This window comes from Ranitomeya variabilis, chromosome 2, assembly GCF_051348905.1.
Source record: "Ranitomeya variabilis isolate aRanVar5 chromosome 2, aRanVar5.hap1, whole genome shotgun sequence".
NCBI lineage: Eukaryota > Metazoa > Chordata > Amphibia > Anura > Dendrobatidae > Ranitomeya > Ranitomeya variabilis.
This window is the reverse complement of record NC_135233.1, coordinates 848,279,343-848,351,431: the sequence shown is the minus strand read 5'-3', so window position 1 is coordinate 848,351,431 and position 72,089 is coordinate 848,279,343.

Genomic DNA, 72,089 nt, shown 5'->3' with positions numbered 1-72,089 from the left:
AAGTAGGAAAGGCTTACAGACCTCACCTGGGAGAGGGATCACCTTTGCCTCCAAGCCGGCCGGACCACATCACCACCTGTGCCTGGTACCCTGGACTGTGGCCTACTAACAACAGTAAACCAGGTAAAGACTTTGCAAGTTGTGTTCTCCACTTATTTGTCGGCATACACCATCGTTGCCACACACCTTGGGAGCCATGGGGACCCCTCTTCACCTGTGGGAAGCGTCACCATCTAGCCGCCATATCATTACCCCAGAGGACACCTTTAAGCGGCGTCGGTCCCCACTGACCGAACACCACAGGTGGCATCACGACAAACTTTATACAAAAACCCCTTTAAAGACCGTTCCCCTTTAATTGAGTCCCAGGGCCATGGACCAGGTCGCAGCCACCGTGACATCCCCTTTAGAGTGACCGGAATTGGTACTGAGTATCCCCATTGCCCTGGTAGGCGACTCACATACATATTCACATAACAATAAAAAAAATTATACTCACCTAACACCAAATCCCGGATGCCCTCGTCTCCTAAAAATAATGTAAAATAATAAACCACCATATACTTCCTTCCGCCATAGTCCACGTAAGGCCGGGGTCACACTAGACCGTAATACGGACGAGTGTTATGCGAGAAAAAATCGCATAGCACTCGGCCCAATGTTAATCTATGGTGCAGCTCCCATCATCCGATATTTTCTCCACCGTATTCAGGATCCGAGGGAAATCGCAGTGCAGCTCCCCAGAGTCCTGGTCGTTGCAGTACTGATGCTCCGCCGCTAAGGGGGGTTATGGTACGTATGATGGCACTGAAAGAGTTCACCTGACCAGGTATCACAGACACCAATACACTTCACAGTCTGGCCTCCAGGGGGAGCTAAGGGTGCTATGTATTAGGCCACTCCTCACAATCTGGTAAAACTGGGGGTTGGATAGGAAGTTAGACAGAAGCTGACTGGGAATCGAACAGGCAACACCCTGTGGCAGAGGGTGTTGCGGGGAGAGACTCAGGGGGGTCCCTGTCAGGGGTGGGATCCTGACAGAGGCCTAGCGAACAGAGAGAACGTTACGGGACCGCGCCTGCACTTGATCGCGGCGGTACCCTAAGAAAGGACAAGAATTGAGGTATATTGTGCTGAGTGAGAAACGAGATCAACGCAACTAGGAGAAATACCAGTAGGAGTCGTGCTGTAAGACGAGGCAACATCCTACTGAGGCGCGTAGCCGGTGGCCGGAACGCTGAGGAAGTACTAGGCTCCAAGCAATACTTCAAACCTACGGCAGGACAGTCAGCTATAGGCGGGCTGTCTCACACAAATCACCTACGAAGACATAGGGGGCAACAACAGGAGAGGGGCGACGCTAGGGTCCCGGAAGAACTCCGAGCCTACCCGTCATACGGGTGCGTCCTAGCCATATCATCTGGGGGACGAAGCAGAACATCATAATCGAGTTGTGAGGGAACTTCAGAAACAGACACAACAGTTGTGGGGACTATCCCGTAAGCACAGCAGGGGAGGACCACAACACACAAGTGCTAGAAGGAAGGCACAGATTTCCACCTTCAAAGGGAACTCTGGAGGTGCCATCGGACCGGCCGGACTTGCGCAGCCCAGTTAACCGTATTCTGGACTGAGGACCATGGGACCTTCAGTAAAGAGGTAAAGAGACTGCAACCTGGTGTCCTCGTTATTTACTGCGACCTGCACCGCACCATTATAACATCATCACCATTTACTCCACCTTCATTGTACGCCCCTCAGCAGGGTCACGGACCGGGTCTAGCCACCGTGACAACCCCAGAACAGAGACTCAGAGGCCCGGTACCGGGTTCCCCTCGGCCCTGCGACAGTGGGGGCGCTACAACTTGGAGTCACGAACAAGATCTATTTAAGCCTGAAGAATCAGGTCATGTGTGCCTTGGAACTGTGATTTATTGTGACTGGACTGTGACTTATTGCAAAGACTGTGCAGTGCCACTTGCCGCCAAAAACCGCCGCCATTACAGCGCTGAGGAGAGCACAGGAGAAGAAGAGGGGCGTGGAGTAGGCGTGGACCAGCTGAAGAGCGCGAAAGACAATGGCCGCCCAGTCTAAATATTTCTGCACCGTGAGGACGTGTCCGTCAGCAGCCGAGATCCGCCTCCTGATTCTCAATGGTGGATGGAGACAGAGAAAACGAAACCGCCCACGAAGGAGAGAGCGGGAAAAGGACCAGGAAGCGACCCATGCGGAGGACGGCATGACGAGTCGCTCAGACCTGGAATGCGGGGTTGAGGCCGAAGGCTCCCCCAGCCACCCGGATGAGCCCAGCAGCCAGCTCTCCGCGATAGGGGCCGGCCTCCTGCAAATGGAGATGGAGGGCCTAATCGAACAACTCCTCCAGCTGCGGACGGAGGCGCCAGCGGAGGACCTTCTAACGTCGGACCTTGCGTTGCTGCCGGAACCCCAGCCGACGCTCCCACTGACCATACCGCCAGCGGAGCCGACCGAGGAGGAGGGGCACTCACCGACTGGTGAGTCCACCGACCCTGTCCCGCTGGCTGAGGGTCTGTTGATAGGCCCCGTCGTGGCACCCCCTCTCCCTGGGCGGGAGACTCCAGCGCTTGTTACCGTGGGAGGAGACAACGGGTATGGAACATGTTTTGAAAGCCCCGATTCCACCAACTACCCCGCTGAGTGAGGTCCATGCGGAGCGTACAGTGTGCCGCTGGGTGAACCCAGGGCCCGACCTTATGGGATTCCCCGGGGTGAAGACACAGGAAGGGGAGATGGTGCAGTCCCTGAGCTGGGAGGAATACCAGGCCCAGCTGGAACAGCAGTGGGAGGAGAAGGAAAAGGTGTACCAGGCCGGCTAGAGGCCTACCACCAAAGGGACTTGGCGGTCAAGGATCGGGCCCGCAATGACCCCAACGCTCACCAGGCCCCGCGCAGGCAGGGCACCGTCGTCGCCTTCAAGCTCCACGGAGGCTGGGGCTTTATAAAAGAGCCGGGCCTGTACGCCGAAGTTTTTGTCAACCGGAGGGATGTGGAGTCTCATCTCAGGGAAGGCCATCCAGACCGGGATCTCTACCCGGGGGACGACGTCGCTTACACCCGACACTTTGGGGAGAAGGGGTGGTTCGCCCTGAATGTTCATAAGAAGCGAAACCCCGTGACACCCCCGACTAAGGTGCCGGTGAAGCTGTTCCCCGTAGCGAAGGTGCCCCCTTGTGGTCAGCCCGCAATCATCACCAAGACCACCGTGGCCACTCCAACGTGCACCATTATCAAAACCACGACCTGCAGCATCGTCACCTCAACCACCGTTGTGGCCAAGGAGGCGCATCCTCAGGTAGTCGGTGCCTCTGCTGCCCCAGGACTGAAGACAGTGGGTACGCAGACACCCAGATGGGATAACACTCCCCCTTACGCAGTACCAGGCAGCAGGCAATATCCAGTGGGGTTGCCTCCGCCGGTGCTGCCTCCTGAGTGGTTCAAGTAAATGTTCTAATGTTCCGAACATGTAAATAGTTAACTGTTTGTCCTCTTGCTATGACCCGATCAGGGTAACTCTTAAAGGGATCCCTTTGTTTACCCGGGATCCCTTCTTCTGCTTTTTGTTTTTGTTGCTGTCTTATCATTGTTGAAAGAACTGCTGGATCATGAACACTGCATGATTACAAACTCCTTGTAAATAGTTTCCACCTTCTTAAAGGTGCCCTCTACTGGTTTTATAAAAGAAAGGACTCTTTGCGAAGAAACTGTTCCTGGAAGCAGTACCGGAGTCCTTGCTGCATACGGACTTGCAGCTTGAGAAGTTGCACTACCTCATAGAGACTTGGTTCCTTCTTAAAGGGAACGTTCATTGATAGCACTTAAAGAATGATGATGCTTTAAAAGAAAGTATTGATAATGTTTACGTATAAAAAAGTTATATGTAGTGAGCTAGTTAATTGTGAGAAATGTTTAATGATGTGTCAGAGAATGAGGACAGGAAGTGAACCCATACGGGGTTAGTCGGTGAGTCCTCCTAGGAGCTATACAGAGATGGCTCGGTAATTTTGAACTGAGAGATGGATGATATGTTCTATACTGTGTATAGTAGCAGAGAGGCAGTAGGCCCGGGTGGAAAGGGGCGGTCCTGCAACAGAACGAGAGGCAGTAGGCCTGGGGCAGATAGACAGGCGGTCCTGCAGATGTAAAGATGGAAAATGAAGGAAAAGTTGATTAGCCTTATAGCGTTTTATAAGAAGGTCTTTAGTGGATTCAGTGTGTACATCCTTAAAGGCAATGTTAAATTATTGCTCAAAAATTTGCACTTAGTAGAATACCCAGTTGGGTAAGAAAAGTTATTTATAGTATGTTATTCAAAGTATTAAACCATGTTTGTAACGTTCAAGTGTCCTCACCTCCCATAAAGGGAAGCTCTGTTCAAATTTGCTTATTGTTATTGCATTTCAAAATTGTATGTCTTTTTGCTGACATGTATTGTTGTTTTCTTCCCAGTCCAGGAGTACTGGATTTAACCGGGGGGGAGTGCAGCGCCCCAGAGTCCTGGTCGTTGCAGTACTGATGCTCCGCCGCTAAGGGGGGCTATGGTACATCTGATGGCACTGAAGGAGTTCACCTGACCAGGTATCACAGACACCAATACACTTCACAGTCTGGCCTCCAGGGGGAGCTAAGGGTGCTATGTATTAGGCCACTCCTCACAATCTGGTAAAACTGGGGGTTGGATAGGAAGTTAGACAGAAGCTGACTGGGAATCGAACAGGCAACACCCTGTGGCAGAGGGTGTTGCGGGGAGAGACTCAGGGGGGTCCCTGTCAGGGGTGGGATGCTGACAGAGGCCTAGCGAACAGAAAGAACGTTACGGGACCGCGCCTGCACTTGATCGCGACGGTACCCTAAGAAAGGACAAGAAACGAGGTATATTGTGCTGAGTGAGAAACGAGATCAACGCAACTAGGAGAAATACCAGTAGGAGTCGTGCTGTAAGACGAGGCAACATCCTACAGAGGCGCGTAGCCGGTGGCCGGAACGCTGAGGAAGTACTAGGCTCCAAGCAATACTTCAAACCTACGGCAGGACAGTCAGCTATAGGCGGGCTGTCTCACACAAATCACCTACGAAGACATAGGGGTCAACAACAGGAGAGGGGCGACGCTAGGGTCCCGGAAGAACTCCGAGCCTACCCGTCATACGGGTGCGTCCTAGCCATATCATCTGGGGGACGAAGCAGAACATCATAATCGAGTTGTGAGGGAACTTCAGAAACAGACACAACAGTTGTGGGGACTATCCCATAAGCACAGCAGGGGAGGACCACAACACACAAGCGCGAGAAGGAAGGCACAGATTTCCACCTTCAAAGGGAACTCTGGAGGTGCCATCGGACCGGCCGGACTTGCGCAGCCCAGTTAACCGTATTCCGGACTGAGGCCCTGGGACCTTCAGTAAAGAGGTAAAGAGACTGCAACCTGGTGTCCTCGTTATTTACTGCGACCTGCACCGCACCACTACAACATCATCACCATTTACTCCACCTTCATTGTACGCCCCTCAGCAGGGTCACGGACCGGGTCTAGCCACCGTGACAACCCCACAACAGAGACTCAGAGGCCCGGTACCGGGTACCCCTCGGCCCTGCGACAGTGGGGGCGCTACAGCAGCATGCTGCGATTGTCAGCGTATCTCGGCCGAGACTCGCCAATGAAAGTCTATGGGGGCGAGAATAAATCGGATTACACACGAACCATGCGTGTGCATTGCGAGAAATACGCAGCGGTGTTCTATAGAAAAGCCGGTAATTCAATTGCTGGCTTCTCATTTCTCCTTCACAAACCCGACAGGATATGAGACATGGTTTACATACAGTAAACCATCTCATATCCCCCTTTTTTTTGCATATTCCACACTACTAATGTTAGTAGTGTGTATGTGCAAAATTTGGCCGCTGTAGCTGCTCAAATAAAGGGTTAAATTGCGGGAAAAATTGGCGTGGGCTCCCGCGCAATTTTCTCCTCCAGAGTAGTAAAGCCAGTGACTGAGGGCAGATATTAATAGCCAGGAGAGGGTCCATGGTTATTGGCCCCCCCGTGGCTAAAAACATCTGCCCCCAGCCACCCAGAAAAGGCACATCTGGAAGATGCGCCTATTCTGGCACTTGGCCACTCTCTTCCCACTCCCGTGTAGCGGTGGGATATGGGGTAATGAAGGGTTAATGCCACCTTGCTATTGTAAGGTGACATTAAGCCAGATTAATAATGGAGAGGCGTCAATTATGACACCTATCCATTATTAATCCAATTGTAAGAAAGGGTTAAAAAAACACACACAGACATTATTAAAAATTATTTTAATGAAATAAACACACAGGTTGTTTTAATATTTGATTGTTCTCTTAATCCATCAGAACACCCTCGCTTGGAAAAATAATTAACCCACAAGATACATACCTTCCGATGATCTGTCACGTCCAACGAGGTAATCCATCTGAAGGGGTTAATTATTTTACAGCCATGAGCTGCGCTAAAGCACTCGCTCGTGGTTGTAATCCCCGGGTAATGAAAGGAAATCTGAGTGATCTGTACTTACATTGAGTCGCGGTGAGGCGCCCTCTGGTGGATGAACTCATATGAACTCGAGCGTGGGAACTTTTCCAAGGCTCCAGTTCATGACATATCTATATATATATATATACTGTATATATTTTTTAACGAACATTTGAGCACATAAATCCATTAGATGTCGGGTTTGCAAGCCTGCGAGAAAATCTCGGCATACGGATGCCATACGGATGTCACACGGATGTCAAAGGGATCATTTGATGCGAGGAAATCGCATCCTCGCACTGCACACGGATCACTGTTTTGGAAACATTTGTGCGATTCTCGTCCGTGAAAAACAGACCGTTTTTTTATACGTTGTGTGTGTCCCCGGCCTAATCCGGATAATCCCACAGCAATCTCACATGTAGAACAGTAACATTGAGAGATGTGACTGCTCTACCCTGCTGCCGGCGATACACTGACAGGATGTAATCAGGGTGTATCACTGAGCTGCCATGAGAGTTAACTGGAGTTCATCAGCTCCGATGCTCTCACCTACGGCACCGCTGCGTGAGAACTTTCCAATGCCATAGTGGTGCCGTAAGGAAGATCACCGGAGCTGATCAGCTGATTAACTCTGGTGAACTCTCTCACTGCAGCTTAGTGATACACTGCAGGAGCGATTACCTCCTGACAGTGTATTGCCGGCTGATGTGACTGCTCTCAAAGTGATCAGGATCATTGTGGGACATTATGGACTACTTATTCTGCGGACAGGTGAGGAATATTTTTGTTTTTTATTTTATTTTTGTTGCAGGAGACGTTGGCTTAGGTGCACTAGGTGTTCGGTGAGTATGGTTTAATTAAGATTCATGAAAGGAGTCTGTGTCAATATTTCAAATAAAGGACTTTGTTCTGAGTGTCTGTGTTTTTATACAATATCAATGTGAAGTTAGTAATGGAGAGACGCCTCTGCATTACTAACCTGTGGGCTTGATGTCACCTGACAATACAAAGGTGACATTAACCCCATAAATATGAACCCCACTTGCCACTGCTACAGGGCAAGTGGGAAGAGCGAGGCTAAGTGCCGGATTTGGTGAATCTTATAGATGCACTTTTTCTGGGGCACCTGAGAGCTGATGTTTTTAGTCTGGGAGGGGCCAGTATTCATGGCCCCTTCCTAGGCTATTTATATCAGCCCGCAGCTGTCTGCATAGCCTTTGCTGTTTATTAATTATAAGGGTACCCCACATCTTTTTTGGGGGGGTCCCCCATTGTAATAGCCAATAAAGGCTAAGTATACAGTTGTGAGATGATATTAAGAGCTTGGGAAGCTCCATGGCTATTACCCATTCCCAGGCTATAAACATCTGCCCCAGGCCATCGGCTTTCCCTCTGCTGGTTATTAAAATTACGGGGGAGCGCACACTTTTTTTACATTTTTTTTAATTTAAAATTAACAGTTGCTATTTGGCTACAACCTATGTACCTTCTTTCTGTTAACGTTCCTAGGCTGGTGTGTGTGTAGGTTTGTGTGTGTTTGTGCTTACTTATCAGCTTAGTAATGAGGGTGTCGGGCTGACACCTTTTCATTACTTAAGGTACCGTCACACTCAGCAACTTTTCAACGAGAACGACAACGATCTGTGACGTTGCAGCGTCCTGGATAGCGATCTTGTTGTGTTTGACACGCAGCAGCGATCTGGATCCCGCTGTTATATCGCTGGTCGGAGCTAGAAGTCTGGAACTTTATTTGGTCCCTAGATCGGCATGTATCGTCATGTTTGACAGCAAAAGCAACGACGCCAGCAATGTTTTTACATGGAGCGTGAATGATAAGTGAGTCGCTGTTACGTCACTGGATCGCTCCTGCATCGTTCTGGAGTTGCTGTGTTTGACGTCTCCACAGCGACCTAACAGCGACGCTCCAGCGATCTAGTTTAGGTCGGATCGTTGTCTATATCGCTGGAGCGTCGCTTAGTGTAACAGTACCTTAAGCCTAGAGCTAGGTGTCAAAGACAGCTGCTGCCCTAATTCCATTACCCTGATGCCACTCTGCATCAGCATGAAAAGGTGGTGTTGAGCCAAGAAATCACATCACAAAATTTTTTTAAAAAAATCTTTATTTAGCTCAAAGAAGCCTTCATTGGAAAAACGCAACACACCAAAAACGCATGTAAAAACACACCAAATTGCAGCAAAAATGGGCGTTTTTGCCTCAGCGTTTTCCTGCCAAGAGATGCAGAAACCTTGCAGAACTTTCTGCAAGCAAATACACAACGTGCACACATAGCCTTAAAGCAACAACTTGGCTGTCAAAAAAAGCCAAAATTTTGAAGCCTCATTGACATAGATGCATTCTTATTTTGTGCAATTTCTTGCTCTTTTGGCCACCACCAAACTGGTCAGGTCCTGTATGAACCTGGCCTTGAAAATCTACTCATATTAACATTTTACTTGACAAAGCCTAATATTACCAAAAAATTATTTGTGAGACCAAGGAAGCAATGGGGTTTTATTTATGACGTATTGCTTTACTTTTTTATTTTACAGCACAGACTATAGAACACCCAGAAAAGTGAATTGTACCAGAGTCCCAAATTCAGGCACTGTGGAGTTAAATTCAAGCCCTTCTGCTCAGATGAATATGTTGTACTACTCACGAATCAGACGACCATTTATTTGGTTGAAATGAAATCCCATTGTGAGCAATACTTCACTGAAATCAGTAAGTTCTCAGTACAGTGTTTTTTTTTTTACTGGAGATATCAGACCTGCTGTTAGGATTAGGACAGAAGAGAAACTATAAATTATGAGGACGAGGGATGGAACATCTTGGCGGGGCACCAGGGCTACATGCTATCACTTGATCTTCAATCTTCAAATCTGCAAGATGTAAAGGTTCCTTTGCTTTAATCAGATAACCAATGCCTGACCTGTTAGGAGGTACTTTTTTAAGTGTTTTTCCAAGTACAAATAATGTTACAACCAGGATAAGGCTACACACCCTAAGGACCCCCTTCAAAGCAATTTTATCACCCTCAGTGCTGAATCTTCATTGTAAGGTAACATGTAATGGTAAACCCACCCTATCAGCCAGTATCCATTTAATGACCACTTCCTCTTCTAAGCTTCCCACTGCTGAAATGCTTCCCTGAAGACTATCCTACTGTCCCTATAAGACTCTGAATGGCTGGGTTCTCCTCTTTAAACGTTGTGTGGCTGCTGCAGTGTCCTGGGCCTAGAGCCCGTGTGGACGCTTCGGGCCCTTCTCAGCTCACCTAACATATTACACTTACTGCACAGCAGCCACTCCTACAATTAACAATCTACCTACACTATGTTCCTGAATACACTACGAATACTATACTGTACCCATCTAGTGGCCATAACTGGACTTTCCCTACTTAGTCAAATATTAATACAGTTTAAACATTAGTAAAACATATGTTACACCGCTAGTGTATTTGCTGTATCGGAATTCCGATACCGAGATCCGATACTTTTGTGGTATCGGGAATCGGAATCGGAAGTTCCCAGTGTATGGTTCCCAGGGTCTGAAGGAGAGGAAACTCTCCTTCAGGCCCTGGGATCCATATCCATGTAAAAAATAAAGAATTAAAATAAAAAATAGGGATATACTCACCCTCGGACACGCCCTGGTAGTAACCGGCAGCCTTCTTTGCTTAAAATGCGTTCAGCACCTTCCATGATGTCACGGCTTCTGATTGGTCGCGTGCCGCTCATGTGACCGCCACGCGACCAATCACAAGCCGCGACATCATCCCTCAGGTCCTAAATTCCCTTCTAGGAATTTAGGACCTGAGGGATGACGTCACGGCTTCTGATTGGTCGCGTGGCGGTCACATGAGCGGCACGCAACCAATCAGAAGCCGTGACATCATGGAAGGTACTGAACGCGCTCATTTTAAGCAAAGAAGGCTGCCAGTTCACAGCGGTAAGGTCCAGGCTGCGTCGGAGAGGTGAGTATATCAATATTTTTTATTTTAATTCTTTATTTTACACATTAATATGGATCCCAGGGCCTGAAGGAGAGTTTCCTCTCCTTCAGACCCTGGGAACCATCAGCATACCTTCCGATACTTGGTGTCCCATTGACTTGTATTGGTATCGGGTATCGGTATCGGCGATATCCGATACTTTTCGGGTATCAGCCGATACTATCCGATACCGATACTTTCAAGTATCGGACGGTATCGCTCAACACTATACACCGCAGATTAAACATAAAGGAATATGTTAACAAATAGAAAAGTATGGTAATACACCTGATAGTGTAGCAGTACCATTATTTAAGAGTGGTAATACACTAAGTCGTGTAGCAGTACCATCATATGTTAACAAATATACAAACAATGATAACATATGTGTTACACCCGGTCTGTTTACTGTACCTCCAGGGGGTCTCCGTCGGGTCTCTAGCTCTGTGCCGGCTTCACGCTGTCTGGACACAGCCCCCACCTCCTCCTTCCTCTCCTGCTTCCTGAGGTGCGGCACAGCAGGTTCCCTGGCAGGGTTCTTACGTCGCACGTGCGCTCGCTCCCGGTCTCTAAAAGAGACAGTGTGCATTTTACAAATGTTGTCTCTAGCCAATGGCGTGTGTTTTTCTGCTATTTCTGGCCCCTCCACCATAGGGAGGGCGCCGGAGCAACAAGTGCATACTGTTGCTAACTTCCAGTTCCTGTTATCTTGCGCTTCTGTTTCTGAAGTAAGGAACTCCGCTCATTCTGTTTGTCTCCACAGAACTTCTGCTACCAGTTACCCGGTTATTCTGGACTGCATCCGCAGTATCTACACTGGACCCATCTAGTCCTGCCAGTCCACCAGCCTCACTTCCGGACCACGCCAGTACTCCTGGTGCCAGCTTCTACTCCTACACCCGGTATCCTCCAGTCAGCTCTGCAACATCCGCTAACCTTGCTGAACCATCTGTTCTGCTGGGACAGCCGCCACGAGTTTGGGTCTAACTGAAGGTAGCATCCGTGTCCTCCAGGCATTCCATTCTGTCCCTGTTCGAGGGGACTTACTACGGGTGTCTGGGGCTCACGCAGTAATGCCCCCTTCAGAGCCCCCCGGACCGTGGTCTAGTGGTTCCACATCAAACCTTAATAAATACGAGTGTGAACTTCTACATCTGTGCCTCCGTTTCCATTAGTTACAGATTGCTCCGGCCATGGAACCCGCTGGATCCCAGAAATCACCAGTCATGGAGTTATGTCAGGAGATCTCTCAGCTGAAGGAGCAACAGGATAAAATCATGCCTTTCCTGCACAACGTATCTGCTCGCCTGGATAGTCTGGCTTCTTCGATGGCACCTGCTCCTGCCACTTGTGTCCAGGTATCTAACTGTGCAGCAAGTAAGGATTCTCACTTGGCGGCTCCCACCCGCTTCCGAGGCGACCCCGTTTTGTGTCGAGGGTTCATAAATCAGTGCACACTGCACTTCGAACTATTGGGGCATAGGCTTGCTTCTGATTTGGCCAAAGTTGGCTTCATCATGTCCCACCTTGATGGAGAGGTGCTCGCCTGGATGAATCCACTGTGGGAGAGGGTGGATCCATTGGTTACTAATCTCCAGTCTTTTCTAGAGGCATTCCGCAAGACCTTCGACGAACCTGGTCGTACTTATTCGACAGCTTCTGCTCTTCTTCGACTACGACAGGAGGCCCTTACGGTGGCTCAGTATGCGGTGTAGTTCCGTACTCTTTCGTCTGAACTTTCCTGGAACAATGAGGCTCTGGTGGCTACCTTCTGGCAGGGACTCTCTGGATGAGTAAAGGATGAGTTGGCGGGACGTGACTTGCCTACTGCTTTGGATGACCTGATTTCCCTGGCAGTACGGGTTGATCTACGGTTTCAGGAACGGTCAAACGAGATCAAACGTGAAAAAGAATCCGATCACCTGGTTGCTTGTGCGCCGAAATCTGCGAATTCTCCAACTTTGTCTCCCACTCCTGTGGCTATGGAGGTGGATCGTGTAAATCTGTTAAACCGTCACCAGGAGGCGCATCGCCGGGAGGGGAGCTGTTTCTACTGTGGCAGTGCCAAGCATTATATCAGCTCTTGTCCTAAGAGACCGGGAAACTCCAGTGCCTAGGGTCTGTAGGAGAGGCTACCCAAGGTAAGGATCATCTCTCTCCAGCTCTGCAAATAACAATCTCTGTGGCCTTCAGCAAGACGAGATTTTCAGAGTTCTGTCACCAGGATTCTGGTGCCGCCGGGAACCTTATTTCGCAGGTGGTAGTGGATCGTTATCAGATTCCAGTCCAGCGTTTATCGGAACCTTTGCAAGTGACATCTGTGGATTGCAGACCCCTGGTGGAGTCCGTATGGTTCCAGACTGTGCCTTTGGAACTCCGGGTAGGTCTAACCCATTCTGAAAGAATCCGTTTTTATGTGTTGTCAGTTTTTTCTCACCCCTTGCTTTTAGGTCTACCCTGGTTCCGGATGCATGAACCTGTTCTAAATTGGAAGATGGGGAGATCCTGCGCTGGGGAGATTCTTGCTTTGATCGATGTATCATTCTGGGTCGTCCTGCTCTTCCTCCAGTACAACCTGAAGCCCTGCCGGGTTTGCCGTCTCCTTACTGGTCCTTCGCTGATGTCTTCGGGAAAAGAGAGGCAGAGAAATTGCCTCTACACAGGTCGTATGATTGCCCCATTGATCTGCTTCCTGGAGCATCTCCTCCACGTGGACGGATCTATCCTCTTTCTCAAGCAGAGACTCAGTCTATGTCTGATTACATTCAGGAGAACCTGGACAGAGGATTCATCCAGAAGTCTTCCTCATCTGCTGGAGCTGGATTCTTCTTCGTGAAGAAAAAGGATGGATCTCTACGACCCTGTATCGATTACAGGGGTTTGAACCAGATTACGGTAAAGAACAGGTATCCGTTGCCATTAATTTCAGAATTGTTTGATCGTCTTAGGGGATCTAAAATTTTCACCAAACTGGATCTCAGAGGGGCTTACAATCTGATACCCATTCGTGAAGGAGACGAATGGAAGACCGCCTTTAATACCCGGGACGGACACTATGAATACCTGGTTATGCCATTTGGGCTAAGTAATGCACCAGCAGTGTTTCAGGAATTTGTAAATGACATTTTCAGAGATCTGCTTTATTCTTGTGTTGTTGTTTACCTGGACGACATTCTGATCTTCTCTGCTGATTTAGCTTCCCACCGGAGACAAGTACGTATGGTCTTACAAAGACTCAGGGAGAACAGACTCTATGCTAAGATTGAAAAGTGTCTCTTCGAGCAATCCTCTCTGCCTTTCCTGGGTTATATTGTCTCGCCTACAGGTTTAAAGATGGATCCAGAGAAGGTATCCACCATTCTGAAGTGGCCTCGCCCATGCGGTCTGAAGGCAATACAATGGTTCCTGGGGTTCGCCAACTATTACCGTTTGTTCATTCCAAACTTTTCCACTCGAGTGGCACCCTGTTATGATCCTAGTGGCTGAGGATCACAAAACGGACTAGCTAAGTTTATGAACATAGACACGAGCTCTAGGGAGGTGGTAACTGGACTGACCGCAAACCTGATCCTAACCAACACACTAAAGGAAGCCGGTGAACGTGCCTAAAATCCTGGACGTCTCGACGCAGCCTGAGAAACTATCTACTCCTGGAGGGAAAGTAAGACCTCACTTGCCTCAAGAGAAATCACCCCAAAGATATAGGAAGCCCAACAAATAATAACGGTGAGGTAAGGGGAAAACACAAACGTAGAAATGAAAACAGATTAAGCAAATGAGGCCCGCTAATGCTAGATAGCAGAAGACAGATAGGGAACTGTGCGGTCAGTAAAAAACCCTATGCAAAATATCCACGCTGAGAATACAAGAACCCCCACACCAACTAATGGTGTGAGGGGAGAAACTCAGCCCCCTAGAGCTACCAGCAAGCAAGGAAATCACATATTAGCAAGCTGGACAAAAATAAACCAAGAAACATGTGACCACTGATGGTCAAAAAATGAACCAAGCAAAACTTAGCTTCTCTTGAAGAGACTGATAACGAAGGACTGCAGGAGAGCTCCAAAATAGCACTGAAGACATTGACAGCAGGCAACAACTGAGAGTCCAGGTGAACTAAATAGGAAACCAGCTAAGAGATAACGAGACAGCTGATCCTGCCTCAGACCTGCAGAATGACACAAAGAACCACCAGACGGAGCCCAAAGACAGCACTCACACAGTACCAGTTGTGACCACAAGAGGGAGCCCAAAAACAGAGTTCACAACAGTACCACCCCCTTGAGGAGGGGTCATTGAACCCTCATCAAAACCCCCAGGGCGATCAGGATGAGCCACATGGAAGGCATGAACCAAATTGGCCGCATGAACATCAGAGGCGACAACCCAGGAATTATCCTCCTGACCATAGCCCTTCCACTTAACCAAATACTGAAGCCTACGTCTAGAAATATGAGAATTCAAGATCTTCTCCACCACGTACTCCAATTCGCCCTCAACCAGCACCGGAGCAGGGGGTTCAACAGAAGGAACCACAGGCACCACATACCTCCGCAACAAAGACCTATGGAACACGTTATGAATGGCAAACGACGCTGGGAGGTCCAAACGAAATGACACCGGGTTAAGGATTTCCAAAATCTTATAAGGACCGATGAAGCAAGGCTTGAATTTAGGAGAGGAAACCTTCATAGGAACATACCGAGAAGACAGCCATACCAAATCCCCAACAAGAAGTCGGGGAACCACACCGCGACGGCGGTTGGCAAAGCGCTGAGCCTTTTCCTGTGACAACTTCAAATTGTCCACCACATGGTTCCAAATCTGCTGCAACCTATCCACCACAGAATCCACCCCAGGACAGTCAGAAGGCTCAACCTGACCCGAGGAAAAACGAGGATGAAAACCAGAATTGCAGAAAAAAGGCGAAACCAAAGTAGCAGAACTAGCCCGATTATTAAGGGCAAACTCGGCCAATGGCAAAAAAGTCACCCAATCATCCTGATCAGCAGAAACAAAACATCTTAAATAAGTTTCCAAGGTCTGATTAGTTCGCTCGGTTTGACCATTCGTCTGAGGATGGAAGGCCGACGAAAAAGACAAATCAATGCCCATCTTAGCACAAAAGATCCACCAAAATCTGGACACAAACTGGGATCCTCTGTCAGACACAATATTTTCAGGGATGCCGTGCAAGCGAACCACATTCTGAAAAAATAGAGGAACCAAATCGGAGGAGGAAGGCAACTTAGGCAAGGGCACCAAATGGACCATTTTGGAAAAACGATCACACACCACCCAGATGACAGACATTCTCTGAGAGACTGGAAGATCCGAAATAAAATCCATGGAAATGTGCGTCCAAGGCCTCTTCGGGACAGGCAAAGGCAAAAGCAAACCACTGGCACGAGAACAGCAAGGCTTAGCCCGAGCACAAATCCCACAGGACTGCACAAAGGAACGTACATCCCATGACAAGGAAGGCCACCAGAAGGACCTAGCCACCAAATCTCTGGTACCAAAAATCCCAGGATGTCCTGCCAACACCAAAGAATGAACCTTGGAAATAACTCTGCTGGTCCATCTATCTGGGACAAACAGTCTCTCTGGTGGGCAACGGTCCGGTCTATCCGCCTGAAATTTCTGCAGCACTCGTTGCAAATCAGGGGAAATGGCAGACAAAATCACTCCCTCTCTGAGGATACCAGCCGGCTCTGAAACTCCTGGAGAGTCAGGCACAAAACTCCTAGAAAGAGCATCAGCCTTCACGTTCTTCGAACCAGGCAGGTACGAGACCACGAAATCGAAACGGGAGAAAAACAACGACCAACGAGCCTGTCTAGGATTCAGCCGCTTGGCAGACTCGAGATAAATCAGATTTTTGTGATCAGTTAAGACCACTACACGATGCTTAGCTCCCTCAAGCCAATGTCGCCACTCCTCAAATGCCCACTTCATAGCCAACAACTCCCGATTACCAACATCATAATTTCGCTCGGCAGGCAAAAACTTTCTTGAAAAGAAAGCACAAGGCTTCATCACAGAGCAATCAGAGCTTCTCTGCGACAAAACAGCCCCTGCTCCAATCTCAGAAGCATCAACCTCGACCTGAAAAGGAAGAGAGACATCAGGCTGACACAAAACTGGAGCCGAAGAAAACCGGCGCTTCAGCTCCCGAAAGGCTTCCACGGCCGCAGGAGGCCAATTAGTCACATCAGAACCCTTCTTGGTCAAATCCGTCAAGGGTTTAACCACGCCAGAAAAATTAGCAATGAAGCAACGGTAAAAATTAGCAAAACCCAAGAACTTCTGAAGACTCTTAACAGATGTAGGCTGAGTCCAGTCATGAATAGCCTGGACCTTGACTGGGTCCATCTCAATAGTAGAAGGAGAAAAAATAAAACCCAAAAAGGAAACCTTCTGTACTCCGAAGAGACATTTAGAGCCCTTCACAAATAAGGCATTAGCACGCAGGACCTGAAATACCATCCTGACCTGCTTCACATGGGACTCCCAGTCCTCAGAAAAGACCAAAATGTCATCCAGATACACAATCATAAATTTATCCAGATATTCTCGGAAGATGTCATGCATGAAGGACTGGAACACAGAAGGAGCATTAGAGAGTCCAAAAGGCATCACCAAGTACTCAAAATGGCCTTCGGGCGTATTAAATGCTGTTTTCCATTCATCCCCCTGCTTAATGCGCACAAGGTTATACGCACCATGAAGATCTATCTTGGTGAACCAACTGGCCCCCCTAATCCGAGCAAACAGATCGGACAACAGTGGCAAAGGATACTGAAATTTGACCGTGATTTTATTTAGAAGACGATAATCTATACAAGGTCTCAGAGAACCATCCTTCTTGGCCACAAAAAAGAATCCTGCACCAAGAGGGGAGGAGGACGGGCGAATATGTCCCTTCTCTAAAGACTCCTTTATATAGCTCCGCATTGCGGCATGTACTGGCACACACAAATTAAAAAGTCGTCCCTTAGGGAACTTACTACCAGGAATCAAATTTATAGCACAATCACAATCCCTGATTGTAGGCCTGCTGTACTGTTATGATCCTAGTGGCTGAGGATCACAAAACGGACTAGCTAAGTTTATGAACATAGACACGAGCTCTAGGGAGGTGGTAACTGGACTGACCGCAAACCTGATCCTAACCAACACACTAAAGGAAGCCGGTGAACGTGCCTAAAATCCTGGACGTCTCGACGCAGCCTGAGAAACTATCCACTCCTGGAGGGAAAGTAAGACCTCACTTGCCTCAAGAGAAATCACCCCAAAGATATAGGAAGCCCCCAACAAATAATAATGGTGAGGTAAGGGGAAAACACAAACGTAGAAATGAAAACAGATTAAGCAAATGAGGCCCGCTAATACTAGATAGCAGAAGACAGATAGGGAACTGTGCGGTCAGTAAAAAACCCTATGCAAAATATCCACGCTGAGAATACAAGAACCCCCACACCAACTAACGGTGTGAGGGGAGAAACTCAGCCCCCTAGAGCTACCAGCAAGCAAGGAAATCACATATTAGCAAGCTGGACAAAAATAAACCAAGAAACATGTGACCACTGATGGTCAAAAAATGAACCAAGCAAAACTTAGCTTCTCTTGAAGAGACTGATAACGAAGGACTGCAGGAGAGCTCCAAAATAGCACTGAAGACATTGACAGCAGGCAACAACTGAGAGTCCAGGTGAACTAAATAGGAAACCAGCTAAGAGATAACGAGACAGCTGATCCTGCCTCAGACCTGCAGAATGACAGAAAGAACCACCAGAGGGAGCACAAAGACAGCACTCACACAGTACCAGTTGTGACCACAAGAGGGAGCCCAAAAACAGAGTTCACAACAGCACCCATTTCGGCTTTGGCCCGGACAGGCGCGAATGCCAAGGGATGGACACCTGAGGCTGAGGAGACTTTAACTTCCCTAAAGCATGCCTTTTCCTCCGCACATGTACTTCATCGACCGGACTCCAAAAAACAATTTTTGCTTGAGGTAGACGCTTCCTCCATAGGTGCTGGCGCGGTTCTCACCCAGAAGTCGTCGTCTGGCCGGATGGTCACCTGTGGATTCTTCTTGAAAGTCTTTTCTGTTTCTAAGAGGAATTATTCCGTGGGAGATCGTGAATTGTTGGCTATCAAGTTGGCTCTGCAGGAGTGGCGTCACATTCCTGAGGGTGCTGCTCATCAGGTTATCATATACACAGATCATAAGAATCTTGCTTATCTTCAATCTGCTCAGAGACTGAATCCTTGTCAAGCCCGGTGGGCCTTGTTTTTTGCTCGATTTAATTTTGTTCTTCATTTTCGACCAGCTGATAAGAACATTAAAGCCGATGCACTTTCCAGAGCGTTTTTGCCTCCAGACTTTGTGGAAGGACCGCACCACATCATTGAACCGTCCAGATTAGTGTTGGTGGCCACGGTTAATCTTGCTCGACTCCCTCCAGGTAAAACCTTTGTTTCTACTTTAGATTGGAAACGAGTTCTTCGGTGGGGTCATTCTTCTAAATTGGCCGGTCATGCCGGTCAAAGGAAGACTCTGCTACTCATCTCCCGTTACTACTGGTGGCCTACCATGGGCAAAGATGTTCAGGAGTATGTGGCTGCTTGTCCTGCTTGTGTGCTCACAACAAGACTGATAAGCGTTTGCCCTCCGGTCGGTTATTACCTCTGTTTGTTCCTTCAGTACCCTGGCAGCACATCGCAATGGACTTCATTACTGATCTCCCCATCTCCTCTGGCTGTTCAGTCATCTGGGTTGTGGTGGATTTTTTTTTTCGAAGATGGCGCATTTTGTTCCGTTACCTGGTCTCTCGTCTGCTTCAGAGCTCGCTGATCATTTCATTCAACATATGTTCCGTCTTCATGGGTTTCCTCTCCACATCGTATCCGACAGGGGTGTCCAGTTCACCTCCAATTTCTGGAGAGCACTTTTTAAGTCTGTACAAGTGGAGCTGGACTTCTCTTCTGCATATCACCCTCAATCCAATGGGCAAGTAGAGAGGACCAATCAAATTCTGACAGGATTTTTGCGTCACTTCGTCACGTACATCATGATGACTGGATCAAGTTGCTGCCTTGGGCAGAATTCTCGTACAACAATCTAGTAAGTGAGTCTTCTGGTAAATCTCCCTTTCAGATTGTGTTTGGGCTCCAACCCAGGATTCCACTTCCCATCTCTGGGCCTTCTGGCGTTACTGCAGCTGATACCTTTATGGAGGAATTCTCAAAAGTATGGAGTGACACCAAGGTTGCCTTAGCGAGAGCTTCACTAAGTATGAAGTAGCATGCAGACAAAAGACGTCTGGAGGCTCCCTCCTTCCGGCCAGGGGATAAGGTATGGCTCTCCTCCAAGTATATCCGTCTGAAGATGCCCTCTTACAAACTGGGTCCCCGCTTCATCGGTCCATTTGAAGTCCTGAAACGGATTAACGCAGTCTCGTACAAATTGAAACTGCCGGCTTCCTTACGGGTGCCTAATTCTTTTCATGTTTCCCTCCTCAAACCCGTACTTTTGAGTTCATTTTTTAGAGATCCTGGTTCCACTCCGGATTCCGTCAGTGAGGAGGATGTGTTTGAGGTAGAGAATATCTTGGCCACTAAAAGAATGAGGGGTAAGATCTATTTTTTGGTGGATTGGAGGGGCTTCGGTCCTGAGGAGAGGTCATGGGAGCCTAGAGAGAATATCCGTGCTCCTCTTCTCCTGAAAAAATTCTACGCAGGCTTGAAAAAGAGGGGGCGTAAAGAGGGGGATACTGTTACACCCGATCTGTTTACTGTACCTCCAGGGGGTCTCTGTCGGGTCTCTAGCTCTGTGCCGGCTTCACGCTGTCTGGACACAGCCCCCACCCCTCCTTCCTCTCCTGCTTCCCGGCGTGCGGCCAGCAGGTTCCCTGGCAGGGTTCTTATGTCGCACGCGCGCTCGCTCCCGGTCTCTTAAAGAGACAGTGTGCATTTTACAAATGTTGTCTCTAGCCAATGGCGTGTGTTTTTCTGCTATTTCTGGCCCCTCCATCATAGGGAGGGCGCCGGAGCAACAAGTGCATACTGTTGCTAACTTCCGGTTCCTGTTATCTTGCGCTTCTGTTTCTGAAGTATCTGCAGGGAACTCCGCTCATTCTGTCTGTCTCCACAGATCTTCTGCTACCAGTCACCCGGTTATTCTGGACTGCTTCCGCAGTATCTACACTGGACCCGTCTAGTCCTGCCAGTCCGCCAGCCTCCCTTCTGGTCCACGCCAGTACTCCCGGTGCCAGCTTCTACTCCTACACCCGGTATCCTCCAGTCAGCTCTGCAACATCCACTAACCTTGCTGAACCGTCTGTTCAGCTGGGACAGCCGCCACGAGTTCAGGGTCTAACTGAAGGTAGTACCCATGTCCTCCAGGCATTCCATTCTGTCCCTGTTCGAGGGGACTTACTATGGGTGTCTGGGGCTCATGCAGTAACGCCCCCTTCAGAGCCCCCCAGACCGTGGTCTAGTGGTTCCACATCAAACCTTAATAAATACGAATGTGAACTTCTACATCTGTGCCTCCGTTTCCATTCGTTACAATATGGCATCGGGATGAAAGAGAAAGGCAAAGGTAAAAAGGTAATATATCACACCCCCTATACCTGTCTGGCAGGTGAGTATGTTTCTTTCATTTACTTTAACACCACCATGGCCTATTAAGCAATTGGTTTAACAACTCACAACTGCAAGATGTGTAGTTACTTGTCAAAGGGCCTGTTCCTTTGGATGGTCTATATCTACCAATCCACAAAATAGTGCTATCGACTTTTGGTCTACAATAATGACTACCATCTATAGGAGAAGCCTGAGATCTTCTGTATCTATGATAAATCAAGAAAGTCCATAACGAAAACTCTCCCAAGTGATGTTATTGAGACGAAAAGAATTATAGCTTGTAATTTGTAAGGGACACTGAATATGTGGAATACCCCACAAGTGAAATGGACAGTGTGTAAACACTTTTTTGAGATTGTATGGGATTTCCAAAGGGACTACGTCACATCAAATTCACCCATTATACTGTATTAGGCTGGTTTCACATTTGCGGTTGTGTCCGCAGCGTTTCAGACGCATAAATCAGCATGCGTCTTGATTTCATATATTTTACATTGTAGATGCAGGTGCATGTGTTCGCCTGCGTTTGCTTACGCATGTTTATTTTCGCGGTGTGCGACTGGGCGCGGCTAACGCACCATGTTGGAATTTTCGTGGTGGCAAATTTCCGCCGCCATACGCATGCGGACGCTTGTGGAGCACCCTACCAGGGCAGTGGGATACTCGGCACCAGGTCCTGTCTCTCTTAAAGGGGATGTCACGACAGCTGCGACCCGGTCCGTGGCCCTGGATGTCCAATAAAAGGGGAAAGGACTTTAAAGGGATATTGTAAATAAGTCTGTTGCGACACCATCTGAGGCACTCGGCCAATAGTGGGACTGACACTGCTCTAAAGGGGTCCTCTGGGGGATGTTGTTGCAGCAAAGTTGGTGAAGCGGGGTCCCCAGGGGTCCTATAGTGTATGGCGATGATGGTGTATGCCGGACAATGACTAAAGGACACAAGTTGTAAAGTCTTTACCTGGTTTACTGTAGTTGGCAGGCCACAGTCCAGGGTACCAGGCACGGATGGTGATGCGGCCCGGCCGTCTCAGAGGCAATGGGAGAATCTCTTTTCTAGTTGAGGTCTGTGAGCCTTTCCAACTAGCGCCATTCTATGTGAGGTCCCTGCTGCCTGAAGCTTACTGGCAAAGTCCTCTTTTCCCCTGTCCTGGGACAGGTACCTGCATGCCGGGCAGCTTGAGCTGTTTTACAGGGACTCTATAATGCCCCGGGTTCCTCAGGTGCTGCTGCGGCGTCTCAGGTGTGGTGTGGGTCGTTCACTTAAAGTTCTGAACCCTCCTGTTTTGCCAAGTGTCCTACAGTTCCTCTATAGCCTCAGGCTCCCGGTACCCAGTACTGCACTTCGGCTCTGAGGGTGCCCGGTCACAGTTCCCCTCTGAGGACTGTTCCTCTCCTCTGCTCTTTTCCTTTGAAGCTCCACCACATACAACCCTTCGGGTCTTTCTCCTTCCAGAGGCTGCAGCTCCCACGTTGCTGCTGGGCCTCTCTGTCTGCTCTCTCAGACTTCCTTCTCCTTCTCTGTCTCTCCTAGACTGGTTAACTCCTCCTCCAGACCAGGACATATCCATATTTGAGGGAAGCTCCCCTGAATCCAGGTCCTGAGCTCCCCCTCATGGTCTGAATTTGGAATATGTTGCATGTGAGTGCCTTACCTGATAAAGGGAATTCCATTGCCTCTGAGCATGATATCACCCTCCCTGAAAGGAAGATAACATCTCTGCAACAGCTGGTTACCTGGGGTGTTGCACTTGCGGAAGGAGTGCGTCAAATAAACGCATTACAGTCTATGGGAAAGCATGCGTATGCAAGTACATGTGTACGATTGTGTTTGCGTACGCATGTGTTTTTATGAGTTAACATGTCTAGGAACTTGTTTTAAGCCACCCCCCAAACAAACCTTATAAAAGAAGGTGTGAGCAGTGGAAATCCAGTACTCTCAAGACTCTGGAAGCGATACAAGCATTACAGCATCTTTTTTGGAAGACTCTGACTATCAAAATGTAAGTATACAAGCTATATGTCTGCCTGTCTGTTTTTCTCCCTGCAGTCTGTAATCATTTCTGTCTCTCTTGCAGCATTCCTCATCATGTCCTCCAATGACGATCAGAGCTCACAGAGTGGACAAGAGACTGAAGTGAGTACATTTGCGAGTGATTTGTAAGTATTCACTGTCACTATTTTACACGTGGCAAAATATGTATTTTTCTTTTTACAGTACCATTCCAATGCAGAAGATCAAGAGCAGCAGGCTCACTTCCAAGTTCTGGTGGCAAGACGGCGTGTAAGTATTCTTGACTGTTTTTGGTACTCTTGACTGGTATTATTTATTCTTGACTGTTTTTGGTACTCTTGACTGTCTTTTTTTCTTTTTGACTGTTTTGTTTTAAGTGTTTTATCTTTCCAACATTAATGTCTTTGTTTCCTTTCCAGGTCCCACAACGGGAGGAGGATTTCATAGACAACGACCTCCTCATCACCTTGGTGCAGGAGCGAGTTGCATTTTGGGACACCTGGGAGCAGCAGCACTCGGACGCTGTGGTGATTCGGCGGCTGTGGAATGAGGTGGCCCAAGCGCTGGTGGATGACTGGGACAATGCCATGTCAGGAATAAGAAAGGCTTTTCATAAGTATTGCAGTGTGGTCTGATGCGGCAGTGAACCTGAAGGCCGGGATCACACAACCGTGTGCGAGAAACTCCTGCGAGGTTCTCACATCACACACGGTTGTGTGATCCCAGCCTAAAGAGCATTGTTTAACAATTTTTTTTTCCCTATTCACAGTGAATAAAGTCAAAACCCGTTGGCATTCGATGAAGAGTCGCTTCAGCAAGGACCTGAGACAGGAGATCCAAGTTCGCAGTGTTGCTGCATAGTGTTGAGCATTCCGATACCGCAAGTATCGGGTATCGGCCGATATTTGTGGTATCGGAATTCCGATACCGAGTTCCGATATTTTTGCGATATTGGGAATCGGGATCGGAATGCATATTCATGTGTAAAATAAAGAATAAAAATAAAAAATAGGGATATACTCACCCTCTGACGCGCCCTGGTTGTAACCGCTGCAACCGACAGCCTCCGTTCCTAAGAATGAGCGAGTGAAGGACCTGTGATGACGTCGCGGTCTTGTGATTGGTCGCGTGAGCAGTCACATGAGCGGTCACGCGACCAATCACAAGCCGCCACGTCATCGAAGGTCCTTCACTCGCTCATTCTTAGGAACGGAGGCTGCCGGTTAACACCGCTAGGTCCAGGATCCGCCGGAGGGGTGAGTATATCCATATTTTTTATTTTTATTCTTTATTTTTTACATGAATATGGATCCCAGGGCCTGAAGGAGAGTTTCCTCTCCTTCAGACCCAGGGAACCATCCAGGATAGCTTCCGATACTTGTGTCCCATTGACTTGTATTGGTATCGGGTATCGGTATCGGCGATATCCGATATTTTTCGGGTATCGGCCGATACTATCCGATACCGATACGTTCATGTATCGGAAGGTATCGCTCAACACTATTGCTGCAGCAAGGATAGGGAAATACAAATATCACCGGGTGCTGTCTTTCCTGAGGCCTGTCCTTGCTCAGAGAACATAAGTATTTTTGTGTTGTATTCCATTGTGTTGTATTCACTAATCTGAATTTTTCTGTTCCACAGGCGTTGGCGCTTTTACATTTGTTATTTTTGGGTAGTAATGTTTTACTTTTCTTTTCGTTTCACAGAACCTGTAGCAGTACCCTCGAACCTGGATCGTCCTCTGGAGCAGTCCATCATCGAACAGCCACGGACCAGTCCCAGTCATCCACCAGCGAAGCAGCAAGTGTGCCGGCATCACAGGCTGGAGAATAGGCAGCTGGTCCTTCAGGTGTTCCCCTGTCCCAGTCCTCTGCCTCTTTTTTTGGGGCTCTTCCCAAAAGCGGCAGAAGGCCTCGGACAGGTCATTCACGCACAAGTTTATTCACTTGAGCTCGTTCTTCCAGAATGGCTTGAAGGCGCTGGGAGATAGACTGGAAAGTGGTCTGACCCATATTAATACACTTTTCCAGGATGTCAACCGTCTGGAAGCTAACCTCCAGAGACCAGCACACCATTTTTTTTAATAAGATAGAGCAGGGCATGTCGGAACACCTTACACCTGAACTCCAGCTCAACGTGATGCAGGCCTGCAATGCTGCTTACGTTCAGGCTATGCAGCAGACTCGGTACTTACACCAGGCACAGTTGGTATTTTCACCTGTGCAACCAATTACACACTTAACATCAATACCGAGTTCTGCTGCATACCACTGTACGGCCACCGCCATGCCCACTCCTGGCGCACACCACTACACCGCCACCACCATGCTGGGTGCTGCTGAAAGCCACTCCACCACCACCACCATGCCGAGTCCTGCTCCTGCACGGCTGACCACCGCCAACACCACTAGGCCGCATGAAGATCCTGCACGGCTGTCCACTGCCACCACCAGACCGGGTCCACATTGTGAAAGACCTGCTGACTCCACCACTCCCACCCTCCCAAGGAGACACAAAAAAAGGAAGCTGACACATAAAATGGGACAGAAAGCTAAAAGGACTAAAGGCAGCAGAAGTGTTGTACTACCTCCACCCTCACCTCCCAATGTATCTGTGTTGTCCAGTTTTTCTCTCCCTTCCAATGTGTCTCTCCCATCCCATGCTTCCACTCCTAATGTGTCTACTTCCATCCTTGACCTCCCAGACCCCACAAGTTTAGTTAGCCCTTCCCCTGGAACCCCTTCATCATCCACCCGTAGCCAATCCTCCCAGCTCCACACACCCCAGGTCCATAACATTTCCCCCTCATTGGTACGTAAAAGTTAATTTTTTTTTGTAAATAAATTAGTGTTGTTTTTCTCCAATCACTGCTTGATCTTTGTCTCTTTCGTCGCCGTAAACACAAATGTCGCCGTGTGCACACACTCTGTGTTTTTTCCACCTCATACCTCCATGACACGCAATCTACTGCCCCTCTTCTTTATTTGCTTTACAATGCAGCTTTGCTTCTTGTGTTTGTAATGAAGCTATGAGGTGGCAAAAACACAAAGAGGACTGAAAATCCTCCAAAAATATATATATTAACTAGCTGTTTCCAGCCAGCTAATGCTCGGCACGCTCATTGCTATCTAATTAACGCTGCTGGTGATTAACCTAAAGTAAATAATGACAACATTCAATAGCGCTTACGCAGGTGGTAAATTAACTTAAAATGAAGTTAATAGCAATAATAATCTTAAAAAATTTGAATAATACTAATAATACATTTTATTCAGTAGTGTAAAATCAAAAACAAATTGGATTCAGTAAGATGTGCGTTTTTTATTCATTCCAGCATCTAAACAAATTTCATAACGAAACATAAATTGGTGGGGGGTGGGATTATGTGTGGTAATGTGGTGGGGGGCAGGATTATGTGTGGTGATGTGTTGGGGGTGCAGGATTATGTGTGGTGATGTGGTGGGGGGGCGGGATTATGTGTGGTAATGTGGTGGGGGGTGGGATTATGTGTGGTGATGTGGTGGGGGGCAGGATAATGTTTGGTAATGTGGTGGGGCAGGATTATCTGGGTAATGTGGTGGGGGCAGTATTATGTGTGGTGATGTGGAGGGCGGCATATATGGTAATGTGGTTGGGGGTGGGATCATGTGTGGTAATGTGGTCGGGGACAGGATTATGTGTGGTGATGTGGTGGGGGGCGGGATTATGTATGGTAATGTGATGGGGCGGGATTATGTGTAGCAATGTGGTGGGGGGCGGGATTATGTGTGGTGGGGGCAGGATTATGTGTGGTGATGTGGTGGGGCGGGATTATGTGCGGTGATGTGGTGGGGGCGGGATTATGTATGGTAATGTGATGGAGCGGGATTATGTGTAGCAATGTGGTGGGGGGCGGGATTATGTGTGGTGGGGGAAGGATTATGTGTGGTGATGTGGTGGGGGCGGGATTATGTGCGGTGATGTGGTGGGGGTGGGATTATGTGTGGTAATGGGGTGGGGGGCGGGATTATGTGTAGTGATGTGTTGGGTTGCGGGATTATGTGTGGTAATGTGGTGGGGGCGGGATTATGTGTGGTAATGTGGTGGGGGGTGGGATTATGTGTGGTGATGTGGTGGGGGGGTGGGATTATGTGTGGTAATATGGTCACTGTGTGCTGCATATTATAGTGCTGGGCAGACCGCCTGTTAATACAAGGGGCGTCATTAATAGGTTGCATACCAGACACTGTGCACCACACTTATCAGTGTGGCTGGCGTCCTATGTGAGTTATATCAATGTGCATTTTTTCTACTAGGCAGCCAACCCCTGCAATGTTTGGAGGGTGGGGGTGGTTGTTTTTATCAAGTAGTTTGCACTTGTGCCTCTCCTAGCCTTTATCAGTGGAGGCCTGCTGCATCCTGCTAAGTGTGCATTTGTCATCAGACAGGGTTTTGGGAAGGCCGTATCTCATTGTATGTATTTTTAGTGGTAATGTGGTGGGGGGTGGGATTGTGTGTGGTAATGTGGTGGGGGGCGGGATTATCTGTGGTAATGTGGTAGGGGGCGGGAAATATGTGTGGTGCGGGGGCGGGATTATGTGTGGTGATGTGGTGGGGGGGCGGGATTATGTGTAGTAACGTGGGGGGCGGGATTATGTGTGGTAATAAGTTGGAGGGGCAGGATTATGTGTGGTAATGAGTTGGGGGGGCGGGATTATGTGTGATGATGTGGTGGGGGGCGGGATTATGTGTGGTGATGTGGTGGGGGGGCAAGATTATGTGTGGTAATGTGGTGGGGGGGCAAGATTATGTGTGGTAATGTAGTGAGGGGCGGGATTATGTGTGGTGATGTGGTGGGGGGTGGGATTATGTGTTGTAATGTGGTGGGGGGCAGCATTATGTGTGGTGATGTGGTGGGGGCGGGATTATGTGTGGTGATGTGGTGGGGGGCGGGATTATGTGTGGTGATGTGGTGGGGGGCGGGATTATGGCTGGTGATGTGGGGGGCGGGATTATGTGTGGTGATGTGGTGGGGGGGTGGGATTATATGTGGTGATGTGGTGGGGGGCAGGATTATGTGTGATAATGTGGTGGGGGGCAGGATTATGTGTTGTAATGTGGTGGGGGGTGGCATTATGTGTGGTGATGTGGTGGGGGGCAGGGTTATGTGTGGTAATGTGGTGGGGGGGCGGGATTATGTGTGGTGATGTGGTGGGGGGGCGGGATTATGTGTGGTAATGTGGTGGGGGGCGGGATTGTGTGTGGTAATGTGGTGGGGGGCGGGATTATCTGTGGTAATGTGGTAGGGGGCGGGAAATATGTGGTGCAGGGGCAGGATTATGTGTGGTGATGTGGTGGGGGGCGGGATTATGTGTAGTGACATGGGGGCGGGATTATGTGTGGTAATATGTTGGAGGGGCAGGATTATGTGTGGTAATGAGTTGGGGGGGCGGGATTATGTGTGGTGATGTGTTGGGGGGCGGTATTATATGTGGTGATGTGTTGGGGGGCGGGATTATGTGTGGTGATGTGTTGGGGGCAGAGCTACTGTGCAAGGGGCAGGATTAGCTTGTAATCACGATGCCTCTTATATATATATAGATACAGCAAAAAAGGTCAGGGACCAACAATGCTCACCTGCCCAGGTGTCAGCACTAGTGCACTCAGGATGCAGTGTTTTCTGCATCTTGAGTGCACTAGTTTTGACACATGGGCAGGTGAGTAAAGATATGAGGTGGATTAGCTCCATCATCTCTTCCGTCTGCAGTAATATTTAGAAATAGAGAAATGTAGACTGAAGAGATGATGGAGCTAATCCAATATCACCTACCATAGCACTGACCTCAGAGAGAAGAGGTGTAGTGTAAAGCATGGGTTACTTAACCCAATTTGGTTATAATCCAATCCCTGTCTCATGCAATCTGCATGATACAGTGAGTGGATTATATAAAAACTGTTGTTGTGAACTGGTGATCACCTTATTAACCTTAAAAAAAGTATTCTAATATAAAGGGCACTTGGAACAGGTGTTTAACTAGAGGTGTTTTATTGTCAGCAAACATTAAAGTACATTTTAATAATTACAGGTACATAACATTACAGAACATCACAAGAACAGTAAACCATGTCATCTTGCCAGGACAGACGTACACTCTCAGAAGTAGGATTCAAATGTATGCCTCATTTGGGCAACTTCAACTGTTGTCCTGAGATGGTGATGATGGCAATCAGGCAATGGGTTAGAAACAGGTTCATCAAGTTCAATGTTGGGTCATTCTTTAGCCATTATGTAGTTGTGCAGAGCCACAGACGCCTTGACAACCTCATCTACTGTCTCAATTTTGAGATTAATGGCTGTCCCTAAAATGCACCATTTTGAGACAAGGATACCAAAGGCACACTCGATTGTTCTTCGTGCCCTGGTCAGTCTGTAATTAAAAATTCTTTTTGAGTGTGTCAAGTCCTGACTGGAGTATGGTTTCAGGAGGTTTCCACACATCTGAAAGGCCTCATCCCCAACCACAACAATTGGCATTGGTGGGCCTTGAGTGTTGGGAATAGGTTGTGGCAGGGGGACATTGAAATTATTTCCATACAACCATTGGCCCATGTCCGAGTTTTTAAATGTCTGGGAGTCATTACCACGGCCAAAAGATCCAATGTCCATGGCGACAAAACTACAGTCCGCAGCTGCAATTGCCATGAGCACTATGGAAAAATATTTTTCATAATTAAAGTATTCAGATCCAGTTCCAGCCGGTTTGGTGATTCTAATATGTTTTCCATCCATTGCTCCCAAACAGTTGGGGAAATTACAAATTTGCCAGTATTTCTCCGCATTTTCCTGCCAGATTTCCGTGGAGGGTAGGGGGATAAATTCCTCACGGAGAACATCCCACAAAGCCCGGCATGTGGCTGCGATAATCCCAGAGAGTGTGGAAATTCCTATCTGGAACTGAAAATGGAGAGATGATAGGTTCTCTCAGGTAGCCAGGAATCTGCAGAACAGAGAAAGAAAAAAAAATCAGAATAATAATATTTATGACAGGGGTTCTGCAAAACGGAGAAAGGAAAAAAAAAAACGAAAATGACATGGCTTTTATAACAATAATATTTAGGATAGTTTTTTGCAAAACAAAAAAAGGGAAAAATATTAAGTACATTGCAGAACAATGGTAATTATGACAGGCGTTAATGTTTAAATATTACGTACCTTAGCGCCACCAGCAGACGTTCCTCAGCAGGAATCGCTCTACGGAGCTGGGTGTCCTGCCTGCTGATGGCACCTTGTACACGGTCCAGCAATTCCATAAAGCTGTCTTTACACATCCTCGTGTACTCGAAATATTTCTCTGGGTTTTCACGGAGCTCACTAAATAAGGAGTGGTAGGGTACGTGTCCACGGTCAGGATGGCCGGCGGTATCGCCGGAGCAGCGAAGCCGCTCGGCGCTAAGCCTCACCCCCTTTCTGGGATGCGATGATGCCGGATGTGTTAACTGTACACATCCGGGATCATCGCACCCTCGCATAGCGCCCTGTGATATTACTTGCGGCGACGCAGCGTCGCCGCAGGTAGCACGGACATGCTGCGATCTGAAAAGACGCGCAGCATGTCCGGAGTCGCAGGGAAGTCGGATGCGTGTTTCCACGCATAGTGGGCACGGGATTTCATAAAATCCCCTCCACTATGCTGGAACATCTGGATGCTGCGTGTTTGACGCTGCAGCTCTGCGCAGCGTCAAACAAGCAGCGTTTACTGACCGTGGACACATACCCGCAGGCTCCACAGCTCTGTTGGAGTTCAAGAATCGGGTGCTGCAAAAAGCGCTGACGCTGTCTTCTCTGTTTTTCTCTTTTCTGTTCTTGCTCACAAGCAAATGCAAAGGAAAGAAACAAGTTGACATCCAAATCCAGATTCCGATAGAAACTCTCCATTCGAAGATCCATCTTGACAAAGGATACAGGAGCCAAACGTGAGGATTTCATCTGTACAAGGGTTCATATACAGAAATCCCATGAGCCACGCCCATTTGGCGTGACTTGATTCAAGGAAATTCTCCTTGAAATTTTTTTTCTTATCAAATGCATGCGCATAAAAACGCGAACGCATGCAAACGCGTGCAAACGTTGCGTTTTTTTATCCGTCATGCGTAAGTTCATGCGAATAAAAAAAACAGCGTTATCATGCGTTTGCATGCATTTTTCCATGCGGTTGCAGTTGTGGACGAGACGCTACGGACTCAACCGCAAATGTGAACCTAGCCTTACTTTACTTCATTATTGATATTTTGTGCTAGCCCTTTTTCTGCTTTGACCTCATTAATACAAATCAAACTATTATTTATCAAGTATTTTGTAAACATTTTTCTTTTGGTATGTATTACTAGTGGGGTTTACTTTTTCTGTTGTTGAGGGGCCATAGGTAATGGATTTGCACCGCTTACGGTTAGCATTTTATAATATCACATGACCATGGAATTTTCATCCCTTTGCTATACAATTGGGGTTTGGTTAGCCTGGGTGAGTCTGATATGCTACTATCTATCAATCTTCTACCATAACATTATCCATGCCTGTAGTCTAGTAATATGATATTCTAATTTGTTACTTATTAGCATAGGGTAGAGACAGGGACTACCTGTGGTCTTCTGTACTTATTCAAGCTCTAATACCTCTTAGCAGGATGACATTCTTCCGATAACTTATAAATATATGTTATTATAATAGTGCTTATTTCACACACTTAGTGTATACATTTAATTTAATGCCTTTTTATAAGTGCATGCTGTCTTTTGACATATTCAATATAGGCATAGTTTCTATGCATATTGAATCAAGAGATTGAGCACTATACCATGTATTGTATCATTACTCTATACATCAAATTAATATTTATTTGTATATTGTGTTAGCACATGATTTGTTTAAAAAGGCCAGACATTGTCCACCCATTTGGTGGTATGATAAACCTGATTGCTCACTATTGTTGTGCTGTCAATGGTATTCGACAAAACATCATCCTTTATTAATATCAGTATTCTGGTCCACATGTATGGTGATTATTGTATGTTTTAGAAAAAAAGGATCGATAGCCCAGGTATGAATAAACTTTTTTATTTTTCTTCCATTCCATTAAAAAATGGAGGTATTGTCCTGACAGGTTAAAAAGAATCCAACATTCTGTGCAATAGCAGCTATCGAATCTATACACACCGATAGCTGCTACTGCGCATGCGCGGTGGGCGCCATTTTCACATTGACTTTTTTTCCTTCGCTCAATTAAATAAGCAAAGGGGATTAAAGGGACACTGTCACCTGAATTTGGAGGGAACAATCTTTAGCCATAGGGGCGGGGTTTTCGGGTGTTTGATTCACCCTTTCCTTACCTGCTGGCTGCATGTTGGCTGCAATATGGGATTGAAGTTCATTCTCTGTCCTCCATAGTACACGCCTGCGCAAGGCAAGATTGCCCGCCTTAGGGCACAAGAATCTCATTAACACAAAACTGAAAATAAATATTATGAAACAACCACAACATGGATTTCATCAACCAAGGCATGAATTTAATCAGTATAACGGCACCAACCTGACACTATCTGTAGGTTACTATGCACAATCCTGCTGACAGGTTCCCTTTAAATTCAAAGCTGTAAATGCTGGCCCAGACCCTGTCTCATGCATGGCCTGTGCCTGACTGCTGTGCCACTATAACATTTCTAATGTGGGTCAATTGGTGCCACTTTTCCTGGTGCCCCTAACTTTTTGGAAATGTTTGGACCCAAAGTTGGGTCTCCTTCACGTGTGTTGTCAGTAGCAGTAGGGCTCCCAGACCTGCAAGCCTGCAATTACTTTCAGCCAACTACCTGTGTTACTATCCTTAACCCCTTCACCCCCAAGGGTGGTTTGCACGTTAATGACCAGGCCAATTTTTACAATTCTGACCACTGTCCCTTTATGAGGTTATAACTCTGGAACGCTTCAACGGATCTTGGCGATTCTGACATAGTTTTCTCGTGACATATTGTACTTCATGACAGTGGTAAAATTTATTCGATACAACTTGCGTTTATTTGTGAAAAAAACGGAAATTTGGCGAAAATTTAGAAAATTTTGCAATTTTCCAAATTTGAATTTTTATGCCCTTAAATCACAGAGATGTGTCACTCAAAATACTTAATACGTAACATTTCCAACATGTCTACTTTACATCAGCACAATTTTGGAACCAAAATTTTTTTTTGTTAGGGAGTTATAAGGGTTAAAAGTTGACCAGCAATTTCTCATTTTTACAACACCATTTTTTTTTAGGGACCACATCTCATTTGAAGTCATTTTGAGGGGTCTATATGATAGAAAATACCCAAGTGTGACACCAATCTAAAAACTGCACTCCTCCAGGTGCTCAAAACCACATTCAATAAATTTATTAACCCTTCAGGTGTTTCACAGGAATTTTTGGAATGTTTAAATAAAAATTAACATTTACATTTTTTTTACACAAAATTTATTTCAGCTCCAATTTGTTTTATTTTACCAAGGGTAACAGGAGAAAATGGACCCCAAAAGTTGTTGTACAATTTGTCCTGAGTACGCTGATACTCAATATGTTGGGGTAAACCACTGTTTGGGCGCATGGCAGAGCTCGGAAGGGAAGGAGCGCCATTTGGCTTTTCAATGCAAAATTGACTGGAATTGAGATGGGACGCCATGTTGCTTTTGGAGAGCCCCTCATGTGCCTAAACATTGAAACCCCCCACAAGTGACACCATTTTGGAAAGTAGCCCCCTTAAGGAACTTATCTAGATGTGTGGTGAACACTTTGACCCAACAAGTGCTTCACAGAAGTTTATAATGCAGAGCCGTAAAAATAAAAAATCATATTTTTTCACAAAAATGATCTTTTCGCCCCCAATTTTTTATTTTCACAAGGGTAACAGGATAAATTGGACCCTAAAAGTTGTTGACCAATTTGTCCTGAGTACGCTGATACCCCATATGTGGGGTAAACCACTGTTTGGGCGCATAGCAGAGCTCGGAAGAAAAGGAGCGCCATTTTACTTTTCAATGCAAAATTGACTGGAATTAAGATGGGACGCCATGTTGCGTTTGGAGAGCCCCTGATGTGCCTATACATTGAAACCCCCCACAAGTGACACCATTTTGGAAAGTAGACCCCCTAAGGAACTTATCTAGATGTGTTTTGAGAGCTTTGAACCCCCAAGTGTTTCACTACAGTTTATAATGCAGAGCCGTGAAAATAAAAATTCTTTTTTTTTTTCACAAAAATGATTTTTTAGCCCCAAGTATTGTATTTTCACAAGGGTAACAGGATAAATTGGACCGCAAAAGTTGTTGTCCAATTTGTCCTGAGTACGCTGATACCCCATATGTGGGGGGGAACCACTGTTTGGGCGCATGGCAGAGCTTGGAAGGGAAGAAGCGCCATTTGGAATGCAGACTTAGATGGATTGGTCTGCAGGCGTCACGTTGCATTTGCAGAGCCCCTGATGTACCCAAACAGTACAAACCCCCCACAAGTGACCCCATATTGGAAACTAGACCTCCCAAGGAACTTATCTAGATGTGTTGTGAGAACTTTGAACCCCCAAGTGTTTCACTACAGTTAACAACGCAGAGCCGTGAAAATAAAAAATCCTTTTTTTCCCACAAAAATAATTTTTAGCCCCCCAAATTTTTATTTTCCCAAGGATAACAAGAGAACTTCGACCCCAAAAGTTGTTGTCCAATTTGTCCCGAGTACGCTGATACCCCATATGTTGGGGTAAACCCCTGTTTGGGCGCACGGTAAAGCTCGGAAGGGAAGGAGCACTGTTTTACTTTTTCAACGCAGAATTGGCTGGATTTGAGATCGGACGCCATGTCGCCTTTGGAGAGCCCCTGATGTGCCTAAACAGTGGAAACCCCCCAATTCTACCTGAAACCCTAATCCAAACACACCCCTAACCCTAATCCCAACGGTAACCCTAACCACACCCCTAACCCTGACACACCCCTAACTCTAATCCCAACCCTAATTCCAACCGTAAATGTAATCCAAACCCTAACCCTAACTTTAGCCCCAACCCTAACCCTAACTTTAGCCCCAACCCTAACCCTAACTTTAGCTCCAACCCTAGCCCCAACCCTAACCCTAGCTCTAACTCTAGCTCTAACCCTAGCCCTAACCCTAGCCCTAACCCTAACCCTAGCCCTAACCCTAACCCTAACCCAAGCCCTAATGGGAAAATGGAAATAAATACATTTTTTAATTTTTTTATTTTTCGCTAACTAAGGGGGTGATGAAGGGGGGTTTGATTTACTTTTATAGCGTTTTTTTTAGCGGATTTTTATGATTGGCAGCCGTCACACACTGAAAGCTTTTTATTGCTAAAAATATTTTTTGCATTACAACATTTTGAGACCTATAATTTTTCCATATTTTGGTACACAGAGTCATGTGAGGTCTTGTTTTTTGCGGGACGAGTTAACGTTTTTATTGGTAACATTTTCGGACACGTGACAGTTTTTGATCACTTTTTATTCCGATTTTTGTGAGGCAGAATGACCAAAAACCAGCTATTCATGAATTTCTTTTGGGGGAGGCGTTTATACCGTTCCACGTTTGGTAAAATTGATACAGCAGTTTTATTCTTTGGGTCAGTACGATTACAGAGATATCTCATTTATATCATTTTTTTTATGTTTTGGCGCTTTTATACGATAAAAGCTATTTATAGAAAAAATAATTATTTTGGCATCGCTTTATTCTGAGGACTATAACTTTTTTATTTTTTTGCTTATGATGTTGTATGGCAGCTCGTTTTCTGCAGGACAAGATGACGTTTTCAGCGGTACCATGTTTATTTATATCCGTCTTTTTGATCGCGTGTTATTCCACTTTTTTTTCGGCGGTATGATAATAAAGCGTTGTTTTTTGGCTCGTTTTTTTTTTTTTTTTCTTACGGTGTTCACTGAAGGGGTTAACTAGTGGGACAGTTTTATAGGTTGGGTCATTACGGACGCGGCGATACAAAATATGTGTACTTTTTTTTTGTTGGTTTTTTTAGATAAAGAAATGTATTTATGGGAATAATATATACCGTATTTTTCGCTTTGTAAGACGCTCCGGATTATAAGACGCACCCCAAATTTTGAGGAGAAAAATAGGAAAAAACTTTTTTTAATAAATTGGGGGGGCTTCTTATAATCCATGCGTCTTATTGCTTACCAGGGGTTGTGGCTGCGGTGGATCAGGGTCCCAGGGTCGTTGCTGGAGGCAGGAGTGGAGCATTGCTGCAGGCTGGGATGATGGGGTCTGCAGGGGGGCTTCGGTGCTGCATGGGGGCTGCTGTGCTGCAGGCTGAGATGAGGGGTGCTGCAGGGGGCTCTGGTGCTGCAGGGGGCTCTGGTGCTGCAGGGGGCTCTGGTGCTGCAGGGCTATCTCCAGTGCTGCAGGGCTGTCTCCAGGGCTGTCTCCGGTGCTGTGGGGGGCTCTGGCGACATTTTGTGAAAGACCAGAGCCCCCAGCCGTTCGTCCATGCGTTCCTGTATGACTGACTCCGGGAAAATGGCCACCGGAATCTCGAGAGATGAGATCTCAGTGCTGAAATCTCATCTCCCGAGATTCCGGCGGCCATTTTCCCGGAGTTAGTCATACTGGAACGCATGGACGAACTGCCGGGGGGCTCTGGTCTTTCACAAAATGTCGCCAGAGCCCCCCGCAGCACCGGAGCCTCCAGCATCACCCGGGGCAGCAGCGGACAACCCCGGCAGCGGCGGCGGGCGACAGCGGCGGCGGGCGGTAGCGGCGGCGGACACCCCCTCATCCCAGCCTGCAATGGTAAGCGGTATATCCGCTTTGTTAGACGCACCCACATTTCCCCCCAAATTTGGGGGAAATAAAGTGCGTCTTACAAAGCGTAAAATACGGTATATATTTTTTACTTTATTTAGGAATTTTTTTTTTTTTTTTACACATATGGAAATTCTTTTTTTTACTTTTTTACTTTTTCCCAGGGGGGACATCACAGATCGCCAATCTTACAGTTTGCATAGCACTCGGCGATCTCACTCATCGCTGCAGGCTTACAGAGCTGCAGCTGCAGCCTGCTCCTGACCCGGAAGTTCTCCCTGCAGGACCCGGATGCAGCCCCGTGGCCATTTTGGATCAGGGGACTGCAGGGAGGAGACGCTCGGTACAAGGTGAGTACAGTCATTCTCAGAACCTTTCCCAAATGAGTCTCAATAGCGTTACTCACGGTCAGCGGCAGGCCGAGGATGAGAATTTCCATGATTGCCACTTACCGCGAGTGAACTACGAAGTCTCTTTCTGAGAACTTTATTATGAGTCTCCAAAGGACTCGATTGGCATTGTGGGAAATTTCTCTATTAGATTACTGTCGAAACTTCCTGGATTTATTTTTAATTGATAAATGAGTAAACAAGGGCGTGTGGAGGAGTTTTTATTCAAATAAAGTATTTTTTTCTTGTAGGTCTGTGTTGTTTTAGCTATTCACTTACCGGGTATATAGATAATAGATGCCACTTCATTACTAATTTCTGGGCATGATATCATTGGACATTACACAGCTGACATCAACCCCAGCTTGCCAACATATCAAGGCTAGCATGAAGAGCTGGCCAAAATGTCAGAATTGGCACATCTAATGAATATGCCTTTTCTGGGCTGGCTTCAGGTTGCTCTTTTAGGCTGGGGTGGGACAAATATCCATGGACTTTCCCAGCCCCAGGTGTTGTCACGGGGAGACTAGGTGGGCAAGTGCTAATAACCCGGGCCCCTGCAATTTCCCTCAGACTAGGGAAATCCTGACTGACCCTCTACCTAGAGTTTACACTGATGGTGTGCATGTCTAGGCCTCGACCCTCGCCCCTGTCTCCTGTTTCAACCCTAGGCTGAAACCACCGCCCACCACCCAGTGAAAAGATCATACACCAATACCCACAGTTAGAACAGACAAGGATAATGGAAAATATACACCACGCTGCAGTCACTCAGGAATACACTATAAATGCGCAGGGCAAAATAAATACAAATATAGGAAGGAGTAAATAAGACAAAGGGAAATACACCACCAGCAACGATACTCCAACTTCTAGCTCACCACTCCAGACTGAGATAACAAAGCACAAGACAGAAGCTATAATCGGCGACGCCCAATGTTCAGGAGAACTATTTAAAGGCAATGGGCATGGCCCAGCTTCCAATCCGAGCATCAGGTAAATTAACCCCGGACCAGCTAGATAAAATCTAGCCGAAGCCAATGAGCACATAGTGGTCAAAAGCGGAATTACCACTGTCTGTCGAACGACCTGGTCTGAACAGCGTCCGACATGACAGTACCCCGCCTTCTACGAGGGACCCCAGGGCCCTCACGGCTTATAGGACCCGGCTTGTCCGGATGGCAACGGTGAAAAAACCTGACCAGCCGATCTGCATGAATGTCCGAGGCTGGTACCCAGGACCTCTCCTCAGGCCCATAACCACGCCAGTGTACCAAGCACTGTAAAGTGCGGTGCACTACATGAGAGTCAACCACCTTGGAGACTTCAAACTCCAAATTACCATCCACCAAGATTGGAGGTGGCATAGGCGCCGCGACCACAGAACCCACCACCTTCTTTAAAAGAGACCTGTGGAACATGTTGTGTATCTTATACACCGTAGGAAGCTCCAATCGGTATGCTACTGGGTTAATGACGGCGGTGACCCTAAATGGACCAATAAACCGTGGACCCAATTTAAGGCATGGTATTTTGAGTCGTATGTTTTTTGTGGATAACCACACCCAGTCATCCACACTCAGGTCTGAACCTGGCACACGCCTACTGTCACCCACACTCAACAGGCGCTGTTTAACTCTCCTCCAGACTGATGACAATTGTGCTCCTAACTGGTCCTTCTCCGGAATGCTGGAAGAGCCCCCCTGACTCAAAGTACAAAATTGAGGATGTAGCCCGTAAACACAAAAAAAGGAGACTCCCCAGACGACTCCTGGCGGTGATTATTGATGGCAAACTCAGCCAAAGGAAGGAACGTAGACCACTCCTCCTGGTTATCAGAGACAAAGCAGCGTAAGCACTGTTCCAAATTTTGGTTCATACGCTAAGTCTGACCATTTGACTGAGGATGAAACGCCGAAGAATGAGACAACTTGATCCCCAGCCGTGAGCAAAATGCTTTCCAAAATTTTGCCACAAACTGAGTACCCCTATCAGACACGATGTCAGACGGAACCCCATGAAGTCTGACCACCTCCTGCACGAATACCTGAGCCAGAGTCTTAGCGTTAGGCAACGAAGGCAAAGACACAAAGTGCAACATTTTTGAAAACCGATCAACAATCACCAAGATGACCCTGTTCCCAGCTGAGGAGGGCAAATCAGTGATGAAATCCATGGAGATTTCCGTCCATGGCTTACTAGGTACCTCAAGAGGAAGTAGTGTGCCAACAGGACGGGAGCGGGGCGTCTTAGCCCTAGCACACGTGGTACAAGCTGACACGTATGAGACCACATCCTGTCGGATCTTGGGCCACCAAAACCGACGTGACACCAACTCCAAGGTACCTCTAACCCCTGGGTGGCCAGCCAGGACAGCATCATGATGCTCCGCCAAAACCTTTAGGCGGAGATGAAGCGGTACAAAAGATTTGTTGATGGGAAGCTCAGATGGTACCTCCTCCTGAGCCTCGGCAATCTCAGCCTCAACCTCGGTAGTGAGAGCCGAAACCACAACACCCTTTTGGAGGATGGGTACTGGATCCTCCCGAGGTTCTCCCCCCAGAAAACACCTGGATAGAGCATCCGCCTTAGTGTTTTTAGACCCCGGTCTGTAAGTGACAACAAAATTGAACCGCGTGAAAAACAATGCCCAGCGAGCCTGCCTGGGGGACAGACGCTTGGCTGACTCCAAATACAGCAGATTCTTATGATCGGTAATAACAGTAACCTGATGCACCGACCCCTCCAAGAAGTGTCGCTATTCCTCAAAGGCCAACTTGATTGCCAACAACTCCCTGTTGCCGATATCGTAGTTACGTTCGGCGGACGACAGTTTCTTGGAGAAATAGGCGCATGGACGCAAATCACTCAAAGATGAGCCTTGTGACAGCACCGCCCCCACACCAACCTCAGACGCATCAACCTCCACAACAAAAGGCTTCGACACATCTGGCTGCACAAGAATGGGGGCTGTAACAAAACACTCCCGGGATCGCCTTTGCTGGGGTCAAAGGTCACGTGGTTTGTGCATTGAACTCTGAGGCGACAGCAGGTTTCCAAGTTGACTGACCTCAGGTCAGGTTTATTAAAGTGAAAGCAAATACAGAAAACAAAACATAAAAATAAATCCTAGCCTGTCCGGCGCTAACTAAACAAATACGTTGCTATCTAACAACTGGGGGGGCTTCTCCCTCCCAGCTAACATTACACAGATCATGAGCACAGCTCTCACTCACGTTTGTCTCACACAGACAGGCATTCTGTGTGCCCCAGGCTGACGCTGAAACCCCCAGCTGGTCATCCTTTATTCCTACACTTATTAACCCCTGAGTATCCTGAAAATACTGAGCGGCCTAATTCACATAGGACAAGTACCTGGGCGAGATATACCTGCCCCCGACTACCAGACTGACATGACTCTTACATATCCTCCCCCCCTGCTCAGACCACTCAGGTCGAGCAAGAATACTCTCGAAACAGTGTACTCGGGACAGGGCATCAGCGTTCCCCATCTGCACCCCGGGGCGGTGCTCCACCGTGAAAGAGTAAGCCTGCAGGGCAAGGAACCACCGGGTTACCCGACTATTACGGTCCTTGTGGAGGTGCATCCACTTGAGAGGGGCATGGTCCGTGACCAGCCTAAACTTCCTACCTGCCAGGTAATATTTGAGGGAGTCGAGAGCCCATTTGATGGCTAGGCACTCTTTTTCAACCACGGCATACCTCTGCTCATGTACATTCAGTTTCCGACTGAGATAGAGGACCGGGTGTTCGACTCCGTCCCTTACCTGGGAAAGTACAGCTCCGACCCCAGTATCAGAAGCATCAGTTTGTACCACAAACTCGCTGCTGATATCAGGAGTCACTAGTACGGGCTGAGAGCACAAAGCCCGTTTCAGACTGTGGAAGGCCTCTTCAGCCGCTGAGGTCCATTTTACCATGATGGAATCCCTCCCTTTGGTAAGATCCGTCAAGGGGGTAGCCATGGCCGCAAAGTTGGGTATGAACCGGCGATAATAGCTGGCAATGCCCAGGAAAGCTTGAACTTGTTTCTTGTTCACTGGTTGCGGCCAGCCCTGAATTGCCTGTATTTTGTCGATCTGGGGTTTAACCACTCCTCTGCCAATCACGTAGCCCAAGTATCGGGCTTCTTCAAGGCCGATGTGACATTTCTTGGGATTCGCCGTTAAGCCTGCGTCTCTCAGGTCATCAATCACCGCCTGTACCTTCCGGAGGTGAGCTTCCCAGTCCATGCTGTAAATTATGATGTCGTCTAGGTAGGCAGAAGCTTACTGCCTGTGGGGCCTCAAGACTCGATCCATCAATCTCTGGAACGTTGCTGGGGCTCCGTGAAGTCCAAACGGCATGTAGATATACTGGAACAGCCCTTCCGGTGTAGCAAATGCCGTCTTCTCTCTGGCCGCCTCGGCCAGAGGGATCTGCCAGTACCCCTTTGTCAGGTCCAGGGTCGTAATGTATCGGGCTTTACCAAGCCGGTCGATCAACTCATCGACCCGGGGCATAGGGTACGCATCAAATTTAGAAACTGCATTCAGTTCCTAAAGTCATTGCAAAACCGTATAGAGCCATCCGGCTTAGGTATCAACACGATTGGACTGGACCTGGCGCTGTGCGACTCTTCAATGACTCCTAAGTCCAACATTGCCTTCACCTCCCGGGAGACGGCTTCACGGCGTGCTTCCGGAATCCGGTATGGCTTCACATGAACTGTGACACCAGGCTCTGTGACAATCTCATGTTTCACTAGCCTAGTCTGGCCAGGTTTTTCCAAGAAAAACTGTTGGTTCTGTAACAAAAACTACTTAACCTCAGATTTTTGTCGTTCAGAGAGAGTCTCGGCAATCTGCACCTCCGGTACGGTCGGTGAGCAAACCGGACGGGGCAGATCCGCTGTTAGGGCAGCGCGGTCTTTCCAGGGTTTTATCAGATTCACATGATAAATCTGTTCTGGTTTTCTCTTACCAGGCTGGTGCACTTTATAGTTCACTTCACCTACTCGTTCCACGACCTCAAAGGGGCCCTGCCATTTCGCCAGAAATTTACTATCCACCGTAGGAATTAGGATCAACACCCTATCCCCGGGTGCAAACGTACGGACCTTGGCGCCTCTATCATAACTTTGCCTCTGGGCTCCCTGGGCCTGTAACATATGTTCCCTAACAAGGGGCATGACAGCAGCAATACGGTCCTGCATTTGCGTTACATGGTCTATCACCGTTTTAAAGGGAGTGACTTGACCTTCCCAGGTTTCTTTTGCGACGTCCAACAGTCCACGGGGACGACGGGCGTATAATAGCTCGAAAGGCGAGAATCCTGTGGAAGACTGGGGACCTTCCCTAATGGCAAACAGCAAATAGGGTAACAAGTAATGCCAGTTCTTCCCATCTTTGTCTATCGCCTTCAGGAGCATCTGTTTTAAGGTTTTATTGAACCGCTCAACCAGGCCATCTGTTTGAGGGTGATAGACAGACGTACGCAACTGGTCTATTTGCAAGAGTCTGCAGAGCTCCTTCATCACCCTTGACATAAAGGGAGTCCCCTGGTCGGTGAGTATCTGTTTTGGAATTCCCACCCGACTAAACACTTGTACCAACTCTTTGGCGATCGTTTTGGTAGCAGTATTACGCAAAGGGATGGCTTCTGGGTAACGAGTGGCATAGTCCATGATGACGAGGATATGTTGGTGCCCACGTGCGGACCGGGGAAGGGGCCCAACCAGATCCATCCCAATTCTCTCAAAAGGGACTCCAATGATAGGGAGGGGTACCAAAGGGCTACAGAACCGAGGTTTAGGTGCCGAGATTTGGCACTCTGGACAGGACTCACAATAGTTACGCACATCATTGTGTATTCCAGGCCACACAAAACAATGCAATATCCTTTCTGTGGTTTTTTGTACCCCCAGATGTCCCCCCATTATATGTCCGTGGGCCAGGTCCAGTACCTTCCGCCGATAAGGTTTGGGTACCACTAACTGTTGCGCAGTGTCTTCCCCTTTTTTTTCTACCTGGTAGAGTAAATCATTTTCAAGAACCATGTACGGGTACGCTAGCCTAGTGTCAGGTTCCACGGGTACGCTATCTATCACTTTTACATTTTTCCTAGCCTGAGTCAGGGTAGGATCTTTCATTTGTTCGCTGTGGAAGTCATCCAACTGAACTCCCAAATCTGGTAGGCAGGGTGCTGGATGGCCGTCTGCCTCCACCCCTCGCTGAGTTTCCTTAGTTTCCTCAGTTTCTTCAGTTTCCTCCGTTTCCCCCGCCATAACGGAGAAGGGGTACTGAGGGTTGGGTACAATAACCTCCCCAGCAACATCTTCCTGTGGGGTCTCGTCTAGGAACTCGGGACCCCCAGATGGCATGGGGGAAGGTTCACAGCTACCGTGAAGGAGCAACTGATTCTCCCATAACTGCCAGAAATGGGGGAAATCCCTACCCAGGATTATATCATGTAACAATGCGGGAACGAGTCCCACTTTGTGTTGCACAGACCCATAGGGAGTGGAAATCAGTATGACCGCTGTTAGGTACGAGCAGGTGTCACCATGCACACACGTTACAGAGAATTTGTCAGACGAACCAGACGGAAGTGCCACCAGACTAGCTTTCACCAGAGTCACCACACTTCCAGAGTCTAGTAACGCCACAACACTTTTCCCATCAACAGATAATTCACACAGGTGTTTTGCTATATCATTTTGACCCGCATTCACATTCACCAGCCGTGTAACCAAAGACATGCGTTTCTTAGAGTCTATAACATCGCACTGCATGGGTTCAGTGGTAACAGGACAGTTTGCAGAAACATGGCCCTTCTCACAGCAACGGAAACACCTAACAGGCCCCCTACTGAGACCACCGTCCCATACTCTCGGTCTCGGAGTGCGAGCAGTCCCGGGTTCCTCCCCCACAGTTTTTGGCGATTTTCCTTCACCCGTAGTCGCTGGAACAGTCTTACCGGTTCCACGAGGAGAAGGCACAGACCGGGTGCTAGCGGTTTCGTCGGGAAGTCCATCTGCCACGGAATAACGCTCGACCAACTCCACAAGTTGATCCGCTGTCGTGGGATTTCTTTGGCTTACCCACCTTTTCAGCGCTGGAGGTAGCACTCTCAGATACTTGTCCAGGACAACCCGCTGAATTATTTCTGGGGTTGTCAGTACCTCGGGTTGCAGCCATTTCTTTGTCAAGTACATCAGGTCGAACATCTGAGACCGCAGCGGTTTATCTGGCTGGTATGTCCACTGGTGTACCCTCTGCGCACGGACAGCCGTCGTCACACCTAGCCGGGCCAGGATCTCAACTTTCAGCTTCTCAAAGTCCTGAGCGACTTCCGGGTCTAAGTCATGGTAAGCTTTTTGGGCCTCGCCGGAGAGAAACGGAGCAATCAAATCGGCCCATCGTGCCTTCGGCCACTTCTCCCTCAACGCCGTCCGCTCAAACGTTGTCAGGTACGCCTCGACGTCATCTTCTGCGGTCAACTTTTGCCAGTATCGACTCACATGGATCCTTCTGGACTCTGCTTCTGGGTCCACCTCAGGCATGCTCACCAGGCACTGCGCCACCTGTTGGAGAAGGTGGCGGTCTGCAGCCGTCATGTCCACTAACTCCTTCAGCTGTGCGGCCATCAAGCGATTAGCTTCATGCTGTGCGGCAGTGGCCTGCTGCTGTACGGCAGTGGACTGTACTAGGGCTTTCACCACGTCTTCCATACTGTCGCCTGTGCCACGCGATGCCCGTGTTCTCCACCACAATGTAACAAAACACTCCCGGGATCACCTTTGCTGGGGTCAAAGGTCACATGGTTTGTGCATTGAACTCTGAGGCGACAGCAGGTTTCCAAGTTGACTGACCTCAGGTCAGGTTTATTAAAGTGAAAAAAAATACAGAAAACAAAACATAAAAATAAATCCTAGCCTGTCCGGCGCTAACTAAACAAATACGTTGCTATCTAACAACTGGGGGGGCTTCTCCCTCCCAGCTAACATTACACAGATCATGAGCACAGCTCTCACTCACATTTGTCTCACACAGACAGGCATTCTGTGTGCCCCAGGCTGACGCTGAAAACCCCCAGCTGGTCATCCTTTATTCCTACACTTATTAACCCCTGAGTATCCTGAAAATACTGAGCGGCCTAATTCACATAGGACAAGTACCTGGGCGAGATATACCTGCCCCCGACTACCAGACCGACATGACTCTTACAGGGCCGAAACAAAACTGTTCTTAAGAAATTCAAATGCGCGCACAGCAGCCTCAGGCCAAACGGAGAAATTGGTACCCTTTTTAGTCATGTCAGTTAGCGGTTTAGCAATGATGGAAAAATCCTTGATAAATTTCCTATAGTAGTTAGAAAACCCAAGGAACCGCTGAAGTGCTCTCAGGTTATCAGGCCGTTCCCAATGTAGCACCGCTTGCACCTTAGCGGCGTCCATTTTAAAACCAGAAGCAGACACAATATAACCCAAGAAAGGCAACTCTTGAACAGCAAATACACATTTCTCAAGTTTAGCATACAGCTTATTCTCTCTGAGAAGCTGTAACACCTGCCTGACATGATCTAAATGAGTATCACGGTCGCAAGAATATATGAGAATGTCATCTAGGTACACGATAATGAATTTCCCCAAAACATGCGAAAACACATCATTAATGAAATGTTGGAACACTGCAGGTGCGTTAGTCAGCCCAAATGGCATCACCAAATTTTCAAAATGACCCTCAGGGGTATTAAAAGCCGTCTTCCACTCATCACCTTGACGGACTCTTATGAGGTTGTACGCCCCCCTGAGGTCAAGCTACTAAACTACTTAGCACCTGCCACCTGGTTGAACAAATCTGGTATTAGTGGCATAGGGTATGGATCACGAACCGTAATCTGGTTCAATTCCCTGAAATCCAAACACGGGCGTAATCCGCCATCTTTCTTCTTCACGAAGAAGAACCCTGCTGCCACAGGCGAGGATGAAGGCCTGATGTGCCCTTTGCTCAAACTTTCAGCAATGTAATCCTTTAATGCTTGTCTCTCTGGACCGGAGATGTTAAACATCCTTGCTTTAGGCAATTTGGCCCCTGGTTTAAATCTAATAGTACAGTCATAGGGGTAATATGGCGGCAACTCTGAACAACCCTTCTCAGAGAACACATCCACAAAATCCAGAAGTGACTCCGGAACACTTGAAGTCACAGCAGACACACATGTGGCCAGGCAATTCTCCTGGCAGAATTCGCTCCACTGAATTATGTCTTGAGTTTTCCAGTCAATTACCGGGTTGTGCATAGACAACAATGGAAAACCCAAAACCACCTGAGCAGGAAGATTCCTGAGTACCTTACATGTTACCTGCTCGGAATGTAGAACCCAATGTGGAGTTTCACCTCAGCCACAAATTCAGTAATCTCCCTCTGTGAGAGAGGAGCAGCATTGATGGTGACCACACGGATAGGATGAGGCAGTTTTTCAATCCTAAAACCTGCTGTGCGCGCAAACTCCTCATCAATGAGATTTGTGGCTGAACCACTATCCACAAACACAGTAATTGGCAGCTCACTGCCAGCGATTATAACCTTAGCAGGGAGCATGCATTGAGAAACCACCATGAAGGATATGCATAAGCTCAGATTGGTCTCCTCCACACACTCTGAGCTTAGAAGTTTTCCGCCGTTGCGTCTTTCTTAGACAGTAGAGGACAAATGTTAATAAAATGACCAGTCTTACCGCAGTAAAAACAGGCTCCCTGCTTCCTGAGCTCAGGGGCTCGACGCTTCACATGTGACACCCCTGCGATTTGCATAGGCTCCATGGGCTCACCTGCAGCAACCACACGTGAACCTATACCCTCTCCCATAGGCGGTGTCTCATGCTCCCCCTGACGCAAACGGCGATCAATGCGGACAACCAGACTCATAGCGGAATCTAGAGAAGTAGGAGTCTCGTACATCAGAAGGGCTTTTTTAACCCTTCCAGAAACCCCATGAATAAGCTGACTCCGCAGCGCTGGATCATTCCACTGTGTATCGATCGCCCAGCGACGAAATTAAGAACAGTAATCCTCTGCAACTCGCTCCCCCTGGCGAATAGTGCGTATCTTAGATTCTGCTAGAGCCATTCTGTGTGGCTCATCGTAAATTTTTCCAAGAAAGGAAATTAAACTCTCCACAGAGTCAAATGCAGCAGAATCAGATGGCAAAGAAAACGCCCATGCTTGGGGATCCCCTCTTAACAATGACAACACCAGGCCCACACGCTGAGCCTCATTACCTGAGGAGATCGGGCACATACGGAAATATAGTTTGCAAGCTTCACAAAAAGAAACAAATTTACTACGTTCCCCAGCAAATTTTTCAGGCAAAGGAAACTTAGGCTCAGCAACTCTACCTGTCGCTCCAGCTTACACATTAGATACTGCTAGTCCTTGTTGCTGCACTGCCCCCCTCAACTCAGTGACCTGTAGGGACAGCGCCTCCAACTGGCGGGTTATGGAAGTCATGGGATCCATGACAAAACAAAAAAAAAAAAGGAAACCCCCTTTTTTTATGTTTTAAAGGCCGATTATAATGTCACGGGGAGACTAGGTGGGCAAGAGCTAATAACCCGGGCCCCTGCAATTTCCCTCAGACTAGGGAAATCCTGACTGACCCTCTACCTAGAGTTTACACTGATGGTGTGCATGTCTAGGCCTCGACCCTCGCCCTGTCTCCTCTTTTCAACCTAGGCTGAAACCACCGCCCACCACCCAGTGAAAAGATCATACACCAATACCCACAGTTAGAACAGACAAGGATAACGGAAAATATACACCACGCCGCAGTCACTCAGGAATACACTATAAATGCGCAGGGCAAAATAAATACAAATATAGGAAGGAGTAAATAAGACAAAGGGAAATACACCACCAGCAACGATACTCCAACTTCTAGCTCACCACTCCAGACCGAGATAACAACGCGCACAAGACAGAAGCTATAATCGACGATGCCCAATGTTCAGGAGAACTATTTAAAGGCAATGGGCATGGCCAAGCTTCCAATCCGAGCATCAGGTAAATTAACCCCGGACCAGCTAGATAAAATCTAGCCGAAGCCAAAGAGCACATAGTGGTCAAAAGCGGAATTACCGCTGTCTGTCGAACGACCTGGTCTGAACAGCGTCCGACATGACAGGTGTCTGCTTTACCTTGGCTAGTTATCAAAGTTGTGGGGGACACTACACCATTTTTTTAAATGATTTATTTAAATATTAAAAAAACACTTGGAGGACTCTGTATTTTTGATAACCAGCCAAGATAAAGCTGACAGCTAAGGGCTGCAGCCCACAGCTGTCTGATTTACCTGCACTTATTATTGAAAATACTCTTTTTTAAATTATTTTTCTTACATGGTTGAATATTGGCATCCTCATGGTTGAATATTTGTCATGGCTGACAATACTTGTCATGGCTGTGATGGTGCCGGAAATGGCCACACCGGAAAAGCTTGTTGATTGGCTGTACTGCAGCCTTTCAATAAGCTTTATTAGTCTGACAAACCCGAACAGTAAATCAGATGTACAGTAAGAAGTTGGTGTTCGGAGTTCAGTACCGTACACTAGGTGTCTGGTACAGACCCCGAACTTTACAGTTTGGATTCACTCATCCCTACACCATATTCGTCAGTTAGATAATACGTGAATCATCATTTATGAATGTATATTGTCCGCATGAATCAGTGGATTCGATCATGCAGCTCTTATTTGCAAACAACCACAATCTCTAGGATCAGTACTTAATTTGGTACACATTTTACATCCTATTTTGAAACGTTTAAAGGAATTTTCCTAATATTAAAAGTTAAGGCATATTACTCGGATATGCCATCACTTGGATTTAGCTTTGTTATCCCTTTCAAGTTTTGTTCTCTGTATCTGATGGAGCTGAAATGTCATTACATTTTTTATAGAAATATTCATCTAAGACTATAGATAAGAGGAATGCACTTGCCTTAATACAAGAATTATTCTTGTTTTTCGCATAATCTATTGGAGATATACAGTATGTAAACAAGGAAGCAAAGAAATTAACATGTTAAGTGGTAGCTCATCAAAGTGACATTTAGCAGGGCAACACAAGCATTTCAGTTTTCTGAGCACAAACCCCTTAATCACAAATTGTATTGTTGATATTCAGAAATAGTTTTTAAAGAGGCAAACACTTTCCAATTATCCATTGTGTTCTGTGTTATTCCTGAGGAAGCATACATTTTATATTGGGTTAAACAAAGTTGTAATGCCGTCCTGGGATTAAGTGAAGTGATACCATTGCCCCTGCTCGGTGGGATCTGCTATTAAACATAACAACAGGATGAGATTGGATTGGAAATCTATGCTGTTGGCTGTGAGGCATTGAGAAATCTCTAGTCAAGAAAATGAATATCACGCACACGGTCTAATGGGCTAGATCAGTTTTTCACTTTGCTCTACTGCAACTTTGATCTACTCCCTCCCTACAGAGTATAAATATATATCCTGCAGATTAACACAAACATCCTAAATACTGACACATGGTCATATAGAACAAAAAAGAAAGATGTTATAGTTTTTATAATAAGGGGTGAACAGCATATTTTGGTCCAAGGGTCACATTGCCATACTGAACCAATCATAAGGGCAAAACAAAAAAAATTAAAGTGGTACTTACATCAATACATGACCAGAACCATCATCAATATATTAATACATCACCTGAACCAAGTTTTAAGTATTTGAGGAGGATTTAGTAGCGTTTCTGCTACAAAAAAATTCAGTGTGAACATATGCTAATGTAAACTGAGTTTTTGGAACAGAATATCACCAAATCCTTCTCATAAAAATCAAACTTAGAGATTTCAGATTAAGTTTAAATGAAGCCATGAAGCACGTTATGGATAGCTACATGTGTGGAAGATCAGAAACACCGTCAGTACATGAGTCGAGTGCCAGAACCACTAACTGTACAGGAATGCAGTGCCAGAACCACCATACATGAATTCAGTGTCAGAACCTTCATCAGTACATTAATGCACCTCCAGAACCACTGACACTACATGAATACAGCACCAGAACCAGTCTGTACATGAATGCAGTGACAGAACCTTCATCAGTACATTAATGCAGCACCAGAACCACTGTTACTACATGAATACAGCGCCAGAACCAGTCAGTACATGACTGCAGTGCCAGATCCACCATCTACATGAATGCAGCACCAAAACCACCGTCAATACATGAATGCAGTGCAGAACCACTGTTAGTACATGTGTGCAGCACTAAGCATAATGCAGTCATCAAATGTTAAATCATGTAATGTCAGGTCAGCCCCATATACAATTGCATTGCTTGAAGCTACAATTCTCAGTATGTCCTTTACAATGGTAAGGAGATACTGGGAGCTGTTGTTACCAGTCATTAAAATGCAGACCATACAAGAATCACAACACTGATGAAACGTAGTCATTATCACAAAAATATTTACACCAAGGTACCTTATAGGTGACATCTTCACTGAGCCTTGATGAGATTTCACACCCAGACATTGTCTCTGAAGACTTACCTCTTCTCCATGTTCAGCAGCACTTCTTGACATGGCACCCTTAAAAATAAAAGTATCATTATACCGCCCCATAAATATAAATATCTTCTATGCTGCACCCTTGAATAAATAATTGACCCTCGCTGTGCTTCCTGCACAAAATATACCCCCACACTGCCATTCTTCTTAATATAAACCTCTCCATAATGTCCCCCAATACTGCCGCTTTCGATACAGTTCCTTCCAACACTGACCCTCTCCATAATATTCCCCACCTTAAGCTTCTCCATAATATCTCCTCTACCTACAGTGACCCTCTCTATAATATACCCCTCAACACTGAACCTCTCTATAATATTGCCCATACACAGTGTTCCACTCCATAATATCTCCCCCTTCTGCATAAAATCCCCCCACCCACTAGTCTATGCCTGATGAAGAGACCTTTGCAGTCTCGAAAGCTTGCAATTTGTTACCATCTTTTCAGTTAGCCATTAAAAAGTATCAACCACTGAGGACTCTCAATTCTAAATATTTTTCTATCTACTGGCTAACACGGTACCAAGATATTTATCTTTCCTGCTATACTATGGTCACTTTCACAATTCCCCTCCACCCTTTAATGTGCCTTGGTAGTACCCCTATTCCTCCCCTCCCCTTCATCTAAAATTATCACATATTTAATCTTCAACGCCTCCGTAGATTGACTTGTCCTCTGGCTATGCGGTTCCAGAGGTGGTGACAGCAGCAGTCTGATGACATCAGCAGCGTGCTGACCTTTTCACATCACTGTACATCCTGGCCGGGGCTGACGGGTGCTTCTCTTCCCTAGTCCCGGCACCACAACAGTGCTCAAATGTATTTGTGCTTGAAAGATGCAAATACATTTGAAAATGGGAAGGAGGGAGTAGCGTCTCCCGGACAGCTCCGCAGGATGCAGGGAAACCTTTGGGCCGCTTGTTGTGCAGCAGTGGCTGGCTGGGCCGGGTGGCAAATGCCCTGTCCGCTACCCCAGCAGCTGTGCAAGGCTGGCCGCCTGATGGCCGTGCACAGCTAACTGCACGTGGCCATGTCTGTTGTGCTGTGATACGGCTGGCAGCAGACACGGCCACGGGCATCAGTCTGTCTTGTAAGCTGCAGACCGCGGCTTGTGAGACCTCAGCGTGCTCATGCAAGGGGTGCGATGACATCATTGTCTTGCGGAGCTCTACAGGCCAGAAGAGAAGACGGAGGCTGCGGTACCAGGAATCAGGATGAGGTGAGTATAAACTTCATTATTTGTTATATGAATGGGCTGTGGGGCCATCCTACTATATATATGGGGGCTGGGGCCATCATACTGTATATATGGAGGAACTGGGGCCATCATACTTTATATATGGAGGATATGGAGCTATCATACTGTATATATGGGGCTGGAGCCATCATACTATATATATGGGGGAACTGGGGCCATCATGAGATATATATATATATATATATATATATATATATATATATATATATATATATATGTATATATATATATATATATATATATATATAGGGGCTGCGGCCATCAGACTATACATAAGCTTGGTTCAGTACCGTATCTAGGTAGTAGACTTGGTAAGCTTGGTTCTGCTCCCTTATCTCTGTAGTGAGCTCGGTTTTGCTCCCATATCTCCGTAGTAAGCTCGGTTCTGCTCCCATGTTTCTGTAGTAAGCTCGATTCTGCTCCCATATCTCTGTAGTAAGCTCAGCTTTGCTCCCTTACATCTATAGAAAGGTCTGTTCTGCTCCCTTATCGCTGTAGTAAACTCAATTCTTCTCCATTATCTCTGTAGTAAATGCCGTTCTGCTCCCTTATCTCTGTAGTATGCTCAGTTCTGCTCCCTTATCACTGTAGTAAGCTTGGTTCTTCTCCCATATCTCTATAGTAAGCTATGTTCTGCTCCCTTACATCTGTAGTAAGCTCTGTTCTGCTCCCTTTTTGCTGTAGTAATCTCCGTTCTGCTCCCTTATCTCTGTAGTAGTAAGCTCAGTTCCTCTCCAATATCACGTAGTTAGCTCTGTTCTGCTCCCATATCTCTGTAGTAAGCTCAGTTCTGCTCTCCCATATCTCTGTATTAAGCTCGGTTCTGCTCCTATATCTCTCTAGTAACATCAGTTCTGCTCCCTTATCTAAGTAGTAATCCATCCTTCTCGTGTCTATGTAGTCAGCTTGCTTCTGTTACAGTATCTATGTAGGCAGTAAGCTTGGTTCTGCTCCCATATCAATGCAGCAGGCTCCATTCTATTTATATATCTATGTACAAGCCTGTTTTTAAAGCCTGTTATCTCTGGTGCTTTAATGCAGCAGCCAGCGATAAGTAGGGCAAAGGTAGGCGACTGCAACTCAAGGGCCACTGCCTTGTAATTGGCACCCCAGGCTGAAATTTGCCAGCCAGCCCCTGTTATGCAGGCCTACTTTATAGAGTGCAAACCTAGGTGAACATCTGGATAGTAGCCAGAGAGAGTCTCTATAAATAATTGTCTAAGGTCCACTTCCGTCTGTTTGTCTGTCACGGAAATCCCGCGTTGCTGATTGGTCACGGCCGGCTGGGCGTGACCAATCAATGACAGGCACAGTCTGGCCGCGAATTGGCCCCTCCCTACTCCCCTCCAGTCAGTGCCCCCTCCATACTCCCCTCCAGTCAGCGCCCACATAGCGTTTTAGCAGTCCGTTAAATGGATTGCATTACACCATGGCATAACACGGTGTAACGTAGTCTGTTAATTCTGCCATTAACCCTGCAAGTGTGATCAACTTTTTACTATTTATGCTGCCTATGCAGCATCAATAGTAAAAACATATAATGTTAAAAATAATTTAAAAAAATTCATTATATTCTCAGCCTTTCCTGCTCCTCGCGACGCTCTGGCCCCCAGAATGCATTGCGGCAATGACCCCAGATGACATAGCGGTCTCGCGAGACCACTACATCATCACGGGTTATTGCCGCAAGGCATTACTGGGAACGGAGCATCTCAAAGAGCATCGCTAAATGCCTGGGCTGGATCCAGGGGCTGCCGGAAGGTGAGTATATAACTATTTTTTATTTTAATTCTTTTTTTAACAGGGATATGGTGCCCACATTGCTATATACTACATGGGCTGTGTTATATACTACGTGGGCTGTGTTATCTACTGCGTGGGCAGTGTTATATACTATTCCACTATGCTATATACTATGTTGGCTGTGCTATATACTACTTGGCTGTGCAATATACTACATGGCTGTGCTATATACTACGTGGCTGTGTTATATACTATGTGGGCTGTGTTATATACTGCGTGGGCTGTGCTATATACTATGTGGGCTGTGCTATATACTACGTGGCTGTGCAATATACTACGTGTCTGTGATATATACTATGTTGGCTGTGCTATATACTACGTGGCTGGGCAATATACTACGAGGCTGTGCTATATACTACGTGGCTGTGTTATATACTATGTGGGCTGTGTTATATACTGCGTGGGCTGTGCTATATACTATGTAGGCTGTGCTATACTGTATACTATGTGGGCTGTGTTATATACTGCGTGGGCTGTGTTATATACCATAAGGTGCACCCCAAATTTGGGGTGTAAATTGCAGAAAAAAAAGATTTTTTATAAGATATTTAGAGTATCTTACCTGAGGGCTGGCGGTGGCAGAGCAGGGTCACAGGAGGCATGGTGTCGGCAGAGGTGGGGTGATGCGGTGTGGCGTGCACCTGAGCAGGGTCCCTTCCTGCTTAGGTGGTCGATGCCACGGCCTGGTGTCCATGGGGGGGTTGCAGCAGTGGTGTGGCGACGGCAGAGGTGCGGTATGGCGTGTGCAGGGTCCCTTCCACCGGTGAGGTGACGCAGCGGCCCGGAATGCAATGTGAGCAGCAGAACCGGGTTGAATATCGGTGTCGGCGGCCATCTTCCCGAGGCCGCGCATGCGCAGATGGAGTGCTCTGCTTCACGGGGCTTCAGGAAAATGGCCGCAGGAGGCCGCTCGTGCGCAGATTTCCTGAAGCCGAGATCTAAATCTGCAAACTCGGCTTCAGGAAAATGGCCGCCGCGATCTCCATCTGCGCACGCGTGGCCTCCCGCGGCCATTTTCCTGAAGCCCCGTGAAGCAGAGCACTCCATCTGCGCACGTACGGCATCGGGAAGATGGCCGCCGCCACCGATAAACTGATGATCAACCCGGCTCTGCTGCTCACATTGCATGTAACATACAGAGCTCGGGGCCTTCACTCCAGCCGCCAGCAGTCCTCCTCAGAAGCGTCTGGTGGCTGGCCGAGCGGTGTCGAGGGCGGCTGTCAGAAGTGACAGCTAGCTGGCGGGCCGTTTAAAATCATCAGGCGGGCCGGATGCGGCCTGCGGGCCACATCTTGCCCAGGTCTGATCTAGTAGATGACAAATGTGAAATGTTAACCGAGCACTGTGTTGTCACTTTGGTTGAATTTAGACATCAGTTTTTCTTTTATTTTTGCATATAGAAAACATGAATTGATGTTGATTAGTGTTCTTTTAGCCCGATTGTCATCTTTTTTTAGTTTTAGTACCAGTATCTGTTTTTAACATCAGTGAGGCATTTGTTTTGCTTGTATGCAAAAAATAAACAAAATAAACAAAATTCCAAAACCTCCTGCCAATAAATGTTGAAAAATGGACAGTACCTGGGCAATTGTGGGTGTCTGTTTTATTCACTAATTCAGAGACTTGATTATGCTATTTTAATCAGTGAAGCGGATCAAAATAGAATATTTCTAATATTTTTGTTTGTGGACACACAGACTTCCAAAAAACATGGATTTGTGAAATCCAGAAATAGAACAGTACATGAATCATGAACGTTGAGGCTTTATTGTTAGATGATCAGTTATCCGACTGTCTGACTTTCTGAAGCAAAATTGTAAAGATAGTAAAGATACAATAAAAAAGTCCTTGCTGCCACAAACAAAAACAACAGTATTTTAAATGACCAGTGGAAAGTGGACATTTCATACAAATTTTGCTTAAAACCTAGGAGATTTGACTTTAATACCTCTAGCCATAGCTAATTTCCCAAATATTCAGCCACTAACTAACCCACTTGAATGATGCTGCAGGCAATCAATTGGCCAAAAGCTATGTGTCCCAACTCCTCCATATGCAGGAGCACTCGATCTGCTGAGCGTTTCTATGTTCTCTATGAGAGAGACGCTATCTGACTTCTCTGTTGGCAGCCTATCTTCCAAGAACCAAAGGATCAGCAGTCATAAGGTAAAAATGCTGGATCTTATCTCCCCAGACATCATATTTTTGAGGGGAGAGTAGAAAGGCACCCATATGCACTGGCAGCTGAGCCCATTGATATTGGCAGGTTTGGCAGACGTTGATCTAATGTATATGGAAGCCTTTAGGCCCATTTGTTGCAGTGAAGCTGCCATACATAGAAGACTACAGTTGGCCAAACAGTTTATTTTGACCATCAACCATCATTTGTCATTTCTAGTCAAAGACAATTTGCAATAGCTGGAGGCAGACTATTTGTTGCCAAAAATATGATCCAAGGATCCATCAGGTTGGATTCATTGCTAAATTCTGGTGATTGTCACTTTATGTGAGCTCTCTGTGTTTGTAACCTGCCAATTTAATCTGGCACATTGATTGTTGGATAGTTTTCACAAAGAATATGATAAACCAATGAGCATGACATTCTGCTTGATCCTAGTCTTATGTGCTATTTGCTTTACCCAAATCACAGAAAGGCCATGAAAATTAAATATTTTCAAGTGTGGCTGTTATGTTCACATTTTATTCCTAGTTGTTTCTGGAGCGCCCCCACTGTCGCAGGGCCGAGGGGTACCCGGTACCGGGCCTCTCTGTTTCGGTTCTGGGATTGTCACGGTGGCTAGACCTGGTCCGTGACCCTGCTGAGGGGCGTCCAGTGAAAGTTGAGAATGATGTGGTGTGGTGCAGGTCGCGATGAATAACGAGGACACCAGGTTGCAGTCTCTTTACCTCTTTACTGAAGGCTTCAGGATCCTCAATCCGGAGTACGGTTAACAGGGCTGTCTGAGACCGGCCGGTCTGATGGCACCTCCAGAGTTCCCTTTGCAGGTGGAAATCTGTGCCTACCTTCTAGCGCTTGTGTGTTGTAGTCCTTCCCTGCTTAGCACCACGGGATAGTCCTCACAACTGTTGTGTCTGTTTCCCAAGTTCCCTCACAACTGATTCTGATGTTCTTCTCCATCCCCCAGATGATATGGCTAGGACGCACCCATATGACGAGTAGGCCTGGAGTTCTTCCGGGACCCTAGAGTCGCCCCTCTCCAACTGTTGCCCCCTATGTCTGCTTAGGTGATTTGGGTGAGACAGCCCGCCTATAACTGACTGTCCTGCCGTAGGTTTGAAGTAAGGCCTGGAGCTCAATACTTCCTCGGTGTTTCCGGCCACCGGCTACGCGCCTCAGTAGGATGTTGCCTCGGTCTTACAGCACGACTCCTACTGGTGTTTTCTCCTTGTTGCATTGATCTCGTTTCTCACTCTTCACAATAAACCTCGCTTCTTGTCCTTTCTTGGGGTACCGCCGCAATGAAGTGCAGGCGCGGTCCCGTAACGTTCTCTCTGTTCGCTAGGCCTCTGTCAGGATCCCACCCCTGACAGGGACCCCCCTGAATCTTCCCCTGCAACACCCTCTGCCACAGGATGTTGCCTGGTTCCAACCCAGTCAGCTTTCTCTCTAACTTCCTATCTAACCCCCAGTTTTACCAGATTGTGAGGAGTGGCCTAATACATAGCACCCTTAGCTCCCCCTGGAGGCCAGACTGTGAAGTGTATTGGTGTCTGTGATACCTGGTCAGGTGAACTCCTTCAGTGCCATCAGAAGTACCAATACCCCCCTTAGCGGCGGAGCATCAGTACTGCAACAACCAGGACTCTCGGGCGCTGCACTCCCCCCCGGTTAAATCCAGTACTCCTGGACTGGGAAGAAAACAACAATACATGTCAGCAAAAAGACATACAATTTTTAGAAATGCAAAAAAACAAGTAAATTTTAACAGAGCTTCCCTTTATGGGAGGTGAGGACACTTGAACGTTACAAACATGGTTAAATACTTTAAATAACATACCATAAATAACTTCTATTACCCAGTCGGGTATTCTACTTAGTGCAATTTCTGAACAATAATTTAACTTTGCCTCTAAGGACGTATAAGCTGAATCCACTAAAGGCTTACTATAAAACACTACAAGGCTAATCAACTTTTCTTCATTTTTCCAACTTTACATTCGCAGGACCGCCTGTCTATCTGCCCCAGGCCTACTGCCTCTTGCTCTTTTGCAGGACCGCCCCATTCCTCATCCGGGCCTACTGCCTTTCTCTTTCTATACACAGTATAGGACTTATCAACCTTCTCTCAGCACAAGATCACTGAGCCATCTCTGTATGGCTCCTAGGAGGACTCACCAATTAACCCCGTACGGGTTCACTTCCTGTCCTCATTCTTTAACACATTATTAAACATTTCCTACAATCAACTAACTGACTACATATAACTTTTACATGTAAGCATTATTACTAGGGTTGAGCAAAATGGGTCGGCCATTTTCAGAAGTCGCCGACTTTTGGCAAAGTCGGGTTTCATGAAACCCGACCCCTGTGTGGCCATGAGGTCGGCGATCTTCTGAATCTGGTATCGGAATTCCAATACCGAGTTCCGATATGTTTGCGATATCGGGAATCGGTATCGGAATCCATATTTAAGTGTAAAATAAAGAATAAAAATAAAAAATATTGATATACTCACCTCTCTGACGCAGCCCGATGTAACCGGCAGCTTCGGTACCTCAGAATGAGCGCTTGAAAGACCTTAGATGACGTCGCTGCCTGTGATTGGTCGCGTGGCGGTCACGTGACCGCCACACGACTAATCACAAGCCGCGACGTCATCTAAGGTCTTTCAAGCGCTCATTCTGAGGTACCGAAGCTGCCGGTTACATCGGGCTGCGTCGGAGAGGTGAGTATATCAATACTTTTTATTTTTATTCTTTATTTTACACTTAAATATGGATCCCAGGGCCTGAAGGAGAGTTTCCTCTCCTTCAGACCCTGGGAACCATAGTATCCCATTGCACTTCATTGGGTTTCGTGTTTCAGCCGACCCCAACCCCAACTTTTTTATAGGATCGGCCGATTTCACTCGACCCGACTTTTGAGAAAGTCGGGTTTCGTGAAACCCGACCCGATCCTATAAAAATAAAAGTCGCTCAACCCTACTTATTACTACTACTACTACTACTAAGGCATCATTATACTTTAACTGCTATTGGTGAACGTTCCCTTTAAGAGGGAACCAAGTCTCTTGGAGGTAGTGCAACTTCTCAAGCTGCAAGTTCGTGCAAGGCAGGGACTCCTGTACTGTTTCCAGGAACAGTTTCTTCGCAAAGGGTCCTTTTCCTTGTAAAACCAGTAGGAGGCACCTTTAAGAAGGTGCAAACTATTTACAATAAGTTTGTAATCATGCAGTGTTCATGATCTAGCAGTTCTTTTCAACAGTGATAAACAAAAACAAAACAAAAAGGCAAAAATAGGGATCCCGGGTAAACTAAGGGATCCCTTTAAGAGTTAACCCTAGTCGGGTTGTAGCAGCAGAAAGACACATAGAAAGACGAACAGTTAACTATATACAGTTTGTAAAGCATTTATGCTTACTCAGGTTCTGGCTGAGCCGGAGGTGGCCTCTGTTATGATCCTTAGTGGCTGAGGATCACGAATAGACCAGCAAGTGAATAAACTAAGGACAAGCTCAGGGAGATGGTAACTGGACTGATCGCAAATCTGAACCTATCCAACACAAATAGAGGTAGCCGGTGAACGTGCCTAAAAAATTCCTAGATGTCTCGAGCCAGCCTGAGGAACTAGCTACCCCTAAAGAGAAAGAAAGACCTCGCTTGCCTCCAGAGAAATAATCCCCAAAGATATAGAAGCCCCCAACAAATATTAAAGGTGAAGTAAGAAGAAGGCACATACGTAGGGATGAAATCAGATTCAGCCAAAGAGGCCCACTAGTACTAGAAAGCAGAAAATAGAGCAGGGGTCTATGCGATCAATAAAAAAACCCTTACAAAATATCCATCCTGAGATTTCAAGAACCCACGCACCAACTAATGGTGTGTGGGGAGAAACTCAGTCCACTAGAGCATCCAGCAAGCAAGGGAATCACATTTTAGCTAGCTGGACAAGAAAACATGATAAACACTGCTGATCAAAAAATGAGCAAACAAAACTTAGCTTGTCCTGGATGGACTGGGAGCAAGGTAGTCAGAAGGAATCTGAGTAGCACTGATTACATCGACAGCCGGCAACAAGTGAAAGTAAAACAGAGCTATATAGGAACCTCCCAGAGGATAACGAACCAGCTGATAGCCAGAGACCAGCAGGAAAACAAACAAAGCCACCAGGGGGAGCCCAAAGCAAAAGTCACACAATACCACAAGTGACCACAAGAGGGAGCCTGAAAACAGAGTTCACAACAGGCCTCCTTGTCCCAGACAGGGGTCTGGGTGGCCATCGTTTTGGTTTCAATGCCAACTTGGGCACCAGCTACCACCGCGGCCAGGCTTCCGGCCACCACAGTGGTGGTGGTAGCAACGGTGCAGGTGGTGGTCTTCACCACAGTGCAAGTGGGAGTAACCACCGTGGTCTTTGTAGTGATGGTGGATCGGTCACAGGAGGGTGTCTTCACCACAGGGGGCTGCTTTGCGGGCACCTTGGTTGGGGGTGTCATGGAATTTTCCTTATGGACGTTCAAAGCGAACCACCCCTTCTCCCCAAAGTGCCGGGTGTAGGTAACTTCGTTCCGGGGTGGAGGTCCCGAGCCGGGTGACCCTCTCTCAGGTGGGACTCGACATCCCTCCGGTTAACAAACACCTCCGCGTACAGGCCTGGCTCTTTAATAAAGCCCCAGCCTCCGCGGAGTTTGAAGGCGATGACGACGCCCTGCCTGCATGGGGCCTGATGAGTGGTGGGGTCCTTGCGGGCCCGATCCTTTACCGCCAAGTCCTTTTGGTGATGGGCCTCCAGCCCGGCCTGGTACGCCTTCTCCTTCTGTTCCCACTGCTGTTCTAGCTGGGCCTGGTATTCCTCCCAGCTAAGAGCCTGTACCATCTCACCCTCCTGGGTCGCCACCCCGGGGAACCCCATAAAGTTGGCCCCGGGGTTCACCCAGCGGCACACCGTGCGCTCCGCATAGACCGCACCCGGCAGGGTGACTGGCGAGATCGGGGGCTTCAGGAGGTGCTCCATGCCTGTGGCCTGGTCCCAGGGAAGGAGGCGCTGGAGCCGATAGATCCCAGGGGGAGGTGGCTCTGCAACTGGGCCTATCAGCAGGTCCTCTGCTAGCGGGGCAGGGTCGGCGGCATTACCAGCCAGTGAAACGTCCTCCCTCGCAGTGGGTCCCACCAGCGGTGACATTGGTGGAGACGTCGGCAGCAAGTCAATCAGCGGTGCAGGAACCGAGGTCGGGGATTCCTCCGCTGGCATCTCCTGGGGTGCGGCCTTGGCTTCCATCCGCAGCTGGAGAAGCTGTTCGATTAAGTCCTCCATCTCGAGTTGCAGGAGACCCACTTCAGCTGGGGAGACGAGACTGCTACACTCCTTCGGGTAGCTGGGGGAGTTCTCCACTTTCACCCCACACTCTGGGTCTGAGCGGTCAGCCATCGCGTCCTCCACGTGGGTCACTTCCTGGCCTTTTTCCCACTCTCTCCTTCGTGGGCGGTTTCTTTTTCGCTGTCTCCGCCCCCCATTGAGGATTAGGAGGCGGATCTCGGCCGCTGACGGACACGTCCTCATGGTACAAAAATATTTAGACTGGGCGGCCATTGTCTTTCGCGCTCTCCAGCGTGTCTACGCCCACTCCACGCCCTTCTTCTCCTGCGCTCTCCTTAGCGCTGTAATGGCGGTGGTTTTGGCGGCAAGTGGCAATACACAGTCTTTGCAACAAGTCACAGTCCAAGCACAATAAATCACAGTTCTGTTGTGAATTCCGTCTGGGCTCCCTCTGGTGGCCTTTAGCGATACTGCGGGTCTGGAGATGGGCTCAGCTGCCTCATTTTCTGCTTTGCTGGTTCCTATTTAACTCCACCTGCACCTTTGTTTGTTGCCTGCTGTTGTTGTATTCAGTACTGGTTCTGATCTCTCTGGACTTCCTTGTGACCTGTCTCCATCTGGAGAAGCTAAGTCTTGCTAGTTCATGTTTGCTCATTTTTCTCTTGAAAATATGTTTCATTATATGATGAGTTCAGTCCAGCTTGCTTATATGTGATTTTTTTGCTTGCTGGAAGTTCTGGGGTGCAGAGTGCGCCCCTCACATCGTGAGTCGGTGTGGGGGTTCTTGTATTTTCTGCGTGGATAGTTTTTGATAGTTTTTGTACTGACCGCACAGATCCCTTGCTATCTTCAGTCTATTTAGCTTTAGCGGGCCTCATTTGCTTAAACCTGTTTTTCATTACTACGTTTGTATTTTCCCCTTAACTCACCGTTATTATTTGTGGGGGCTGTCTAAACTTTGGGGTCATTTCTCTGAGGCAAGTGAGGCTTGGCTTTCTCATTAGGGGTAGTTAGTTCCTCAGGCTGTGACGAGGCGTCCAGTGCACCATCTGGCGGTATTTTCTGAGCAGAAGCCTGAGTCTTTGCAATGTGACAGGATTCTGACCATAATTGAACGGCAAAATCACAGACGTCAGAATGGGTTTACTGTGGTGATTCTGCTCATGTTATCTCAGATTGTTCTAAGCGCACAAAAAACTTCGCTAGGTCTGTCACCATTGGTACTGTACAACCTAAATTCATTTTGTCTGTTACTTTAATTTGCTCTCTGTCATCCTACTCAGTTATGGCTTTTGTGGATTCAGGTGCCGCCCTGAATTTGATGGATTTGTCTTTTGCCAGACGCTGTGGTTTTGTCTTGGAGCCTTTGCAATTCCCTATTCCACTAAAGGGAATTTATGCCACGCCATTGGCCAAGAATAAACCTCAGTACTGGGCTCAAATGACTATGTGCATGACTCCTGCACATCAGGAGGTGATTCGCTTTCTTGTGTTACATAATTTGCATGATGTTGTCGTGTTGCGTCTGCCATGGCTGCAGGCTCATAATCCAGTCCTGGATTGGAAAGCAATGTCTGTGTCAAGTTGGGGTTGCCAGGGGATTCATGGCGATGCTCCTTTGGTGTCAATTGCTTCTTCTACTCCTTCTGAAGTCCCTGAATTTTTGTCGGACTACCAGGATGTATTTGATGAGCCCAAGTCCAGTGCACTACCTCCTCATAGGGATTTTGATTGCGCCATAAATTTGATTCCTGGTAGTAAGTTCCCTAAGGGACGACTTTTTAATTTGTCTGTACCAGAACATGCCGCTATGCGGAGTTATATCAAGGAGTCTTTGGAGAAGGGGCATATTCGCCCGTCCTCGTCCCCTTTGGGTGCGGGGTTCTTTTTTGTGGCCAAGAAGGATGGTTCTCTAAGACTCTGTATAGATTATGGCCTTCTAAATAACATCACGGTCAAATTTCAGTATCCTTTGCCACTGTTGTCCGATCTGTTTGCTCGGATTAGGGGGGCCAGTTGGTTCACCAAGATAGATCTTCGTGGAGCGTATAATCTTGTACGTATAAAGCAGGGCGATGAATGGAAAACAGCATTTAATACTCCCGAAGGCCATTTTGAGTACTTGGTGATGCCTTTTGGGCTTTCTAATGCCCCTTCTGTGTTCCAGTCCTTCATGCACGACATCTTCCGAGAGTATCTGGATAGGTTTATGATTGTGTACCTGGATGATATTTTGGTCTTTTCTGATGATTGGGAATCTCATGTGAAGCAGGTCCGGATGGTATTTCGGGTCCTGCGAGTCAATGCCTTGTTTGTGAAGGGCTCTAAATGTCTCTTCGGAGTCCAGAAGGTTTCCTTTTTGGGCTTTATTTTTTCTCCTTCTACCATTGAGATGGATCCAGTCAAGGTCCAGGCTATTCATGACTGGACTCAACCTACATCGGTAAAAAGTCTTCAGAAGTTCTTGGGTTTTGCTAATTTTTACCGTCGTTTCATCACTAATTTTTCCAGTGCGGTTAAGCCTTTGACGGATTTGACTAAGAAGGGTTCTGATGTGACAAATTGGTCTCCTGCGGCCGTGGATGCCTTTCAGGAGCTCAAACGTCGGTTCTCTTCAGCTCCTGTCTTGCGTCAGCCGGATGTCTCTCTACCATTCCAGGTCGAGGTTGATGCTTCTGAGATTGGAGCAGGGGCTGTCTTGTCACAGAGAAACTCTGATGGCTCTGTGATGAGGCCATGTGCTTTCTTTTCAAGAAAGTTTTCGCCTGCCGAGCGGAATTATGATGTTGGTAATCGGGAGTTGTTGGCAATGAAGTGGGCATTTGAGGAGTGGCGACATTGGCTTGAGAGAGCCAAGCATCGTGTGGTGGTCTTGACTGACCACAAGAATTTGACTTATCTCGAGTCTGCTAAACGGCTAAATCCTAGACAGGCTCGATGGTCGCTGTTTTTCTCCCGTTTCAATTTCGTGGTTTCATACCTTCCGGGTTCGAAGAACGTGAAGGCTGATGCTCTTTCTAGAAGCTTTGTGCCTGACTCTCCGGGAGTTTCTGAACCGGCTGGTGTCCTCAGAGAAGGGGTGATTTTGTCTGCCATCTCCCCTGATTTACGACGGGTACTGCAGGAATTTCAGGCCAATAGACCTGATCGTTGTCCACCGGAGAGACTGTTTGTCCCGGATAGATGGACCAGTAGAGTCATTTCCGAGGTTCATTCTTCGGTGTTGGCAGGTCACCCTGGGATTTTTGGTACCAGGGATTTGGTGGCTAGGTCCTTTTGGTGGCCTTCCTTGTCGCGGGATGTGCATTCCTTTGTGCAGTCCTGTGGGATTTGTGCTCGGGCCAAGCCTTGCTGTTCTCGTGCCAGTGGTTTGCTTTTGCCTTTGGCTGTCCCGAAGAGGCCCTGGACGCATATTTCCATGGATTTTATTTCGGATCTTCCAGTCTCTCAGAAGATGTCTGTTATCTGGGTGGTTTGTGATCATTTTTCTAAAATGGTCCATTTGGTGCTCTTGCCTAAGCTGCCTTCCTCCTCTGATTTGGTTCCACTGTTTTTTCAGAATGTGGTTCGTTTGCATGGTGTTCCTGAGAATATTGTGTCTGATATAGGATCCCAGTTTGTGTCCAGATTTTGGCGGTCCTTTTGTGCTAAGATGGGCATTGAATTATCTTTTTCATCGGCCTTCCATCCTCAGACAAATGGCCAAACCGAACGTACTAATCAGACCTTGGAGACTTATCTGAGATGTTTTGTTTCTGCTGATCAGGATGACTGGGTGACTTTTTTGCCATTGGCTGAGTTCGCCCTCAATAATCGGGCTAGTTCTGCTACTTTGGTTTCGCCTTTTTTTTGCAATTCTGGTTTTCATCCTCGTTTTTTCCTCAGGTCAGGTTGAGCCTTCTGACTGTCCTGGGGTGGATTCTGTGGTGGATAGGTTGCAGCAGATTTGGAACCACGTGGTGGACAATTTGACGTCACAAGAGAAGGCTCAGCGCTTTGCTAACCGTCGTCGCTGTGTGGGTCCCCGACTTCGTGTGGGGGATTTGGTGTGGTTGTCTTCTCGTTATGTTCCGATGAAGGTTTCCTCTCCTAAGTTCAAGCCTCGTTTCATCAAACCTTATAAGATTTTGGAAATCCTCAACCCTGTGTCATTTTGTTTGGACCTCCCAGCATCATTTGCCATTCACAATGTGTTCCATAGGTCATTGTTGCGGAGATATGTGGTGCCTGTGGTTCCTTCTGTTGATCCTCCTGCTCCGGTGTTGGTCGAGGGAGAATTGGAGTATGTGGTGGAGAAGATCTTGGATTCTCGTGTTTCGAGACGAAGGCTTCAGTACTTAGTTAAATGGAAGGGCTATGGTCAGGAGGATAATTCCTGGGTTGTCGCCTCTGATGTCCATGCGGCCGATTTGGTTTGTGCCTTTCATTCGGCTCGTCCTGATCGGCCTGGGGGCTCTGGTGAGGGTTCGGTGACCCCTCCTCAAGGGGGGTACTGTTGTGAATTCCGTCTGGGCTCCCTCTGGTGGCCTTTAGCGATACTGCGGGTCTGGAGATGGGCTCAGCTGCCTCATTTCCTGCTTTGCTGGTTCCTATTTAACTCCACCTGCACCTTTGTTTGTTGCCTGCTGTCGTTGTATTCAGTACTGGTTCTGATCTCTCTGGACTTCCTTGTGACCTGTCTACATCTGGAGAAGCTAAGTCTTGCTAGTTCATGTTTGCTCATTTTTCTCTTGAAAATATGTTTCATTATATGATGAGTTCAGTCCAGCTTGCTTATATGTGATTTTTTGCTTGCTGGAAGTTCTGGGGTGCAGAGTGCGCTCCTCACATCGTGAGTCGGTGTGGGGGTTCTTGTATTTTCTGCGTGGATAGTTTTTGATAGTTTTTGTACTGACCGCACAGATCCCTTGCTATCTTCAGTCTATTTAGCTTTAGCGGGCCTCATTTGCTTAAACCTGTTTTTCATTACTACGTTTGTATTTTCCCCTTAACTCACCGTTATTATTTGTGGGGGCTGTCTAAACTTTGGGGTCATTTCTCTGAGGCAAGTGAGGCTTGGCTTTCTCATTAGGGGTAGATAGTTCCTCAGGCTGTGACGAGGCGTCTAGGTTTTTAGGTAACGCTCCACGGCTGCCTTTAGTGTGTATTGGATAGGTTCAGTGTTGCGGTCAGTATAGTTTCCACATCCCCAGAGCTCGTCCTAATATTCTGGTTTACCTATCAGGTCAGTTTGGTGATCCTACCACCGGATCATAACACAGTTCCAAGGCACACATGACCTGATTCTTCAGGCTTAAGTAGATCCTGTTCGTGACACCAAGTTGGAGCGCCCCCACTGTCGCAGGGCCGAGGGGTACCCAGTATCGGGCCTCTCTGTCTCGGTTCTGGGATTGTCATGGTGGCTAGACCCGGTCCGTGACCCTGCTGAGGGGCGTCCAGTGAAAGTTGAGAATGATGTGGTGTGGTGCAGGTTGCGATGAATAACGAGGACACCAGGTTGCAGTCTCTTTACCTCTTTACTGAAGGCTTCAGGATCCTCAATCCGGAGTACGGTTAACAGGGCTGTCTGTGACCGGCCGGTCCGATGGCACCTCCATAGTTCCCTTTGCAGGTGGAAATCTGTGCCTACCTTCTAGCGCTTGTGTGTTGTAGTCCTTCCCTGCTTAGCACCACGGGATAGTCCTCACAACTGTTGTGTCTGTTTCTGAAGTTCCCTCACAACTGATTCTGATGTTCTTCTCCGTCCCCCAAATGATATGGCTAGGACGCACCCGTATGACGGGTAGGCCTGGAGTTCTTCTGGGACCCTAGAGTCGCCCCTCTCCAACTGTTGCCCCCTATGTCTGCTTAGGTGATTTGGGTGAGACAGCCCGCCTATAACTGACTGTCCTGCCGTAGGTTTGAAGTAAGGCCTGGAGCTCAATACTTCCTCGGCGTTTCTGGCCACCGGCTACGCGCCTCAGTAGGATGTTGCCTTGGTATTACAGCACGACTCCTACTGGTGTTTTCTCCTTGTTGCGTTGTTCTCGTTTCTCACTCTTCACAATAAACCTCGCTTCTTGTCCTTTCTTGGGGTACCGCCGCAATGAAGTGCAGGCGCAGTCCCGTAACGTTCTCTCTGTTCGCTAGGCCTCTGTCAGGATCCCACCCCTGACATGGACCCCCCTGAATCTTCCCCTGCAACACCCTCTGCAACAGGATGTTGCCTGGTTCCAACCCAGTCAGCTTTCTCTCTAACTTCCTATCTAACCCCCAGTTTTACCAGATTGTGAGGAGTGGCCTAATACATAGCACCCTTAGCTCCCCCTGGAGGCCAGACTGTGAAGTGTATTGGTGTCTGTGATACCTGGTCAGGTGAACTCCTTCAGTGCCATCAGACGTACCAATACCCCCCCTTAGCGGCGGAGCATCAGTACTGCAATGACCAGGACTCTGGGGCGCTGCATTTCTATGACTCCTAATTCCCAGTACTGTACAGAGAACATCTAGTCCCACCAATCTATGAAGTAGAAAACAACAAGGCTCTCAACAAACATGACTTGTAGTTGGTGCTCAAGTAGGGTATCCAACCTGTAATATAAGCAAGAATAAACCTGGCACTCAAATTGATGAAAGATGAGGAAATTTCATTTATTTTGCATCCAGGCAAAAAACAGAAGAAATAACTGAACGTTTTCGGTCTCACATTGGACCTTCATCAGAGTATCTTGCTGCGTGTGTGGAGGTCCCGGGTCCTCCTGTCCAGCACCCGGGACCTCCACACACCCACCAGTCTATGATCACAGCATTCTTATACGTGAGAGGGACTGACACACATTTTGGTATCCATAAAGTTTGCTGCTTCATTGTTTTGAAATATTTTAGTCGTCACATGTTTCTATGGTTACTGAAGCATAATTATCAGCATCTTATAAGGTTATAAGCTTTTATTGACAAACACATCAAGTTTATTCAAAGACTTAATACTTAGTGTTCACCATTATTTTCCAAGACTCCTGCAATTCACCCTAGGATGCTGTATATCAGATTTTTGGCCAAATCCTGACAGATGACAACCCATACTTTCCTAATTAGTTCTTGGTGTTTATCACAATTTCTGTGTATTTGTTTGTCCACTCGCTTTTTGAAGATTGAGTACATGTTCTCGAAGGGATTAAGATCTGGCGAGTTTCCTGGCCATGAACCCAAAATATTTATGTTTTGTTCACCGAGCCACTTAGTTATCATTTTGCTTTGTGACATGGTGCCCCATCATGCTGGAAAAGCATTGTTCTTCACCAAATTGCTCCTGGATCATTGGAAGAAGTTGTTCTTGCAAAATGTTCTTTATTCATGACGGTGTTCTTAGTAAAATTGTGAGTCAGTTAATTTCATTTAATTAAAATCGGCTTCACACATGAATGGTCTCAGTATGCATTGCTGCTGTCATGACACAAGGCTCATGGTAGAACTCACCTTTTCTTCTCCGAAACAATCATTCTTACAGATGTCCCAAACAAGGGGATTTATCAGATACAATAATACATTTCTTGGAGAGAAGTACGGTAGTTTATTTACTGCCATTCTTGACATCAGACAAGCCTCTAAAAACCTTTACTTCTATGTGCATGCAGACGCACTGACACCTGCCTGCAGCCATTCCTGAGCAACCTCTGCTCAGATGTTGGACCAATTCCATAGCTGCATCCTCTTTAGGAGACAGTCCTCGAACTTGCTGAACTTTCTCAGACATCTTGTTGCCTTATTTACAGCAATTGAACCTCTCTTTGAAGTTCTTGATGATCTGATAAATGGTTGATTTATATTTGCAGTTTATCTGATCACTCTTCATAACAATCTAGAGTTAATACAAATTGACGCTATAAAGTCAGAATATAGACATCACACAAACTCCATGTAGACGTTTTTCTAGATTTCAGCTAAGGACCTCAGTGCTCAATAGAAACAAACCCATCATCCCTTGTTATATTTTGAGAACATCTGGACTTCCGTTAATTCCATAACCTCCATAACATTTTTTATTATTATATTTTAATAGCTAACTTACTTAAGCTATGTTTATTTTCCATAAAGACAAACTTATGCTCTCAATACATTTTCAGAAGGATCATTCAGGGAAGACTGCAGAGTGCACATTTATAAAGATGACACTGTGACATCATAGATTTTACATTGCTAGTAATTACATTCTATAGATGTTTTTTCAGGCTGCAGTGAGTGGCAGGGTTCATTTCAAGATAGCTACTCAGAGGTCTAGGCCTTTGTAATTAGACACAAATGCCAGAATTGTGCACTTTAATGAGTAATGTCAGAATGTATCATTATTATGTAATTAAAAAAAGCTTCCATGGCCTTTCTTAAAAAAACCTTAGTATTTTAAGCAGGGCTAGCTCCAGGTTTTTGTGGGCTCCAGACAAAAGAATCTCAGTGGGCCACTTTAACATATACCACGATTCATGATGCACAGATAAGAAATATAGGTATAGTCAGGGCCGTATTTAGAGTTTCTGCTGCCCTAGGCACTTTTAGTGCTGCCCCCCCCCTTTGGTGAGTATGACACTATCGGCAGTGACTTTAGCAAGAATCGCTGATGTGAAAGTCGCCTTTTGCAGCAAATCCGGCAGTTTTTCTGCATGTGCCGCGTAATGGATCACTTATGGCAACACTGCGTTCGGCCTCATTCATTCCCTATGGGATTTGTGGCACTTATGATCTGGCAAATGCGGTACCATGCCTCCCAACTTTTGAAGAAGGGAAGGAGACAGAAAGTGTGCGGCGCGCTACGCGCGCCGCGGCAAGTTTTAGGCCACGCCTCTGACCACACCCATTTCACAACTAGTCACACCCATATCCACGTCCCAACCACAGCCATTTAGCACTGCTGATCACACTGTTTTATATACAATAATTATAAATGAAAAAATATGGCCACAGTGCTCCATACTGTATAATGGCCACACATGATGCTCCATACTGTATAACGGCCACATATGATGCTCCATACTGTATAACGGCCACACATGATGCTCCATACTGTATAACGGCCACACATGATGCTCCATACTGTATAATGGCCACACATGATGCTCCATACTGTATAATGGCCACACATGATGCTCAATACTGTACAATGGCCACACATGATGCTCAATACTGTACAATGGCCACACAGTTCTCCATGATACTGTATAATGACCCCCCCTCCTGTATGCATGGCTCATATTCCCCCCCTGTATGCATGGCTCACACTTCCCCCCTGTATGCATGGCTCATATTCACCCCCCCCCCGTATGCATGGCTCATATACACCCCCCCTGTATGCATGGCTCATATACACCCCCCCTGTATGCATGGCTCATATACACCCCCCCCTGTATGCATGGCTCATATACACCCCCCCCTGTATGCATGGCTCATATACACCCCCCCTGTATGCATGGCTCATATACACCCCCTCCTGTATGCATGGCTCATATACACCCCCCCTGTATGCATGGCTCATATACACACCCCCCCTGTATGCATGGCTCATATTCACCCCCCCCTCTGTATGCATGGCTCATATTCACCCCCCCCTGTATGCATGGCTCATATTCACCCCCCCCTGTATGCATGGCTCATATTCACCCCCCCCTGTATGCATGGCTCATATTCACCCCCCCCTGTATGCATGGCTCATATTCACCCCCCCCTGTATGCATGGCTCATATACACCCCCCCTGTATGCATGGCTCATATACACCCCCCCTGTATGCATGGCTCATATACACCCCCCCCTGTATGCATGGCTCATATACACCCCCCCTGTATGCATGGCTCATATACACCCCCCCTGTATGCATGGCTCATATACACCCCCCCTGTATGCATGGCTCATATACACCCCCCCTGTATGCATGTCTCATATACACCCCCACCTGTATGCATGGCTCATATACAACCCCCTGTATGCATGGCTCATATACACCCCCCCTGTATGCATGGCTCATATACCCCCCCCCCTGTATGCATGGCTCATATACACCCCCCCTGTATGCATGGCTCATATTCACCCCCCCCCCCGTATGCATGGCTCATAGTCACCCCCCCTGTATGCATGGCTCATATTCACCCCCCCTGTATGCATGGCTCATATTCACCCCCCCCTGTATGCATGGCTCATATTCACCCCCCCTGTATGCATGGCTCATATACACCCCCCTGTATGCATGGCTCATATACACCCCCCCTGTATGCATGGCTCATATACACCCCCCTGTATGCATGGCTCATATACACCCCCCTGTATGCATGGCTCATATTCACCCCCCCGTATGCATGGCTCATATTCACCCCCCCCCTGTATGCATGGCTCATATTCACCCCCCCTGTGTGCATGGTGGCTCTGGCTTATCTCCCATCCCCCCTGTATGTGTGGCTCATCTCCCATCCCCCCCTGTATGCATGCATGCATGGTGGCATTGGTGGCTCTGGCTCGTCATCTCCCATCCCCCATGC